General features: G+C 43.3%; 1 long non-coding RNA gene across 7 annotated transcripts; it reads right to left on the reverse strand.

Annotated features, from left to right (window-relative positions):
- Positions 1-48,536: 48,536 nt before the first annotated feature.
- Positions 48,537-60,641, reverse strand: LOC130277128 (uncharacterized). Of its 7 annotated transcripts, XR_008845377.1 has the most exons (6): positions 60,317-60,641; positions 55,539-55,619; positions 52,693-52,793; positions 52,484-52,515; positions 51,312-51,561; positions 48,551-48,650 (listed from the first exon to the last, which is right to left on the reverse strand). It is a non-coding gene; the product is annotated as an uncharacterized LOC130277128 (long non-coding RNA). The 7 variants fall into 7 exon arrangements; XR_008845375.1 differs by lacking the exon at positions 51,312-51,561 and having other exon boundaries at positions 48,537-48,650; positions 52,693-52,790; positions 60,481-60,641; XR_008845372.1 differs by lacking the exon at positions 51,312-51,561 and having other exon boundaries at positions 48,537-48,650; positions 60,481-60,641.
- Positions 60,642-68,880: the final 8,239 nt, after the last annotated feature.

Here is a 68,880-nt window from a genome sequence, read left to right on the forward strand (position 1 = left end):
TCGGCAATCGCTGCATATCGCAGGTGAATACACACTTGCGATTTGCGCAATTCCGGGTCATACGGGTCTATGGTGACCTGGTGACCTGGAAAATAAGGGGGGTTGGGGTTGTCCAAGACACTGACGATCCCCCTGAAGGGATAGGAGTGAGGTGGCAGGGGTGACGACCAATAGCAGATCAGGAGCGGGGGGATTAACTTTCAGTTTACCCATTCTGCCCACCCACAAAAGGCGGGGCAGAATGGGGAAACCGAAGGGGACGGGTTGCGATGTCTAGCAACATCTGGAGGGCTACAGTTTGAGACCACTATACAGTGGTCTCTAAACTGTAGCCCTCCAGATGTTGCAAAACTGCAACTCCCAGCATGCCCAGACAGCTGTTTGGGCATGCTGAAATTTGTAGTTTTGCAACAGCTGGAGGGCTACAGTTTGAGACCACTATACAGTGGTCTCTAAAGTGTAGCCCTCCAGATCTTGCAAAACTACAACTTCCAGCATGCCCAAACAGCTGTATGCTGTCTGGGCATGCTGGGATTTGTTATTTTGCAAGATCTGGAGGGCCACAGTTTGAAGATCACTGTGCTTTGGTCTTAAACTGTTGCCCTCCAGCTGTTGCAAAACAGCAAACAGCTGTTTCGGCATGCTGGGAGTTGTAGTTGCATACCTCCAGCTGTTGCATAACTACATCTCCCAGCATGCCCTTCGGCAATCTGTCATGCTGGGAGTTGTAGTTGTAGTTACATTCCTTGAGGGGTGTATTTTCCAAAATAGTATGTCATGTTTATTTTTTATTTTTATTTTTTTGCTGTGCTGGCACAATAGGGGCTTCCTAAATGCGACATGCCCTCCAAAAACCATTTCAGCTAAATTTGCTTTCCAAAAGCCAAATGTGACTCCTTCTCTTCTGTGCATTGTAGTTCACTCGCAGAGCATTTTACGTCCTAACATTGGGTATTTCCATACTCAGAAGAGATGGGGTTACAAATTTAGGGGGGCATTTTCTCCCATTACCTTTTGTAAAAATGGTAAATTTGGCGATAAAACTGCACTTTAGTGAAAAAACATTTTTTTTTTATTTTACACATCCGACTTTAACGAAAAGTCGTCAAACACCTGTGGGGTATTAAGACTCACTTGACCCCTTGTTACATGCCTTGAGGGGTGTAGTTTCCATAATGGAATGCCATGTGGGGGGTTTTCTGCTGTTCTGGCACCATAGGACTTCCTAAATGCCACATACCCCCCAAAAACCATTTCAGCAAAATTCACTCTCCAAAATCCCATTGTTGCTCCTTCTCTTCTGAGCCCTCTAGTGCACCCGCCGAACACTTGACATACACATATGAGGTATTTCCTTACTCGAGAGAAATTGGGTTAGAAATTTTGGGGGACTTTTTCTCCTATTACCCCTTGCAAAAATTCAAAAACTGGGTCTACAAGAACATGCGAGTGTAAAAAATTAAGATTTAGAATTTTCTCCTTCACTTTGCTGCTATTCCTGTGAAACACCTAAAGGGTTAACACACTGAATGTCATTTTGAATACTTTGAGGGGTGCAGTTTTTATAATGGGGTCTTTTGTGGGGTATTTCTAATATGAAGGCCCTTCAAATCCACTTCAAAACTGAACTGGTCCATAAAAAATTCAGATTTTGAAAATTTTGTGAAAAATTGGAAAATTGCTGCTGAACTTTGAAGCCCTCTGATGTCTTCCAAAAGTAAAAACATGTCAACTTTATGATGCAAACATAAATCAGGAATATTTTATATGTGAATTAATTTATAATTTATTTGGGATGTCCGTTTTCCTTACAGGTAGAGAGCTTCAAAGTTAGAAAAATGCCAAATTTAAATTTTTTTCATAAAATGTGGGAATTTTTCACCTAGAAATTATGCAAGTATCGATGAAAATTTACCACTAACATAAAGTAGAATATGTCACGAAAAAGCAATCTCGGAATCAGAATGAAAGGTAAAAGCATCCCAGAGTTATTAATGCTTAAAGGACAACTGCAGCGCAATATACACTTATCCCATATCTACAAGATAGAGGATAAGTGTTTGATCGCGGGGGGTCCGACCGCTGGGACCCCCCGAGATCTCCCTAACGGGGCACCGCCATTAGCGCTCATTGTAAGCGCTAAGGCGCGTAGCGTCGACCTAGAGATCAACGATGATGCCCCGTCTCCTCCCAGTCGCCATACAGTTCTATGGGGGAGCCGGGGAGGCACGAACATTTCCTCCCCGCCTCTTCCATAGAGATGCATGGAGGAGGCATGCCGGCCGCAACGTCATGCGGCGGCAGGCACGCCCCCTGCACGGGACAGCCACGGCACAGCTGTGGCCCCGTTCAGGAGATCGTGGGGGGTCCCACCGGTTGGACCCCCCCCCCCCGATCAAACACTTATCCCCTATCTTGTAGATAGGGGATAAGTGTATATTGCGCTGCAGTTGTCCTTTAACCCCTTCACGACGAGCGACGTACATGTACGGCGCCGCGAAGTGTCACTTGGCGCGCGGCGACGTTCATGTACGTCGCGGGGTTCGGGGAGCGCTGTCTCACCGGTAGCGGTGATCGGGCCGGGATGGCTGCTGTTATCTAACAGCAGCCATCCCGCCATATCGCCCAGGGGGGTCCTAAGACCCCCCATATCGGCGATCGCCCTGAATGGCTGGTAAATTCTTACCAGGGAATCACCGATCTTCTGGCCATTCGGGTATCTGGAGACCCGGTGACCCGGAAGATAAGGGTGAATGACGCTGTATGACACAGCGCCAATCACCCTTGCGGTCCAGGAGGGAGGTGGCATGGGTGCCACCTCCCGATCGATGTGATTGGACAGCGCGATCTGCCGTCCAATCACTGCAGCAGGGGGGAATATGAATTTCTGTCCCTCCGCTCTGCCCACTCACTTCAGTTCGGGTCAGTGAGCAGAGCGGAGCGACGGGACCCCGACCTGCTGCGGGCTTGCTGGGACTTGCAGTGCGCCGCGATCGTTGGTGAGGGACAGGTTGCAGCAGGAGGCAGGGAGAGCTTATGGAGGGAGAACAGCTTCACCCCCTATACTGTCTGGGTCATCTGCCTGACCCAAACAGTAATTTAGGGTGCTGCTGCCTCACCCCTGTTTTTTGGGGGTGTAGGTTTTTTTTTCCCAATTTTTCCCCCTTTTTTTTTTCTTTTTTCTGCGTTGTTTTTTCTTTAGAGTTTCCCCCCCCCCCCCCATTTTTTTCCTTTAGCATTTTTTTTTTTTTGCGACTGTGGTCCGTGCCACCAGCAACTATTTGGTGCTGCGCAGCCGGACCGTGATTGCTGATCAGTAATCTTTCACTGATCAGCTTTTTTTGTAGTTTTTTTTTATTTTTATTCTGCGCTTTTTTGGATTTTTTTTATTCCGGCATCTTGCCGGCGCTGATCAGTGAAGCACTTTACTGATCAGCAATCAGCGTTTTTTTTTTTTGCGTTTTTTACTGTTACTGTAAAAAAAACACAACACTACACTACACTTTGAAATAAAGTTAAAGTAAAAAACACACACACCCTTATACATACCCCCCCCAACCACCCCTAACACCCATCCCCCGTCCCCCCATGGCTAGGAGGGTATATTCGGTGGAGGAGGCATACGCCATTGTTGCCTCCGACACCGAATCCTCGAGTGATGGAGAAGACGAAGACCCCTCTTTCCTTATTTCTTCGTCTTCCCCCTCATCATCCAGTCATGATGAGCCCCCTAGAAGGCAGCGCCGCAGGGCAATGCCAGTAGCCCCCCAAACTAGCGTCCCTTTTCCAATGCATTGGTGATGTTGTACAGGAGCTTGGGACCACGGCTATGTACAGCGCTTTTCCAATGCATTGGCAACACAGGGACTTTTCAGTCCCTGGTTGTAATAATCCCCAAAAGTCTCAAGAACGTTGATCAAGGGATAAATTCTGATTGCCATATTTGGAGTTGGGAAGGAATTTTGCCCCCTGGGGAAAATTGGCATCCGCCTCAAGATTTTTTTTTGCCTTCCTCTGGATCAACACAGTAGGGCAGTGTTTCCCAACCAGGCTGCCTCCAGCTGTTGCAAAACTACAAATACCAACATGCTGGCAGTCACTGTTTGGCAACAGCTGGAGGTACCCAGGTTGGGAAACACTTCAATAGGGGAAAGTTTACTAACTGCGGTGTTTTGGTACACCGCATGTAAGTAAAACTCTGCAACTATCATCCACCCCTATGCAAATCACTAATTTAGGCCTCAAATGTGCATAGCACTCTCTCACTCCTGAGCCCTGTTGCATTTGCCTGGCAACAGTTTAGGGCCACATAAGGGGTATTTCTATACTCGGGAGAAATTGCTTCACAATTTTGGGGGGCTTTTTCTCCTTTTACCTCAAAAAAAAAATGTGGGCTACATATGCATGTTAGTGTAAAAAAGAATACATTTTCTACACTAACATGTTGGTGTACCCCCATACTTTTAAGTTTCACAAGAGATAAAGGAGAAAAAGACCCCCAAAATTTGTAACGCATTTTCTCTTGAATACAGAAATACCCCATGTGTGGCCGTAAAGTGTTCTGCGGGTGCACAACATGGCTCAGGCGTTAGAGAGCACCTGAGGCCTAAATTGGTGATTTGCACAGGGTTGGCCAATAGTTGCAGCATTTCAGACATAAACCTAAAACAAAAACCACCCACATGTGACACCATTTTGGAAACTACACCCCTCAAGGAATGTAACAAGGGGAATAGTGAACCCTAACTCCTCACAGGTGTTTGACGACTTTCCGTTGAAGGGGGATGTGAAAAAGGAAAATTGGATTTTTAACACTAAAATGGTGCTGTTACCCAAAAATTTTTTTCACATGGGGTAATTGGAGGAAATGGACCCCAAAATTTGAAGCTCAATTTCTCCCGATTCAGAAAACACCCCATATGGGGATGATAAACGCTCTGCTGGCGCACTACAGGTCTCAGAATGGAAGGAGCAAGAATTTTGCTGAAATTTTACTCCTTCTCTTCTGAGACCTGTAGTGCGCCAGCAGAGCACTTTTCACCCCCATATGGGGTGTTTTCTGAATCAGGAGAAATTGGGCTTCAAATTTTGGGGGGGATTTTCTGCTTTAACCCTTTGTAAAAATGTTAAATTTTTGGGAAACCAAGCATTTTAGGTAAAATTATTATTATTTTCTTTACATATGCAAAAGTCGTGAAACCCCTGTGGGGTATTAAGGTTCACTTTACCCCTTGTTACGTTCCTCAAGGGGTCTAGTTTCCAAAATGGTATGCCATGTGTTTTTTTTTTGCTGTCCTGGCACCATAGGGGCTTCCTAAATGCAGCATGCCCCTAGAGCAAAATTTGCTTTCAAAAAGCCAAATGTGACTCCTTCTCTTCTGAGACCTGTAGTGCGCCAGCAGAGCACTTTTTACCCCCATATGGGGTGTTTCCTGAATCGGGAAAAATTGGGCTTCAAATTTTGGGGTGTATTTTCTGCTTTAACTCTTTGTAAAAATGTAACATTTTTGGTAAACCAAGCATTTTAGGTAAATATGTATTTTTTTTACAAATGCAAAAGTCGTGAAACCCCTGTGGGGTATTAAGGTTCACTTTACCCCTTGTTACGTTCCCCAAGGGGTCTAGTTTCCAAAATGGTATGCCATGTGGTTTTTTTCTTTTGCTGTCCTGGCACCGTAGGGGCTTCCTAAAGGTGACATGCCCCCCAAAAACCATTTCAGAAAAATGTTCTCTCCAAAACCTTCTTGTCGCTCCTTCGCTTCTGAGCCCTCTACTGCGCCCGCCGAACAATTTACATAGACATATGAGGTATGTGATTACTCAAGAGAAATTGGGTTACAAATACAAGTAAAAATGTTCTCCTTTTTCCGCTTTCAAAACTCAAAAGTTGGGTCTACAAGAACATGCGAGTGTAAAAAAATGAAGATTTTGAAGTTTCTCCTTCACTTTGCTGCTATTCCTGTGAAACACCTAAAGGGTTAAAACACCCTTCATTTTGAATACTTTGGGGGGGGGGGGGGTGCAGTTTTCATAATGGGTCATTTATGGGGTATTTCTAATATGAAGACCCTTCAAATCCACTTCAAACCTGAACTGGTCCCTGAAAAATAGCCAGTTTCAAAATTTTGTGGAAAATTGCTGCTGAACTTTGAAGCCCTCTGATGTGTTCCAAAAGTAAAAACATGCCAATTTTACGATGCAAACATAAAGTAGACATAATGTATATGTGAACCAGAATTTTTTTTTATTTGGAATATCCATTTTCCTTACAAACAGAGAGCTTCAAAGTTAGAAAAATGCAAAATATTAAATTTTTTCATCAAATTTGGGGATTTTTCACCAAGAAAGGATGCAAGTTACCACAAAAATGTACCTCTATGTTAAAGTAAAATATTTCACAAAAAAACTATCTCGGAATCAGAATGAAAAGTAAAAGCATTCTAGCGCTATTAATGTTTAAAGTGACAGTGGTCAGACTTACAAAAAAGGGCTTCGTCCTAGAGGTGAAAATGGGCTGCGTCCTTAAGAGGTTAAAGTGACAGTGGTCAGATGTGCAAAAAATGGCCATGTCCTACAGTGAAAATTGGCTGGGTACTTAAGGGGTTAATTAACTGGCTCCTTTGGTTGATTTATGCATTTAAACTTTGCTTTTATTTGTGCAACACTTTATTTTCCACTATCTGGTATCGGGATACACTATTGTGCACCCCATATATAGAGATGTCGCAAATTGTTCGCCGGCGAACGGTTCCCTACGAATGTTCGCATTCTCTGCGCCGTGCGAACATATGCAATGTTCGATCCGCCCCCTATTCGTCATCATTGCAGTAAACTTTGACCCTGTGTGTCACAGTCAGCAGACACATTACAGCCAATCAGCAGCAGACCCTCCCTTCCAGACTCTCCCACCTCTTGCACGGACTCCATTTTAGCTTCATTCTGAAGCTGCATGGTTAGAGAGAGGAGGGAAAGTGAACCAGCTCCTGATTTAATAGGGAAAGCGATAGCTAGGTGGTTTATTCAGGGTCCACTACACTCCTGAAGCACTAATCTGATCTCTGCTGTAACGACAGCACCCAAAAAAGCCCTTTTTAGGGCTCAAACATTAGTCTGCATTTCCCCCCCCCCCCCCCTGTGTACTCTAATAGCATTTCACTGCCTGGCATCGTGTGTGGCAGGCTCGCTCACAGCGTATATTGTGCCCACTTGCCCAGTGGCACCACTCATATCTGCTGTTACAATAGCTTGCAATATAGCAGTAATATAGCACTCAGTTTCTTTCACACGTGTGTTATGCAACAGCTGGAGGCACCCTGGTTGGGAACCACTGGTTTAAAGGGGTACTACAGAGGAAAACTTGTTTTCTTTCAATCAACTACGGTATTCAGGGTCCACTAAAGTCCTGAAGGACTCATCTGATCTCTGCTGTAAGGACAGCACCCAAAAAAGCCCTTTTTAGGGCTCAAACATCAGTCTGGATTTTTTCCCCCTATGTAATCTAATAGCATTTGCCTAACTGGCAGCGTGTGTGGCAGGCTCGCTCACAGCGTATAATGTGTCCACTTGCCCAGTGCCACCACTGAACTTTTCAAAAATTTGATTCGGCCGATTAGCTGAATTTTCCGAAAAAGTTTGTTTTGATCCGAATTTTTTCGCAGCAAATCTATATTAAAAAAGGCTATTTCTAGCCAACATACAGCCTCTGTAGGGGTATAGAACACTTTCTAAAACGCATATGGAGTGTGCTGGGGTAGTGAACTAATACTGTTATTCAGAATAACATGCAGATTACCGGCATCGCTTTTAGAATCACTGCCGCACAGCAGCACAATGACAGAGCCTGGTGGTGGCATCAGTGTCAGGAGACCATATAGTGACTGAATGACATAGCGTGGAGGTGTTGGAAGCATGAGCAGACCATATAGTGGCTGAATGGCACAGCGTGGAGGTGTTGGCAGCATGAGGACACCATATAGTGGCTGAATGGCACAGTGTGGAGGTGTTGGCAGCATGAGGACACCATATAGTGGCTGAATGGCACAGCGTGGAGGTGTTGGCAGCATGAGGAGAAAAAATTGTGGCTGAACGGCACAGCGTGGAGGTGTTGGCAGCATGAGGACACCATATAGTTGCTGAATGAAACAGTGTGGACATGTTGGCCACATGAGGAGACCATATAGTGGCTGAATGACACAGCTTGGAGGTGTTGGCAGCATGAGGAGACCATATAGTGGATGAATGGCACAGCCCGGTGTAGCCAGCTGCATGAATAGGCACTAGGCCTTCACAATCCCTAAGATTAAAAGATTAATTAATCAATTTAAACTGAAGATTTTGGATAGCGAGTGCTACCTATGAGAAAATTTGAAATTCCCAGACCTAGGCCCCACAGCGGCATCAGTAAACCATATATTGCCTGAATGACACAGCCTGGAGTTGGCTGATATACAAGTACACAGCAGGGCTTCACAATCCCCCCCAAAAAAACACCACAATTTTAGAAATGTTTGAAAAAGATTTTGGATAGCTGGTGCTACCTATGAGAAAATTTGAAATTCCCAGACCCAGGCCCTGCAGCGGCATCAGTAAACCATATATTGCCTGAATGACACAGCCTGGAGTTAGCTGATGCATGAGTACGCACCAAAGCTTCACAATCCCTAATAAAAAAGACAAACATTTTTTAGAAAAAATGTTGATGAAATTTTAGGACAGCGGGTGCTCTCTATTTATTACCTGAATTATGCAGCCTGGAGTTGGCTGCAGCATGAGGAGACCATTGAAATGTCTGATTTTTTTTATTTGAAATTTAAATCAAAATGTGTGTCCCGGACCCCGCCGTGCTGGTACAAAGGACCTAATCTCACAAGCACCCACAGGGCTCATGTGGCTGCAAGATGTAGGTGCAACATCTCCATAGCCCTGACTGGCCATTTTTGGTTTTTGTACCTTTGTTTAAGAACAAGCACATATCGTAGAGTCCAGAAGACTCTATAATGCAGGACAGTGGACCACCAAAAGACATTCTTCTCTAAAATAATTTTTTTATGAAATAAAGAAGCAGAGTTCATCCCTCTCCTTATTTTTTTTTTTTGAAAATTTTAATAAAAAAATCACACACAACAAGCGTTCAATGGTGTAATGGTTATTATTCTGGAAAATTCAAGTATATTACTGTGATAATTATCAGAAAATATGAAAAAAACACTACCCAAAAGTGTTTAATAACCACATACATTGCACCATAAATGTTGAAATTTAAAATAAGCATGTATGTATGTATTTCAAAAATCCTAAAATTAAAGGCCCAAGCCCAGAAGCATCATGAAGTCAAGTAGTTCCTGAAAGACACAGGAGCAGTCAGGAGTAGGCATCAGCAGTACCCAAGAGGCTTTCATAACCCCTTACATTGCACGATCAATCGCGAGATCGAGCAATAACAGATGTGTTATGCCCTCAGATGTCCGGGCTGCACGGGCGCTACACTGAATGGACCAGCATGTGTCTATCCTTCACCGACAGGTGCGGGTAACCCGCTGAACCCCGTTCATGATAGGGATCAGGGATTGCAATTATTTACCAGGAAAGAAGAATCCCAAGTGCGGGTCATAAGCTCGGGTTCATTAAGTCCCTGCCCTTTGTACACACCGCATGTCTCTACTACCGATTGGATGGTTTAGTGAGGTCCTCGGATCGGCCCCGGCGGGGTAAGAGAAGGCCCTGGCAGAGCGCCAAGAATTTAAAGATCATTGTTGAAATTTGCATTAAGCATGTCTTAGCTACTGCTAAACTTCCAAAAATTTAAGGCCAAAGGCCAGAAGCATCAGTAAGGCAAGAAGTTCCTGAAAGACACAGGATGAGTCAGGAGAAGGCATTCGCTGTACCCAAGAGGGTTTCATAACCCCTTACATTTAAAGATCAATGTTGAAATTTGCATTAAGCATGTATTTAGCTACTGCTAAACATCCAAAAATTAAAGGCCCAAGGCCAGAAGCACCCGTGAGGCAAGTAGTTCCTGAAAGACACAGGATGAGTCATGAGCAGGCATTCGCAGTATGCAAGAGGGTTTCATAACCCCTTACATTTAAAGATCAATGTTGACATTTGCATTAAGCATATATTTAGCTACTGCTAAACATCCAAAAATTAAAGGCCCAAGGCCAGAAGCATCAGTGAGGTAAGTAGTTCCTGAAAGACACAGGATGAGTCAGGAGCAGGCATTCGCAGAACCCAAGAGGGTTTCATAACCCCTTACATTTAAAGATGAATGTTGACATTTGCATTAAGCATATATTTAGCTACTGCTAAACATCCAAAAATTAAAGGCCCAAGGCCAGAAGCGTCAGTGAGGCAAGTAGCTCCTGAAAGAAACAGGATGAGTCAGGAGCAGGCAATCGCATTACCCAAGAGGGTTTCATAACCCCTTACATTTAAAGATCAATGTTGAAATTTGCATTAAGCATGTATTTAGCTACTGATAAACATCCAAAAATTAAGGGTCCAAGGCAAGAAGCATCAGTGAGGGAAGTAGTTCCTGAAAGACACAGGATGAGCCAGGAGCAGGCAATCGCAGTACCAAAGAGGGTTTCATAACCCTAACTGATAACCCAAGAGGGTTTCATAACCAACCATAATTGGGAAATGTTGGTGTAGCAGCATGGTCAATCTACTCTGAGGCATCTGGCATTGGTGGCTGGAAATCCTGGCTGATCCATCCCTGATTCATCATGACAAAGGTCAGTCTCTCCACATTTTTAGTGGACAGACGAGTTCGTCTTGGGGTGACTATGGCCCCGGCCGCACTAAACACCCGCTCTGATGGCACACTACTGGCCGGGCAGGACAGCTTTTCCAGGGCAAACTCTGCTAGTTGCGGCCATAAATCAAGTTTGGCTGCCCAGAAGTCCAGCGGATCTTCAATGGTTGTTGGCATGGTCATGTCAAGGTGTGCCACCACCTGCTGGTTCAGGTCCTGCTCCATGTCTACCTGCTGCTGATGAGTTGCTTCACTATGCGGATGAAGAAAGCTACTCATCAATGACTGTAGACTCAGGCTGCTGCTGATTGAGCTGGTACTGCTCCTGCCATCCCTCCCCAGCAGCCATGGCAGTGGAAGGTGAGCGCAGAGGGCCCCCCGAGTCAGACCTGCAAGTGGATGGACAATGTGGCCGATAGGCATCGGCCAACTGACTACGTAGAATCTCTCTTTAGTAGGTCAGTTTATCCTTCCTCTCAGTGGGTGAAAAAAAGGCCCCCATTCTGGGACGGTAGCGAGGGTCCAATAAGGTGGAGATCCAGGAGTCATCCCGCTGATGAATTTTGACAATTCGGGGGTCACTACGCAAGCAACTGAGCATGCATCGTGCCATTTGCACCAGTGACTCGGAGGGACTCCCTGCCTCCATCTCCACTGCATACTGCCACGGTGTGTCTGGGTCCTCTGTCTCGCCTTCCTCATAACCCTCCAGCTCCTTTGGCTGCTCTTGCTCCTCCTCTCCTGTCCGATGACTAAAAACACCGGCCATCTCATCCAACCTAAACTTTGCTCCGCTCTGCCCCTCATCATCCTCCTCCTCCAGTTCAGCCCCCATAGGGCTCATGTAGCCTTGAGATGTAGGCGAAACGTCTCCATTGCCGTGACCAGCCATGGTTTCAATCATTTTTTGGAGTAAATGTAGGAGTGGAATTACGTCGTTCATGGCGTAATCCAGGCGATTGTGTCTTCCTCAAAGGGCCTCAACAAACGGTAGGTGTCACGTATGAGCTGCCACTGGTTCACATTGAAGTTACACAGGGGAGAACTCCTATCTGCTTGGATAATCAAGAAATCGGTGATGGCTTTTCTTTGTTCGTATAGTCTGTCCAATATATGGAGGGTGGAATTCCAACGTGTGGCAACGTCACAAATAAGACTATGTTGTGGGATACCGTTCTGACGCTGCAGCTCAAGGAAGGTGTGCTTGACGGTGTACGAGTGGCTGAAGTGCATGCACAGTTTCCTTGCCATTTTCAGGATGTTTTGCAAATGGGGTGAAGACTTGAGAAAGTGCTTGACAACCAGATTCAACACGTGTGCCATGCAGGGCGCATGTTTCACACATCCTTTTCGCAGCACGGACACAATGTTCTTACCGTTGTCGGTCACCATGGTTCCCATTTCCAGATTTCGTGGAGTAAGCCATACTCGGATTTCTTTACGAATGAACTTTAGCAGTTCCTCCCCTGTGTGACTCCGTTTGCCAAGGCAAACTATGTGAAAAACAGCTTGACTCCGCCGTGCCCTACACACATGGTACGATGAAGGGCCACTGAGATTTGGACATGCAGTGGAGGCCGAGGACACGATGGAGGATGAGGAGGTGGCGTCGCACACTGTAACAGGACCAACTGCCTGAGAGCGAGAGCGTGGAGGAGGAAGCAGTGTGACCTGTCCAAGTTGCTGTTGTGGCTGTGCAGGAACCACATTTAACCAGTGGGCCGTAAAAGGCAAGTATTGTCCCTGCCCGTAGTTACAGCTCCACATGTCGGCGCTGCCGTGCACTTTTGAACACACCGACAGGCTCAAGGACTGGCCCACAATCTCTTTTATAAACTTATGCATGGCTGGTACTGCCTTATTCGCAAAGAAATGACGGCTTGGGACTCTCCACCTCGGCTAGGCACAAGCCATCAATTCTCTGAAAGGTGCAGAGTCCACCACTTGAAAAGGGAGGGACTGCAACACCAGCAACTTGGACAGGAGCACATTCAACTTCTGTGCCGTTGGATGAGTGGGCGCATACTGTTGTCTCTTGGACATGGCTTCGCCGATGGATTGTTGGCGGAATGCCTGACTAAAAGCAGGAGAAGCAGGAGCGACAGAAGAAGGGTTTTACACACAGCTCCCTTCGGCTGAGGTGGTGGAACCTTGGCTGGATGAAGGAGGGAGCGGATGGCCACTGGATGATGCAGCAGGCTGGACCACTACATCGGAGCCACGGTTCTCCCAGGCCGCTTTATGGTGGTGAAGCATGTATTGACGCAGGGCCTGCGACTGTTCCACTACCTCCCGGAAAGGTAGGCTGCCGCAAAGCAGGTGGTCTCCCCTGGGCACATTTGGCTCCTGAATTTCCACTCCTTCCACCACGCTGACTGCCAACCGTGCTACCACCTTGCTGCCTCAAGGGCAACCTGCAACTCTCTTCTCCTGATGATGATGAATCCCCTTCTGCACCCGGCTCCCAATTGCAATCAGCTTCATCATCATCATCATCAGGTGTGTGCACGTCACTGATGTCCTCATCAGGTTCCCCAACAGTGTCTGCTTCAGGACCCTGAACCCTTGCAACACCGCCTCCCACGTCACTCTCCGCATCACTACTTGGCCGCCTAGCGGAGCAAGCGGTGCATATCTCCTCCCCTTCTTGGCTGGGCAGTAGCTGCTGACTGTCCTCTATTAGATCGTCCTCAGTAAATAGTGGAGTTGAACCCACAGCAGAAGATACTTCTTTAGGAGAGGGAACAGCTTAGGACAAAGGCAATGGGAGGACAGGGACTGCTCCTGGGCCATGCCAACTGAGGGTTGTGTCTGAGGAACCCACCGACTGTTGACAGGGGGTGTCAGATGTCACTTGTGATGATGTGGATGAGCGTGTTAACCAATTGACGACGGCAGATGGGTTGCTGGTCGAGACACGACCGCTGGCTGATAACGGGAGCTCAGGCCTCTCACTGCGACTCCTGCTGCCACTCGCCCCAAGTCTGCTGACAACTCTGCCTGAAGTATTTAGGCCTCTGCCACTCCTCTGTGCTTGTCCTGGCACTTCTCTGCCTGACATACTTAGTACGTTTATGAGGGTATTACAATACGCTACACTACTCTTTAAGCAGTATTTGTCTAGAACAGCAGCAGGTGATTACTTATGGCTGTCCTTTCACAGTATGTAGGCCCTTTACAGTTTAACAGGTACAAGATGGTACACTACTTGGATGTCCGTATGCGGTATGCACTGATGAGGGCAGTAATATTCACAACTATACGCAGAAAAAACTCTTTATTTTTTTTTAAACACCAGCCGGTGAATACTATTGTTTGGACTTTGACAGTATGTAGCCCCTTGACAGATTAACAGGTACAAGATGTACACTACTTGGATGTACCTATGCGGTATGCACTGATTAGGGCAGTAATATGCACAACTATATGCAGAAAAAACTCATTTTTTTTTTTTTTTAAAACACCAGCCGGTGAATAATATTGTTTGGACTTCGACAGTATGGAACACCTTGACAGATTAACAGGTACTAAATGGTACAATAATTGGATGTACCTATGCGGTATGCACTGATGAGGGCAGTAATATGCGCAACTATACGCAAATTTTTTTTTATTTTTGTAAAATAACAGCCGGTGAATACTATTATTTGGACTTTGACAGTATGTAGCCACTTGACAGATTAACAGGTAAAAAATGGTACAATACTTGGATGTACCTATGCGGTATGCACTGATGAGGGTAATAATATGCGCAACAATACGCAGAAAAAATAAGTATCTTTTAAAAACACCAGCAGGTGATTACTTTTGCCAGGAGTCAGGACTTTCCCTGTATCTAGACTTGTTACAGATACAGAATAGTAGACTGCTTTGATGTAGGCATGTGTTATGCACGTATGAGGGCAGACAAATGCACTACAGTCCGCTGAAAAAAACGTATTTGTGAACAGCAGGACCCAACAGTGCAGCACCACAATAAAAAAATGCAGGGATTAAACCATACATTGCACATAATTCTGAGCAGCAGATGATTTGTGGAGCAAAAAAAATACTGAATTGCGCTGAAAAATAATGTGGTAAGATGGTTGATAAAGTTCAGGCAGCTTGTTGATCTGTATGAGGCGGCTAACAGCTATCTGCCCCTCTCTGCTGCAATGCTCAATAACGTGAATAGGAGGTTTAGCTATCAATGATCCTTCTCAGTGTGAATATTCGAATAATCGAATATTTCATGAAATTCGTAACGAATTTGGGTTCGTCAGCTTTGATTCGCTCATCTCTAGTCACAATGGCTTGCATTTAAAAAAAAAACACTTTCTTGACTGTGAAATAATATCAGTCACTTTCCATCACACAAGTGCGTTTCAGGGCCTGCAAGGCACAGTGTTACACCAGTGCTACTCATATAAGCTGCAACAGTAGTGTACATTTAAAAAAAAAATAAAAAATTTTTTGACTGTGAAATAAAAAGTCAGTTTCCTTCACACAAGTGCATTTCAGGGTCTGCAAGGGCACAGTGTTACCCGAGTGCTACTCATATATGGTGTAACAGTAGTGTACATTTTAAACAAAAACACTTTTTTGACTGTGAAATAATATCATTCACTTTCCATCACACAAATGCATTTCAGGGCCTGCAAGGGCACAGTGTTACACCAGTGCTACTCATATCTGGTGTAACAGTACTGTACATTTAACAAAAAAAAAAACTTTTTTGACTGTGAAAAAACATCAGTCAGTTTACTTCACACTTGGGAGTTTTTGGGCCTGCCAGCGCTCAGTGTCACACTAGTGCAATTCATATTTTGTGTAACAGTAGTGTACATATAACAAAAAAAAAACTTATTTGACTGTGAAATAATCAGTCAGTTTACTTCACACTTGGGAGTTTTTGGGCCTGCCAGGGCACAGTGTCACACTAGTGAAAATCATATTTGGTGTAACAGTAGTGTACATTTAACAAAAAAATAATCTTTTTGGCTGTGAAATAATCAGTCAGTTTACTTCACACTTGTCAGTTTTTTGGCCTGCCAGGGCTCAGTGTCACACCAGTGTAAGTCATATTTGGTGTAACAGTAGTGTACATTTAACAAAAAAAAACATTTTCTGACTGAAATAATATCAGTCAGTTTACTTCACTCTTCGGTGTTTTTGGGCCTGCCAGGGCTCAGTGTCACACTAGTGCAATTCATATCTGGTGTAACAGTAGTGTACATTTAAAAAAAATATACAATTTTGACTGTAATAGATTGAATAGCAGTTAGTTGTCTGCAAACGTTTGTGTCAGGCCTAAAGAGTCTACTCTGCCAACTTCTGCCAGTGCACAGTGCCACTCATATCTGTTGTCACAGTAGCTTGCACGCATAGTACCACTAATTGAAAAAAAATGACAGGCAGAGGCAGGCCACCCGGCAGGGGCCGTCGTGGTCGTGGTGCTGTGATTCCCTTTGGCCCTAGAATAATGGACAGTGTTCAGAGGCCACGCACCCTGAACTCACAAAGTTCTGAGTACATAGTTGACTGGCTAACACAGGACACCCAATCTTCTACAGCTTCCGGTCGGAACCTTGACGCACCATCCTCCTCCTCTAGCTTAGCTTCGGGCACTTCTCAAGTTACCAATCGCCCGCCTGCCGCCACCACCAACACTAGCACCACAGCCGCTTTACTTGATCCATCAGAGGAGTTATTTACACATCAGTTTGAAGAAATGAGTGATGCGCAACCCTTATTGCCAGAGGATGTAGATAACAGGGATATGTCTCAGTCAGGCAGCATTACACACATGGACGTACGGTGTGATGATGATGTTGTACCCGCTGCTGCTTCCTTTGCTAAGTTGTCAGATACAAGTGAAGTGGTTGATGATGAAGATGCTTCCATGGATGTCACGTGGGTGCCCGCTCGAAGAGAAGAACAGGGGGAAAGTTCATATAGGGAGACAGAGAGGAGGAGGAGACGAGTTGGAAGCAGGGGGTGATCATCGCAAGGAGCTAGTGGCACAGTCAGACAGCATGCATCGGCACCCGGGGTCAGCGAGACAGCACGCCAATCAACGCATGCTGTTGCCACCACCAGAATGCCATCATTGCAGAGCTCAGCCGTGTGGCATTTTTTTTGTGTGTCTGTAGCTATTGGGACACTGTCTGTAAAAATTTACAGCTATTGGGACACCGCAGTGGAAGGTACCCGAACTAAATTTCTATGCACAAAAGGCAATCCCCAACCTGTACTCGATTGTGCAAAAGGAAGTAATGGCATGTCTGGAACACGGTGTTGGGGCAAGGGGCCATCTGACCACTGATACCTGGTCTGCAAAGCATGGTCAGGACAGGTATATCACCTACACTGTGCATTGGGTAAACCTGGTGACGGCTGCCAAGCATGGAATGCGTGGCTCTGCAGAGGAGTTAGTGACACCGCCACGACTTGCAGGCAGGCCTGCTTCCACCTCCTCTACTCCTCCTACTCCTTGCTCTTCCATAACCTCCTCTGCTGAGTCCTCTTCTACTGCTGAGTCTTGCTCCACATCAACTGCACCCCCCCAGCTCCCCAGGTGCTATTCCACATCCCGGATACAGCAGTGTCACGCCATCTTGGGGTTGACTTGCCTGAAAGCAGAGAATCACACCACACCAGCACTCCTGTCCACCATGAACGCACAGGTGGATCAGTGGCTGACGCCGTACCAACTGGAGATCGGCAAAGTGGTTTGTGACAACTGAACAAATTTGTTGGCAGAATTGAATTTGGGCAAGTTGACACATGTGCCGTGCAAGGCACATGTGTGTAATCTGATCATGATACGCTTTGTGCATAAGTACCCAAGCTTACAGGACGTCCTGAAGCAGGCCAGGAAGGTGTGTGGCCATTTCAGGCGTTCCTACACGGCCATGGCGCACTTTACAGATATCCAGCGGCGAAACAACATGCCAGTGAGGCGCTTGATTTGTGACAGCCCGACACATTGGAATTTAACACGTCTAATGTTTGACCGTCTGCTCCAACAAGAAAAAGCCGTTAATGAGTATTTGTATGACCGGGGTGGTAGGACAGCCTCTGCGGAGCTGGGAATGTTTTTGCCACGTTACTGGACGCTCATGCGAATACCTGTAGGCTCATACGTCCTTTTGAGAAGGTGACAAACCTAGTCAGTCGCACCGAAGGCACCATCAGCAACATCATACCATTTGTTTTCTTCCTGGAGCGTGCCCTGTTAAGAGTGCTGGATTAGGCCGTAGATGAGCGTGAAGAGGAAGAGTTGTGGTCACCATCACCACCAGAAACAGCCTTATCAGCATTGCTTGCTGTACCTGCGGTAACACTGGAAGAGGATTATGAGGAAGAGGAGTCAGAGGAGGAATGTGGTTTTGAGAAGGAGGAGGAAGATCAACCACAACAGGCATTCCAGCGTGCTCTGTCACCTATCTGGTACCCGTGGTGTTGTACGTGGCTGGGGGGAAGAACATACCTTCAGTGAGATTACTGAGGACGAGGAACAGGACATGAGTAGCTCAGCATCCAACCTTGTACAAATGGGGTCTTTCATGCTGTTGTGCCTGTTGAGGGACCCTCGTATAAAAAGGCTGAAGGAGAACAACCTGTACTGGGTGTCCACGCTACTAGACCCCCGGTATAAGCAGAAAGTGCCTGACATGTTACTAAATTACCGCAAGGCGGAAAGGATGCAGCAGGTCCAACATAAATTAAAAAGTATGCTTTACACAGCGTATAAGGGTGATGTCACAGCACAACGGGAATCTAACATGGGAAGAGGTGAAAGTAATCCTCCTCCTCCCACGACCACGCCGGCAAGGACAGGACGCTTTACAGACATGTTGTTGATGGAGGACATGCGGAGCTTTTTAAGTCCTACGCATCGCCACAGCTCTTCGGGGTCCACCCTGAGAGAATGACTCGACCGACAGGTAGCAGACTACCTCGCCTTAACTGCAGAAATCGACACTCTGAGGAGCGATGAACCCCTTGACTTCTCGGTGTGCAGGCTTTACCTGTGACCTGAGCAATCCCAATTTGCGATAGAACTTCTGGCCCGCTTCAAGTGTCCTATCAGAAAGAACCTTCAGTGCAGCAGGAGGTATTGTCACTGAGAAGAGAAGTCGCCTATGTCAAAAAAGTCTAGATTACCTCACCTTTATTAAGATGAATGAGGGATGGATCCCGAAGGGACTGACAGTGGGCGATACATTAGAGTAAAAAAGGCCTGATGAGATGAGCTGCCTTGGGCTAAAAATGGTCCACACGCTGCTGTATTTTACCTCTGAATAGTGATGTCGCGAACATAAAATTTTCGGCTCGCGAGCCGCGAACTTCCACAAAAGTTTGCGAACCGGCTAACCGGGCGAACCTCCATTGACTTCAATGGGCAGGCGAATTTTAAAACCCACAGGGACTCTTTCTGGGAACAATAGTGATTTAAAAGTTGTTTCAAGGGGACTAACACCTGGACTCTGGCGTGCTGGAGGGGGATCCATGGCAAAACTCCCATGGAAAATTACATAGTTGATGCAGAGTCAGGTGATTTATGCCCTTTATGAATTAAAACCAAACATTCCTAAATGGTTTGGAAACACGTGCTTTAGCCCCCTTTAGGCAGCACATAGAGTCCCCCTTTAGGCAGCACAAATATTCCCCCATATTAGGCCGCACACAGTTAGAGCCCCACTTTAGGCAGCACATAGTTAGAGCCTCCCTTTAGGCAGCACATAGAGCCCCCTTTAGGCAGCACATAGATTCCCCCATGTTAGGCAGCACATAGTTAGAGCTCCCCTTTAGGCAGCACATAAGATTCCCCCAAATTAGGCAGCACATAGTTAGAGCCCCCCTTTAGGCAGCACATAGATTCCCCCATGTTAGGCAGCACATAGTTAGAGCTCCCCTTTAGGCAGCAGGGTGCCTCCAGCTGTTGCAAAACACACGGACTGATATCTTTCAGCCCTTTGAATACTGTAGTAGTTAGTTGCTTGAAGGAACTTAAGTTTTATACTGGAGTACCCCTTTTAACCAGCGGTTCCCTCCCAACCAGGTTGCCTCTAGCTGTTGCAAGACACATGGACTGATATCTTTCAGCCCTTTGAATACTGTAGCAGTTAGTTGCTTGAAGGAACTTAAGTTTTATATTGGAGTGCCCCTTTTAACCAGCAGTTCCCTCCCAACCAGGGTGCCTCCAGCTGTTGCAAGACACACGGACTGATATTTGAGCCCTAAAAAGGGCTTTTTTGGGTGCTGACCTTAAAGCAGATGTTACACTAGTGCTTTAGGAGTAAACTGGACCCTGAATACACCACCCAGCAGCAACCTAGCTATCGCTTTCCCTATACAGCAGGAGCAGCTTCTCTGTCCCTCCACTTCCTAAGCCTGCAGCATGCCGAATGAGGGTAAAATGGCATCCGTGAAAGAGGTAGGAGGATCTGGTAGGGAGGGACTGCTGCTAATTAGCTGTAATGTGTCTGCTGACTCTGATTCACAGGGTCAAAGTTTACCGCAATGTTAAAGTATAGGGGGTGAATCGAACTTCACATATGTTCGCCCGGCGATGCGAACATGCTAAGTTTGCCGGAAACTGTTCGCAATATCCCTACCTCTGAATGCCGACTAACTTGCGTGACTTATCCGCCACCAACTAGCGTTCAAGCCACAATGTTTTAGGGCACTTTCTACCTGGGAAACAAACATCAATTTTTCTGGCCACTGCTCCAGCAGCGGCTGCAACAATACCAAATTTTTCAGGCATCAACTATATAATTTTCCATGGGAGTTTTGCCCTGGATCCCCCTCTGGCATGCCACAGTCCAGGTGTTAGTCTCCTAGAAACAACTTTTCCATCCCTATTGTGGCCAGAAAGAGTCCCAGTGGGTTTTAAAATTTAACTTTTATATATACACAAGCGCTACTACCTGGAATTTAATTGGCAGCTGCCCAAGATCACCACCCAGTACTAGCCAAATAATTAACTAATACAGAAAATACAAATGTATGGTAATCAGGTGCTTGCTATAGGGAAATGAGTGTTAGTGTCCAAAGAAATGAACAAAGAACAAAAAATTATGCTTACATATATTAATTTATTGAAGTAATTATATGAATATGAGTATAGCTTTAGACTTAATCGGGTGATTACTGCTTTCTGTGAATTACAAAAAAAAAAGTGATAAATGAATAAATGGTGTAAGTGGTGTAACTGTGTTATTCCACTATTACTGCTGTAAAGAATAAAAGGGTAGTTACCTCTAATAAGGAGGAAACTGACAGGTCCTGGTTTGGAAAGAATTCCGGACAATCAGACTCGCCGATCTGATCATCCGTTACACTGAAAAAATGGTGTACGTTTGTTAGAATATTCTCCAGAAATGTTACATATATATCCAGCCAATCAGGTACACTGTACTTAGTGAAACGGTACTTGGTTTTTAAAAGCGGTAGAGGTGAATGTCCTTGCGTTCAAATGAATTTGTGTTCAAATCCTGCTGTGTAGATGTTGCTTGCGGTTTAGAGGGAGAACAGCCCCGGCTGGTGGCGCCTCTACCTCGCTTGCCGCTTGAAGGGATCGGATGCAGTTGGAGCTGGTGAATGACGTCACTACTAAGGCTCGTTTGGGACAAAAAGATATCCAACGTGTTTCGGTAAGATGTCTCCTACCCTCGTCTGGGATGCGTCTTCCTTCCCCTGTCATCCTTATATCTCCTCAAAGGCAGGTAGAGAATTCTTCAAATTCCTGGCACATTCAGAGAAATCAAACAATTGGCAACAAGTATTAAATATAGAATTAATCAAAAGGAAGGAGACATCATCAAAAAGAAAGAACGGAAATTTGCCAGGGATGCTGTTCCTAACGTATCAATGGATATTGAAAATACTAAGGATAGTGAGAGGGACTTGGCCGATATGGAAACACTAGATGAGATCAGTATACAACTGACTATGGATCAGGAATTAGACATCAGTAGAGAAGCAGATTGCAACGGTTCCAAGTTTTCAATAAATGACACTCCCCCCTCTATCACTACAAGTTTACCAATTACACCTAATGTGATCGCTGCAAAGAATAATGTATCAAATCCAGCTAGGAAAAGCCAAGAAGACTTGGAAATAATTTCTAGATCTATTACAATATCAATAGAAAACAGGTTTTCTACACTAGCCATACATTCTCCCTGGCAGGAAAGAATGGCACAAAAAACTCCTCCACGATTAAGAAATGCACCTTATGAGAGTAAGGTACATCCTCAAAAAAAGATTGAAAACAGGAGAAATTCTATTACTAATAGACAAAAGTGGACAGAAATAAACAACTAATTGAGAGGAGAAGAACCATAAGCCATGATTTTTTTTCGAAAACGGGAAGTAAAATCAACAAAACAGGAAAAAGGGGAGGGAAATGAACCCAAAAAAAGAAAAGATCAAAAATAAATTTACAAACTGACGTAACTTCTAATCAAAAAATTTATAATCTAAGTTCACACGTTCTGGCTAATGAGGAAACACAATTACTACAAAAAGATTTAAAATTCACCCCATTAATCCTCTAAATAAATTTGAGGCATATATAGGAATTAAAAAATGTATGCGGAATTTAACCCTCAAAAAATTCTTCCTAAAAAATCTGATAGTAAATCAAAATCAGAATACAACATCTTCAGGCACAAACAACACAGTGCAACACACATCACTAAAAAATAAATTCAAATTCTATCTGATTAATGAATATTCAGAAGCATTTCATACTTTTGAGCAAATGGTTACAAAGGACCTACGGAAATTAAAAAACAAACAAAAATGCCAACCTCAAAATCTGTCTCAGGAGGAAAGGAATGCTATAAAGAAACTACAGGAAAATAATAGTCTGACTATACGCCCCGCGGACAAAGGGGGTAGTATAGTTGTGTTGTCTTCAGAAGACCTATAAATGTTTGAAAATGGATCCTACCGAAATATTTAAGAAAGCATTATGCACTTTAGTCACTTCAGGTAGAGATAAGGGTATTTTAAATAAACACGAAAGTGACTACATTTTTTCAAAACAATCCTAGGATACCTGTTTTTTATTATATACCAAAGGTTCACAAATCCACTTCCAATCCCCCCCCCCCTGCAGACCAATTGTGTCGGGGGTTGATTGTTTAACTGCAAACCTTTCAAGATATGTGAATACACATTTACAACCATGTGTGGAGAAACTACCTGCTTATTTAAAGGATACTACCCATATTTTAAAGATTTTAGAAACAGTACAATGGAAGGAACATTACATCATTGGGACTCTAGATGTGACGTCACTGTACACGATTATTGAACATGGCAAAGGACGGGAATATTTTTTTAAATTACACAGCAACATGTCTGAAGATCAGGTCAATTTGATTGGAAATGCCATTACATTTATTTTAACCCATCATTATTTTAAATATCAGGGTGATTTTTATTTACAGACATGGGGAACTGCGATGGGGACCAGATTCGCACCCAGTTATTCAAATCTATATGTTGGCCACTGGGAGAACAATGCCATCTTCCCTAGTGGCAAACTGGGTGCGGTGCCTCTGGCATAGATTTACTGACAATGTCATTTTTATATGGGATAGGGGTGAACAAGAACAAGCTGTTTTTAGAAAATATTAATAAAAATGAGTTTAATTTACAATTTACAGTTTAGTACCACCCATTTAAATTTTTTAGATCTTAGCATCACGATTATGAATAATAATATCACTACATGCACTTTGCAAAAACCAACTGATAGCAACAGTTATATCCATAAAAACAGCTGCCACCTTCCGCGGTAGTTGGATAATGTGCCTCCGTAGCCAATTTTTGAGGACGAAAAGAAATTGCACTAAGAAGGATAAATACGAAGAAGAGGCAGAGCAATTAAAGACAAAATTCATCAGACGGGGCTATAATGAAAAAGTATTAATGGATACCCCGACAGGTAGAGGAAGCCGCCACTTGAAATGATTACCTTCTCCAGGAACGCAGGTTGGTTCCAGCCGACCGTCCAACTCCCGACCGGAGGATACGAACGCGGCCGCTCCCGATCAGCAAATCAGTCAAACTTATTCCATAGCTAGAAATAACGAAAGCGCTGTCCCAATAGTAATCCCCCCACAAACGAGACCAGCTCCGTCTTGAGGGTCAAACAGGAATGAACTTAATGGGATACCTGCCCGGTATTTATGCAGGTCTCCACCAGGTGGACACTCCCCTAGGGGACCAGATGGAAGACTGTCAAACATAGTGGACAGTAGCCAATCGCAGTGGCTTCAACATAAGCCCTTCCCACTTTACCCATACCTCCCTCCTCTCTATCCCCCAGACAACTGGGAAGAAATCCAATTATGTCCCAGAACGAAGAAAACCAATTATCTCCCAGGACGAAGAAAACCAATTATCTCCCAGGACAGAGACAATCGCCATCCCAGAACACAACAAGAAAACACATTGAAACATAAAGGACGAAATAGAAGACGGGTGGCAGCTTCCAGCAGTGTTTGGTAGATAAAGGGTCCGTTTTTAGTTCCATAGGATTTGTACCAAACACTGCTGATTTTTCCTCGGGTCCCAAAAACGTCCGCCGCCTCGTGGTCGGCGAATGACTACCACCTGTATGAATGGAATGGAGAGGTGTCTGCGGTTAACCACAACATTCTAATTGGGGCCAAGAGGGTAACCAGCAGATGGATCCGTCACACAGCTCCCCCTTGTGGGACACTCCGATAGACCCGGCTTGACCCTTTTGGCGGGTCAACTTGGGGATGACCGGACTAGGAGGTGGTAAGAACGTCGGTTTGCCGAGACAATCCATCTGCATTCCCGTTCTGCTTACCGGGTCGGTAGCTGATGGTGAAGTTATATGGTTGTAAGGCCAAACTCACCTGGTGAACCTGGTTAAGCCAGACTAGGGGATTGTGGTCCGTCACAAGGGAAAATTCCTGTCCATACAAATAAGGGCTTAACTTTTTCAATGCCCAGACCAGGGCTAAGCATTCCTTCTCCACTCACTTCTCGGTGTAACAGCTTTCTACTGAGATATGCGACAGGGTGTTCTCCTCCATCTTCCCCGACCCGGCACAGCCCTCAGTATAAACATTGAAGCATCTGTGTGGATGAGAAACCGTTTGTTAGGGACTGGGGCAGCCAAGAGCTTGTTTAACCCCTTAAGGACCGGGAGTTTTTCCGTTTTTGCATTTTCGTTATTTGCTCCTTGCCTTTAAAAAATCATAAATCTTTCAATTTTGCACCTAAAATCCATATGATTGCTTATTTTTTGCGCCACCAATTCTACTTTGTAATGACGTCAGTCATTTTGCCCAAAAATCTACGGTGAAACGGAAAAAAAATCATTGTGCGACAAAATTGAAAAAAAAACCTGCTGTTTTGTAACTTTTGGGGGCTTCCGTTTCTACGTAGTAAATTTTTTGGTAAAAATGACACCTTATCTTTATTCTGTAGATCCATACGATTAAAATGATACCCTACTTATATAGGTTTGATTTTGTCGTACTTCTGGAAAAAATCATAACTACATGGAGGAAAATGAATACGTTTAAAATTGTCATCTTCTGACCCCTATAACTTTTTTATTTTTCCGTGTATGGGGCGGTATGAGGGCTCATTTTTTGTGCCATGATCTGAAGTTTTTAGTGGTACCATTTTTGCATTGGTAGGACTTATTGATCGCTTTTTATTAATTTTTAAATGATATATAAAGTGACCAAAAATGCACTATTTTGGACTTTGGAATTTTTTTGCGCGTACGCCATTGACCGAGCGGTTTAAATAATGATATATTTTTATAATTCGGACATTTCCACACATGGTGAGACCATATATGTTTATTTTTATTTTTATTTACACTGTGTTTTTTTTGGGGGGGGGGAAAGGGGGGTGATTCAAACTTTTAATAGGGGAGGGGTTAAACGATATTCATTCACTTTTTTTTTTCACTTTTTTTTGCAGTGTTATAGCTCCCATAGGGACCTATAACACTGCACACACTGATCTTTATCATTGATCACTGGTTTCTCATAGGAAACCAGTGATCGATGATTCTGCCGCATGACTGCTCATGCCTGGATCTCAGGCACTGAGCAGTCATTCGGCGATCGGACAGCGAGAAGGCAGGTAGGGGCCCTCCCGCTGTCCTGTAAGCTGTTCGGGATGCCGCGATTTCGCCGCGGCTATCCCGAACAGCCCACTGAGTTAACCGGCAGCTTTTACTAAAGGGTTAATAGCGGCAGCTTTTACTAAAGGGTTAATAGCGCGCGGCGCCGCAATCGGCGCTGCACGTTATTAGCGGCGGGTCCCGGCTTCACTATGACGCCGGGCCTGCCATGATATGATGCAGGGTTACCGTGTAACCCCGCGTTATATCACGGGAGCAGGACCAAGGACGTACCGGTACATCCTTGGTCCTTAACCCCTTAACGACGCAGGACGTATATTTACTTCCTGCGCCGGCTCCCGCGATATGAAGCTGGATCGCACCGCGATCCCGCATCATATCGCGTCGGTCCCGGCGCTCATCAACGGCCGGGACCCGCGGCTAATACCACACATCGCCGATCGCGGCGATGTGCGGTATTAACCCTTTAGAAGCTGCGGTCAAAGCTGACCGCCGCTTCTAAAGTGAAAGTGACCCGGTTGCTCAGTCAGGCTGTTCGGGACTGCCGCGGCTTCCCGAACAGCTTGCAGGACACTGGGAGGGCCCTTACCTGCCTCCTCGGTGTCCGATCGGCGAATTACTGCTCCGTGCCTGAGATCCAGGCAGGAGCAGTCAAGCGCTGATAACACTGATCACAGGCGTGTTAATACACGCCTGTGATCTGTGTAAAAGATCAGTGTGTGCATTGTTATAGGTCCCTATGGGACCTATAACACTGCAAAAAAAAAGTAAAAATAAAGTGTTAATAAAGGTCATTTAACCCCTTCCCTAATAAAAGTTTGAATCACCCCCCTTTTCCCATAAAAAAAATAAAACAGTGTAAAAAAAATAAAAATAAACATATGTGGTATCGCCGCGTGCGTAAATGTCCGAACTATAAAAATATATCATTAATTAAACCGCACGGTCAATGGCGTATGCGCAAAAAAATTCCAAACTCCAAAAAAGCGCATTTTTGGTCACTTTTTATACTATTAAAAAAAGAATAAACAGTGATCAAAAAGTCCAATCAAAACAAAAATCATACCAATAAAAACTTCAGATCACGGCGCAAAAAGTAAGTCCTCATACCGCCCTATACGTGAAAAAATAAAAAAGTTATAGGGGTCAGAAGATGACACTTTTAAAAGTATAAATTTTCCTGCATGTAGTTATGATTTTTTCCAGAAGTGCGACAAAATCAAACTTATATAAGTAGGGTATCATTTTAACCGTATGGACCTACAGAATAATGATAAGGTGTAATTTTTGACCGAAATATGCACTGCGTAGAAACGGAAGCCCCCAAAAGTTACAAAATGGCGTTTTTTCTTCGATTTTGTCGCACAATTATTTTTTTTCGCCGTGCATTTTTGGGTAAAATGACTAATGTCACTGCAAAGTAGAATTGGCGACGCAAAAAATAAGCCATAATATGGATTTTTAGGTGGAAAATTGAAAGGGTTATGATTTTTAAAAGGTAATGAGGAAAAAACGAAAGTGCAAAAACTGAAAAACCCTGAGTCCTTAAGGGGTTAAGGGCTTGAAATGCAGCTTCATAAGCTGGAGACCACAGGACCTGCTTAGGGAGATTTTTCTTGGTCAGGTCAGTCAGGGGTTTAGCAATGGTGCTGTAGTTGGGGACAAAACGTCTATAGTACCCTGCTGTCCCTAGGAAGGCTAGCACCTGGGTCTTAGTGATAGGTGTGGGCCAGTTAGCTACTGCCTCTATCTTGGCTGGCTAAGGTCTCTGGCTCCCACACCCCACTCTGTGACCCAGGTATTGCACTTCAGCCATGCCTAAATGGCACTTTTCTGGCTTCAATGTCAGGCCAGCGGCCCAAATTTTGTCCAGGACTACCCCTACATGCACCAGGTGTTCTTTCCAGGATCCACTATAGATCGCAATGCCATCAAGGTATGCACAAGCAAATTCCTGGAATCCATCGAGAAGTCTATCCACCATGCGCTGGAAGGTAGCCGGGGCATTCTTCATCCCAAATGGCATGACGTTGAATTGGTACAAGCCAAATGGGGTGACGAAGGCCGACTCTGGGATAGCATCCTCGCCCAGGGGAATCTGCCAGTAGCCTTTACACAGTTCTATGGTGGTCAGATAGCGCACCCTGGCAATGCGGTCTAATAATTCATCTACCCGGGGCATCGGGTAGGCGTCAGTGGTGGTCTGCTCATGAGTCTCCTGTAGTCCACACAGAACTGGGTGGTCCCATCCTTCTTAGGCACCAGGACTACAGGCGAAGCCCACGGGCTATCGGAGGGTTCGATGACCCCAAGCTGGGTCATCTCCTGTATCTCCTTCCGCATTCCTTCTCGGACTGCTTCAGGGATACGGTAGGGGGGTTGTCGCAGAGGGTTCTGTCCAGGGGTCTCTACCTTATGTACAGTTAGGGTAGTGTAGCCGGGCTCTTGGGAGAACTTCGCCTGCTTCTCCCACAGAAGCTGTCTTGCCTGTCCCTTCTCTGTGGGGCTCAATCGGTCACCTAGCTGTACAAGGCTGGTAAGGTCAGTCTGGGAGTCCCTCCCTAACAAATCGGGTAAGGGTAAACTCTCTATATCGTCTGCAGCAGGGGCACATACTGCAGCGTTATCCTCCGGTCTCTCCTGATACTTCTTCAGCATGTTCACATGAAAGGATTACTGGATCCTCTCATCTGAACAGCTGGCTATAAGGTAGGTAGTATCACATACCTGAGCTAACACCTTATACGGGCCCTGCCAAGATGCTTGCATCTTGATCGCCAACCTCAAAGACTCGCTGTCGGGCACCCTGATCGTAACACCTCTTCTGTCTCCCCTGGGCCACCTGGAGATTTTCTCTTACCATCAGAGACAGTTTCTCCATGTGGTCCCGTAGTTCCAGGACATACGGCACTATGGGGGTCCCTTCTTGCTCTGTCTCCCACTTCCAGGGGCCTCTAATGAGATCTAGGGGTCCACGGACCCTTCTCCCATATAGCAACTCAAAGGGGGAGAACCCAGTAGATTCCTGGGGCGCCTCTCTGTAGGAAAACAACAGATGAGGCAGGAATTGCTCCCAGTCGCTGCAAGTGTCGGAAAAGGTCCTCAACATCTGTTTGAGGGTGCCATTAAATCGCTCGCAGAGACCGTTAGTCTGTGGATGATAAGGTGAGCTAAGCAGTGGTTTAATGCTGCACACCTTCCACAGTTGTTGGGTGAGCACAGCGGTAAATTGGGTTCCCTGGTCAGAGAGAATCTCCTTAAGGAACCCAACCCTGGTAAAAATCCTAACCAGGGCATCAGCAACTGTCTCTGCCTCTATATTAGACAGCGCTACTGCCTCTGGGTAGTGGGTGGCGTAGTCCACCACTTTGAGAATATATTTCTTACCGGATGGACTAGTCCTGGCCAGTGGACCTACAATGTCAATGGCTATGCGTGCAAAGGGCTCCCCAATGGTAGGCATAGACATAAGCCTAGCTCTTGTGTGGTCCCCCCGCTTTCCTACCCGTTGACAAGTGTCACACGTACTACAATATATTCGCACAGCCTGATTGAAATTTGGCCAAAAGAAGTTCTGCAGGATCCTATAGGCTGTGCGGCGGGATCCTAGATGTCCAGCTAGCGGGACATCATGCCCTATCCGCAGAATCTCCTGCAGGTATTTTGCGGGTACTACCAGCTAACGATTCGGCGGAGGGGCAACACTCTTTGGGAAAGGCTTAGGGATCCTATATAACCTGTCCCCCACCCAGTCATACCGCGCCCTATCTACTCCTTCTTCTCCAGTATCCGCCCTGTCTCTGTACTTCTGGAGCGTCGGATCTGCTTGTTTCCCTTCCAAACTCCTCCGGGGAATCCCAGCTAACAAAGGTCGGTTCTAGGTTACCAGTCGGGGAATTGGGTCTTACCTGGGTCTCAAAAGCAGGTGAGCTGGTTTCAGCAGCACGGGTCTGAGCACGGGTAGTCACTGGGTTAACATCCTCAGGTCCCATTGGAGAATAAGCGGAAACCAAAGGGGCCAAGTCATTCCCGAGAAAAACATCGGCAGGTAAGTCTTTCATGACCCCCACATTCACATGTCCAGAACCCGCTCCCCAATCCAAATGAACCCGGGCAACAGGTAGACGGAACACAGTGCCTCCTGCTACCCTCACTGCTACCGTATTTCCAGTATGTTTGTGTTCCGAAACCAGGTTCTTTTGAAGCAGGGTCATAGTGGCTCTGGTGTCTCTCAGACCAGTGACCATTTTGCCATTGAGTTTAATGGTCTGCCTGTGCTGTTGACGGTTATCCTGCTGGGCTGCTTGTACTGTGTCCGCCTCATGTAGTATACCCCAAACTTCCTCCTGCTCAAGACAGTGAGCGGAGGATTGGGGTGGCTGCTGATTTCCACCGGCTGGTCTTCTCCACGACTGGGCTTGGTTGGAATTGCTCAATGGGCACTCTGGTCTCTTGTGCTCCAATTGTTTGCACCCATAGCACCGGATAGGCTGGAAGTAATCCCGGGCATTGAATTGGGCTGGTTGAACATAATTGTTCGCTGGTGGCATCGTGGGGATGTGTTGCGCTGGGGGCTTATACACAGTAGAGGATGGAGGTGCTGCCAGTTTGTACTCCACTTGAGTAGGGACCTTGGTTGTTGCCTGGTCCAGCTTCCGTGCATCTGTGTACTCATCAGCCAGACGAGCAGCTTCGGGTAAGGTAGGGGGTTTGCGGTCCCTAACCCACACTCGGACTCCTGCAGGTAAACGATCAAAGCAGTGCTCCAATAAAAACGCTTGTAGCACCTCTTCCCCAGTTACCGCTTGGCACCCTGCCATCCAGTGGGCTGCGGTGTGGTGTAGTCTGCATGCCCACTCCACATAGGAATCGCCAGCTTATTTGTTAGTATCCCGGAATCGCCACCGGTACGCCTCAGGGGTTACAGCGTATCTGGCCAAAAGGGCATCCTTTACTGCCCGGTAACTTGTAATTTCCTCCTCTGGGATGGCCAAAAAAATGCCTCACTGGCCCAGCCGGATAACTTCCCAGAGAGGATGGTGACCCATTCTTCTGCAGGTACCTGGTATAAGGCACACTGCCTTTCAAAATCAGACAGGAACTCATCAATCTCTCCTTCTGATTCAACAACATTTTTAAATGCAGCAAAGGGTACCTTCCTCCTTCCAATATTGTTATTGGGTACCTCTGCTGCTGTGGCTCCTCTTCCCTGGGGTGCCTGCTGTGCTGCTACTGCTGCTTGCACCTGCACTACAATATCTGCTGCAGGGTTGGGGCCGAAGTGTGCCAGCCTTATCTGGACTGCCCGGTTAAATTGTACCTCCTCGGGTGTTAAATCCAGTATACCAGGCACATTAGCTCTCTCCATTCTCTGTGCCGCATCCATTTCCAATAATAGGGCAATAATCTCTCTTTTCTTCAGATTACTCGCTGATCATCCTCTGCGTTCCAATATATCTTTAAGGGTAGCCAGCCTTAATTCTCCATACTGCATTTCCATCCTGGGCTGTGTAGCTGGCCTTTTGGGTGATGGGATTCGTCCCGCCTTTGCTACCAATTGTTACGACACTCCTCGACAGGTAGAGGAAGCTGTCGCTTGGAATGATCCCCTTCTCCAGGAACGCAGGTTGGTTCCAACCGACCGTCCAACTCCAGACCGGAGGATACGAACGCGGCCGCTCCCGATCAGCAAATCAGTCGAACTCCTTCCAAAGCTAGAAATAACGAAAGCGCTGTCCCAATAGTAATCCCCCCCCCCCCCACAAACGAGACCAGCTCCGTCTTGAGGATTAAACAGGAATGAATTTAATGGGGCTACCTGCCTGGTATTTATGCAGGTCTCCACCAGGTGGACACTCCCCTAGGGGACCAGATGGAAGACTGTAAAACATAGTGGACAGTAGCCAATCGCAGTGGCTTCCACATAAGCCCTTCCCACTTTACCCATACCTCCCTCCTCTCTATCCCCCAGACAACTGGGAAGAAATCCAATTATCTCCCAGGAAGAAGAAATCCAATTATCTCCCAGGATGAAGAAATCCAATTATCTCCCAGGACAGAGACAATTGCCATCCCAGAACACAACAAGAAAACACATTGAAACATATAAAGGATGAAATAGAAGGCGGGCAGCAGCTTCCAGCGGTGTTTGGTAGATAAAGGGTCCGTTTTTAGTTGCATAGGATTTGTACTGAACACTGCTGATTTTTCCTCGGGTCCCAAAAACGTCCGCCGCCTCGTGGTCGGCAAACGACGACCACCCGGATGAATGGAATGGAGTGGTGTCTGCGGTTAACCTCAACGTTCTAATTGGGGCCAAGAGGGTAACCAGTAGATGGATCCGTCACAGATACAAAGGAATGTGTGGGACGAATTGATCGGGGATCACTGTTTCAAGATAAGACAAAAAACAAAAAGGAATATCTGCAAGAAACTGACAATCATATTACAGTACCTATCATTACTACTTACTCCACACAAAGTCACCTATTTACAAAAATTGTTAAAAAGCATTGGAACATTCTCCAGGGTGACAGAGTGATTGGAGGAATACTTCCAGCAAAACCCACTTTATTTTTTTTTTTAAGTGGAAACTTAGGAAATAAAATTGCCCCAACTGTACAATATACCAAACCTAATATAACAAATTTCTCTTTAAAGGTAGAAATTAGGAGGCGTCCAGCACCAAGAAGGCAGGTAAAATCGATTTATTAGAGGTACAAGAACGTAGCGAACAGCATACAGGGAGCGTAGTGCCTACGCGTTTCGTGCTGGTGTGCCCTTAGTCATGGCATAAAAACATAACAACACTGTGACCTTTTTATAGTATAACAAGCTTTGGTCACATGATCGCAATTACAACGTGTTGGATCATCTTAAAAATGCGGCATGGAATTAATCACAGAATACAAACATTCTGGAAGACATGGATGGCATCCAATACATATACAAACACCAAATACAGAACAAATTATAGGGAGAAATGTATGGATTTTCATTTATAATGTATCACATAATATGCATACACCAGATGCAGAAAAAATTATTCTAGAAAAACTTCTTCATAGAAAAAATATTGTTTTTTTAAATTATTTATTTCATATTCAAAAGGCATCATGTAACAAAAAAAGGAGGTGTATGGATATATAGACCATAATAAATAGATCATTAGTTTTATTTCTATTTAATTTCAGAATGTCAATATAAGATCGTGTCTCAAATTTAACCCATGCACTTCCCTCGTGCCCAAAATGAATATCCAAAATGATTCTCTGTTGAAAATAATCCTCCTTATGTCCCCTCCTCTCATAGGTCTTTTAATTTTTTCTATACCCATAACCTGTAAAGTGCTTAGGTTGCCTCCATGAACATCCCTGAAGTGTTTGGACAATGCAGAAATATTACTATTAAATGTTAATATGTTTTTGGCATCAGATATGTGCCTGCGTATCCGTGTTGTACAGGATGCCAAATAAACAACATTCAACATTCTTCTGAAGGATTATATTAATTGCAACACAAAGAATGTTGTTTATTTGGCATCCTGTACAACATGTCACTGCCAATATGTTGGTTGCACCATACGGATACGCAGGCACATATCTGATGCCAAAAACATATTCACATTTAATAGTAATATTTCTGCATTGTCCAAACACTTCAGGGATGTTCATGGAGGCAACCTAAGCACTTTACAGGTTATGGGTATAGAAAACATTAAAAGACCTATGAGAGGAGGGGACATAAGGAGGATTATTATGAACAGAGAATCATTTTGGATATTCATGTTGGGCACGAGGGAACCGCATGGGTTAAATTTGAGACACGATCTTATATTGACATACTGAAATTAAATAGAAATAGAACTAATGATCTATTTATTATGGTCTATATATCCATACACCTCCTTTTTTTGTTACATGATGCCTATTGAATATTAAATAAATAATATTAAAAAAAACTATATTTTTTCTATGAAGAAATTTTTCTAGAAAAAACTTTTCTGCATCTGGTGTATGCATATTATGTGATACATTATAAATGATAATCCATACATTTCCCCCAATAATTTGTTCTGTATTTGGTGTTTGTATATGTACCATCCATGTCTTCCAGAATGTTTGTATTCTGTGATTAATTCCATGCCGCATTTTTAAGATGATCCAACACGTTGTAATTGCGATCATGTAACCAAAGCTTGTTATACTATAAAAAGATCACAGTGTTGTTATGTTTTTATGCCATGACTTGGGGCACACCAGCCCGAAAAGCGTAGGCACTACGCTCCCTGTATGCTGTTTGCTACGTTCTTGTACCTCTAATCAGGGACGTGTACACATAGGAGCAGGGCCGGATTAAGAGCATCATGGGCCTGGTGCTGAGAATTTTTCTGGGCCTTTTTATGAAAATATTTACATAATATATAAAATGAAAACGCAAAGCAATTTTATTACTCGGCCGCACAAAGATATCAGTGACTACAGCACTGATGGGACACAGTCAGGAGAATACACAGTGATTTAAGTGACTGACAGGCAGGGCTGGACTGAGACCAAAAATAGGCCCGGGCATTTTTAAATAAGATGCCCATTTTTATGGTGGGGGTCAGACTGCTGGGACCCCCACCAATCCCCTCGGTTCAAGTGGCTCTCCAGCTGTTGCTAAGCTGCTACTCCCATCATGTCTGAAGAGACTCAGGAATTAAGGAAGTTGCCGTTTTGAAACAGCTGCAGAGCCACAGAATGGGGTAAATTGTCACCCATCATCACTACGGAACTTACAAGTGACTCCAGAGCTGATGGGACAGTCAGGAGAACACACAATTATATAAGTGACCTGAGTGATGTCTTCTCTGTTGTCTTTCCTTTCCTTCTTTATCTGGTCCAGACGCCAGGACTTCTTCCAGCTCCATCTTCTCTGCAGAGTCTGATGCCCGGACATCATAGGCTCCTCACATTGTCAGCAGATCCTCATCCTCTATATAATTACAATATTCATAATAACACATTATAATTCTGCCAAATACTGTATCACCTGAATATAATACTGCCACGCACTGTACCCTCTAAATATATTACTGCAACACACTGTACCCCCTGAATATAATACTGCCTACCACTGTACCCTCTAAATATATTATTGCCACACACTGTACCCCCTGAATATAATACTGCCACGCACTGTACCCTCTAAATATATTATTGCCACATACTGTACCCCCTTAATATAATGCTGCCATACACTGTACCTCCTGAATAGAATACTGCCACACACTGTACCCTCTAAATATATTAATGCCACACACTGTACCCCTGAATATAATACTGCCACACACTGTACCCTCTAAATATATTATTGCCACACACTGTACCCCCTTAATATAATACTGCCATACACTGTACCTCCTGAATAGAATACTGACACACACTGTACCCCTGAATATAATACTGCCACACACTGTACGTCTGAACATAATACTGCCACACATTGTACCCTCTGAATATAATGCTGCCACACACTGTACCCCCTGCATATAATACTGCCACACACTGTACCCTCTGAATATAATACTGCCACACACTGTACCCTCTGAATAAAATACTGCCACACACTTTACCCCCCGAATATAATACTGCCATACACTGCATACCCTTCATCCCATCTTCTGTCTTATCAACACCCCCACCCCATGCTTGGTTAGCTTATCATCCCAATGCCCCCTCCCCTCCGCCACATCCTCGCTATTCTCATGACTCCATACACCCCACCCATCCTTGGCTCTTCACTCCTGCACTCCATATTATTCCCCCCCCCATCCTCAGTCTCATCATTGCAAACCCCACCCCCCATCCTCAGTCTCATCATTGCAATCCCCCCCGCACCTCATCCTCAGACTCCTCATCATCATAATTGAACCCCCCCATCCTCAGTCTCCTCATCATTCCACCCTCATCATCATCATCATCATCATCATTGCACCCCCCCACACCCCATCCTCAGTCTCCTCATCATTCCACCCTCCTCCTCCTCATCATCATTGCACTCCCCCACACCCCATCCTCAGTCTCCTCATCATTCCACCCTCCTCGTCCTCATCATTGCACCCCCCCACACACCCCATCCTCAGTCTTCTCATCATTGCACGCCCCCAGCTTCCCCTCCTCCTCCTCATTATAATTCCATCCCCCCCAACATTTCATCCTCAGTCTCCTCATCATTCCACCCTCCTCCTCATGATCATCATTGCACCCCCCCACACACACACCCCATCCTCAGTCTCCTCATCATTCCACCCTCCGCCTCATCATTGCACCCCACAGCATCCCCTCCTCCTCATCATCATCGCATTCCCCCCACCCCATCCTCAGTCTCCTCAACATTGCAACCCCCCCCAGCCCCATCCTCAGTCTCCTCATCAGGGGCGTAGCTAAAGTCTTGTGGGCCCCGATGCAAGGTGTCAACCGCCCCCCCCCATATCTTTTCCCACCACCAACCCACCAACAGCTGGCCAACTGTGGAATTCACCCCCAGTACAATAAAACCACAAACTCACCATGTACACAAATATGTCACCATAAACATACACAAAGAGGAAAAAATCTTTGTAACAAATATTTTTTTTAATATTTAATCAGTCCCCTACCCCCTTAATCAGATGCAGTATAGCTCCCCACATTAGGTGCAGCATAGCTCTCCACATTAGGTGCAGTATAGCTCTCCACATTAGGTGCACTATAGCTCTCCACATTAGGTGCACTATAGCTCTCCACATTAGGTGCACTATAGCTCTCCACATTAGGTGCACTATAGCTCTCCACATTAGGTGAAGTACAGTTCCCCCACATTAGGTGCAGTACAGTTCCCCCACATTAGGTGCAGTACAGTTCCCCCACATTAGGTGCAGTACAGTTCCCCCACATTAGGTGCAGTATAGTTCCCCCACATTAGGTGCAGTATAGTTCCCCCACATTAGGTGCAGTATAGTTCCCCCACATTAGGTGCAGTATAGTTCCCCCACATTAGGTGCAGTATAGTTCTCCCACATTAGGTGCAGTATAGTTCCCCCACATTAGGTGCAGTATAGTTCCCCCCACATTCGGTGCAGTATAGTTCCCCCCACATTAGGTGCACTATAGCTCTCCACATTAGGTGCACTATAGCTCTCCACATTAGGTGCACTATAGCTCTCCACATTAGGTGAAGTACAGTTCCCCCACATTAGGTGCAGTACAGTTCCCCCACATTAGGTGCAGTACAGTTCCCCCACATTAGGTGCAGTACAGTTCCCCCACATTAGGTGCAGTATAGTTCCCCCACATTAGGTGCAGTATAGTTCCCCCACATTAGGTGCAGTATAGTTCCCCCACATTAGGTGCAGTATAGTTCCCCCACATTAGGTGCAGTATAGTTCCCCCACATTAGGTGCAGTATAGTTCCCCCACATTAGGTGCAGTATAGTCCCCCCACATTAGGTGCAGTATAGTTCACCAACATTAGGTGCAGTATAGTTCCCCCACATTAGATAGGCAGTATGGTTCCCCCACAATAGATAGGCAGTATGGTTCCCCCACATTAGATAGGCAGTATGGTTCCCCCAAATTAGATAGGCAGTATGGTTCCCCCACATTAGATAGGCAGTATAGTTCCCCACATTAGATAGGCAGTATAGTTCCCCACATTGGGTGCAGTATAGTTCCTCACATTAGATAGGCAGTATAGTTCTCCCACATTAGGTGCAGTATAGTTCCCCCACATTAGGTGCAGTATAGTTCCCCCACATTAGGTGCAGTATAGTTCCCCCACATTAGGTGCAGTATAGTTCCCCCCACATTTGGTGCAGTATAGTTCCCCCCACATTAGGTGCAGTATAGTTCCCCCCACATTAGGTGCAGTATAGTTCCCCCCACATTAGGTGCAGTATAGTTCCCCACATTAGATAGACAGACAGCCATAGCCCCCCCCCACATTAGCACAGGCCCCCCCAACATTAGCATAGGTCCCCCCACACAGATTGACACACACACACAGACAGACGCACACATATACATACACATAGACCGGTGTTTCCCATCCAGGGTGCCTCCAGCAGTTGCAAAACTAAAACTCCCAGCATGCCCAGAGAGCCTTTGGTTGTCTGGGCATGCTGGGAGTTGTAGTTTTGCAACAGCTGGAGGCACCTGGGTTGGCAAACACTGCCCTAGGGCCTAACCCAGTGTTTCCCAACCAGGAAGCCTCCAGCTGTTGCAATACTACAACTGCCAGCATGCCCGGAGAGCCTTTGGCTGTCTGGGCATGCTGGGAGTTGTAGTTTTGCAACAGCTAGAGGCTCCCTGGTTGGGAAACACTGGGTTAGGCCCTAGGGCAGTGTTTGCCAACCCAGGTGCCCCCAGCTGTTGCAAAACTACAACTCCCAGCATGCCCAGACAGCCAAAGGCTCTCCGGGCATGCTGGCAGTTGTAGTATTGCAACAGCTGGAGGCTCCCATACACCCCCCCCCCCAATACACACACATACATATACACTTACCCTCCCGGCCCGTGCCTCGCTCCTTCTCCCTGGCGGCGGCTGTGAGTGACGTCACCGTCGGCGTCCCGCACGGGTCGCAGACGAAATTAAGATTTGCGACCGGGACCTTGCAGCAGAGGAACAAGGTAATGTCAGCGGAGCGGGCATGACTGGGGAGGGGAGGGTAGAGAGGGCGGGGGGCATTGTTATCGGCGGTGTTGACTCTCGCCGGGGGGGAGTTGCTATTGGCAACTTAGCTTATCTTACCATGCACGCGCGTCCTCTTCCTCGCTGCTCCGCTCTGCTGTTGCTATGGGCGCACGCACGGGACGTCAGTGACGTCCCTGCGTGCCCTATCTCCCAGCGGCCCCTGCGTTTTTAAAGTTAACGCGGGGGGCCGCCGCAGAGACATCTTTGTGTCCCGAAAAGATATTTCGGGACACAGGAATGTCCAGAATGTGACGGCGGACCCTGCGGGCTGCTTAGTGGCGGCGGACCCGTGCACATTACTGATTAATTAACTTGATGGCGGTGCCGGCCATCATATGATTGTGGCAAGGGGGCCCGCGCCGTTTGCAGGTAATAGTGCTGGCAGCGGTGGGCCCGGGCCGCACCTGAGGTCCCTGCCTGTTGCTGCAGCATGTAGCGTAGTGTAGTGGCAGGGAGGGGGGCCGCTCCTCGGCGGCCTTTTTGGCGGCTGGCTGGGCCTATTTTACTGTAGGGGCCTGGAGCTGCAGCTCCATCAGCCCCTACGTTAATCCGGCCCTGCATAGGAGTGAAAGGGGGCTGGAGCCCCTGCCCTTTTTCTCACCTGCCCCTCTAGTGCCCTCACAAAAGGAGGTGCAGACTCAGGGTGACAGGTGCAGTAAAAAGGATCCGTTGCTGGGGAGTTGTATGTGGTTTAATGGAGGGTGTTGTGCCCTCCCTGCAGCAAGGGGGCGCCACTCACCCTGTCCTTATCTGCCATTTCTCTGCTTCTCTCCACACGGAGGAGACAGGAGCAGGAGAGGCAGAGAGAAGCCCCGCCCACAAACTTCAGTCTATGCAGCCCTTACTGTAAGTAACTGCAAATATATGTGAGTGATTGTATGTCAGTGTGTGTATATGTGTGTGTGTGTGTGTGTATATATACATATATATATATATATATATATATATATATATATATATATATATATATATATGTGTGTGTGTGTGCTTAATTGTATGTGCAGAGAGGGATGGCTGGGGCCTTAGTGTAATTAACTGTAAATATATGTGAGTGATTGTATGTCAGTGTGTGTATATGTGTGTGTATCTATGTATATGCCTATATATGTGAGCAAGTGAATCTATGTATGTGTGTATATATATATATATATATATATATATATATATATGTGTGTGTGTGTGTGCCTATATGTATGTGCAGAGAGGAATGGCTGGGGCCTTAGTGTAATTAACTGTAAATATATGTGAGTGATTGTATGTCAGTGTGTGTATATGTGTGTGTGTGTCTATGTATATGCCTATATATGTGAGCAAGTGAAACTATGTATGTGTGTGTGTATGTATGTATGTGTGTGTATATATATACATATATGAGCAAGTGAATCTTTGTATGTATGTATATATGTATGTATATAAATATATATATATATGTGTGTATGTATGTATGTATGTGTGTGTATATATTGTTATATATATATATATATATATATATATATATATATATGAGCAAGTGAATCTATGTATGTATGTATGTGTGTATATGTATGTGTATGTGTGTATATATGTGAGCAAGTGAATCTATGTATGTGTGTATATATATGTGAGTGATTGTATGTGTGTATGTGTGTACCTGTATGTATGATGTGTTTGTTGGCTATATATTTAGTATATATTCCATGTTATATGTGTGTCTGTGTATTTATGTTTCTTGATGTATATTTGTACCTGTATGTATGTGTCAGTGTCTCTATGTATGTGTGTATATTACCTATGTACTGTATGTGTGTATATTACCTATTTACTGTATGTGTGTATATTACGTATGTACTGTATGTGTGTATATTACCTATGTACTGTATGTGTGTATAAGACCTATGTACTGTATGTGTGTATATGACCTATGTACTGTATGTGTGTATATTACCTATGTACTGTATGTGTGTATATGACCTATGTACTGTATGTGTGTATATTACCTATGTACTGTATGTGTGTATATGACCTATGTACTGTATATGTGTATATTACCTATGTACTGTATGTGTGTATATGACCTATGTACTGTATATGTGTATATTACCTATGTACTGTATGTGTGTATATTACCTATGTACTGTATGTGTATATTACCTATGAACTGTGTGTGTGTATATTACCTATGTACTGTATGTGTGTATATTACCTATGTACTGTATGTGTGTATATGACCTATGTACTGTAAGTGTGTATATTACCTATGTACTGTATGTGTGTATATTACCTATGTACTGTATGTGTGTATATGACCTATGTACTGTATGTGTGTGTATATGACCTATGTACTGTATGTGTGTATATGACCTATGTACTGTATGTGTGTATATGACCTATGTACTGTATGTGTGTATATTACCTATGTACTGTATGTGTGCATATTACCTATGTACTGTATGTGTGTATATTACGTATGTACTGTATGTGTGCATATTACCTATGTACTGTATGTGTGCATATGACCTATGTACTGTATGTGTGTATATTACCTATGTACTGTATGTGTGTATATTATCTATGTACTGTATGTGTGTATATTACATATGTACTGTATGTGTGTATATGACCTATGTACTGTATGTGTGTATATGACCTATGTACTGTATGTGTGTGTATATGACCTATGTACTGTATGTGTGTATATTACCTATGTACTGTATGTGTGTATATGACCTATGTACTGTATGTGTGTATATTACCTATGTACTGTATGTGTGTATATTACGTATGTACTGTATGTGTGTATATTACCTATGTACTGTATGTGTGTATATTTCCTATGTACTGTATGTATGTATATTACCTATGTACTGTATGTGTGTATATTACGTATGTACTGTATGTGTGTATATTACGTATGTACTGTATGTATGTATATTACCTATGTACTGTATGTGTGTATATTACGTATGTACTGTATGTGTGTATATTACGTATGTACTGTATGTGTGTATATTACCTATGTACTGTGTGTGTGTATATGACCTATGTACTGTATGTGTGTATATGACCTATGTACTGTATGTGTGTATATGACCTATGTACTGTATGTGTGTATATTACGTATGTACTGTATGTGTGTATATTACCTATGTACTGTATGTGTGTATATTACCTATGTACTGTATGTATGTATATTACCTATGTACTGTATGTGTGTATATTACCTATGTACTGTATGTGTGTATATTACGTATGTACTGTATGTGTGTATATTACCTATGTACTGTGTGTGTGTATATGACCTATGTACTGTGTGTGTGTATATTACCTATTTACTGTGTGTGTGTATATTACCTATGTACTGTATGTGTATATTACCTATGTACTGTATGTGTGTATATTACCTATGTACTGTATGTGTGTATATGACCTATGTACTGTATGTGTGTATATTACCTATGTACTGTATGTGTGTATATGACCTATGTACTGTATGTGTGTATATGACCTATGTACTGTATGTGTGTATATGACCTATGTACTGTGTGTGTATATTACCTATGTACTGTGTGTGTGTATATTACCTATGTACTCTGTGTGTGTATATTACCTATTTACTGTGTGTGTGTATATTACCTATGTACTGTATGTGTGTATATTACCTATTTACTGTGTGTGTATATTACCTATGTACTGTGTGTGTATATTACCTATGTACTGTATGTGTGTATATGACCTATGTACTGTATGTGTGTATATGACCTATGTACTGTATGTGTGTATATTACCTATGTACTGTATGTGTGTATATTACCTATGTACTGTATGTGTGTATATTACCTATGTACTGTATGTGTGTATATTACCTATGTACTGTATGTGTGTATATTACCTATGTACTGTATGTGTGTATATTACGTATGTACTGTATGTGTGTATATTACCTATGTACTGTATGTGTGTATATTACCTATGTACTGTATGTGTGTATATGACCTATGTACTGTATGTGTGTATATGACCTATGTACTGTATGTGTGTATATTACCTATGTACTGTATGTGTGTATATGACCTATGTACTGTATGTGTGTATATGACCTATGTACTGTATGTGTGTATATGACCTATGTACTGTGTGTGTATATTACCTATGTACTGTGTGTGTGTATATTACCTATGTACTCTGTGTGTGTATATTACCTATTTACTGTGTGTGTGTATATTACCTATGTACTGTATGTGTGTATATTACCTATTTACTGTGTGTGTATATTACCTATGTACTGTGTGTGTATATTACCTATGTACTGTATGTGTGTATATGACCTATGTACTGTATGTGTGTATATGACCTATGTACTGTATGTGTGTATATTACCTATGTACTGTATGTGTGTATATGACCTATGTACTGTATGTGTGTATATTACCTATGTACTGTATGTGTGTATATTACCTATGTACTGTATGTGTGTATATTACCTATGTACTGTATGTGTGTATATTACGTATGTACTGTATGTGTGTATATTACCTATGTACTGTATGTGTGTATATGACCTATGTACTGTATGTGTGTATATGACCTATGTACTGTATGTGTGTATATTACCTATGTACTGTATGTGTGTATATGACCTATGTACTGTATGTGTGTATATTACCTATGTACTGTATGTGTATATATGACCTATGTACTGTATATGTGTATATGACCTATGTACTGTATGTGTGTATATTATCTATATACTGTATGTGTGTATATTACCTATGTACTGTATGTGTGTATATGACCTATGTACTCTATGTGTCTTTATGTTATGTGCTTGTATTTATTGTATGAAGCACATTATTAGGGAATTATTGGAGGAATGTAAGCACAGTATATAGGGAATTTATGGAAGCACAGTATATATTTCATTATATTGGAACATGATATTTTTTATGTATGCTGGCACTGTGTATAGATCCTTAGGGTGCGTTCACATGTGCCTATTTTTGCTGCAGATTTTGCTGCTCATTGACAATGGGAAGAGAAATCTGCTAAAGCAAATCTGCAGCGGATCGGCAGCAGAAAATACGCACGTGTGAACGCACCCTTAGAAGTGGCACAGTATAGTTAAATAATAGTGGCACGGTATATAGTTCATTAATGGTGGCACAGTATATAGTTCATTAATGGTGGCACAGTATATAGGGAATTAATGGTGGCACAGTATATCGGGAATTAATAGATGAATGGTGGCACAGTATATAGGGAATTAATAGATGAATGGTGGCACAGTATATAGGGAATTAATAGATGAATGGTGGCACAGTATATAGGGAATTAATAGATGAATGGTGGCACAGTATATAGTTCATTAATGGTGGCACAGTATATAGGGAATTAATGGTGGCACAGTATATAGGGAATTAATAGATGAATGGTGGCACAGTATATAGGGAATTAATAGTGGCACAGTATATAGTTCATTAATGGTGGCACAGTATATAGTTCATTAATGGTGGCACATTATATAGTTCATTAATGGTGGCACAGTATATAGGGAATTAATAGATGAATGGTGGCACAGTATATAGGGAATTAATAGATGAATAGTGGCACAGTATATAGGGAATTAATAGATGAATGGTGGCACAGTATATAGGGAATTAAGGGTGGTACGGTATATAATTAAAGGCAAACTGACAGGCTGTTTACTCGCACTAAACCCAATACACTAGGTTACAGTGCATGTATACAAAAATTGGTCTTTCCCTTTTCTAGGTATTGCCCCACATTGCTAGTATGCAAAGTCAGTCTTGCGCACAATGGAGGCGGAGCTTCCCTGCCTCCATCCTGTATGCTGTGCTATGCCCGGCCGTCTTTGTATATTTATAATTCTTTCTTTTGCCAATTCTTGTATATTGTAGCATGTAAGCATATATTAGTGTGGTGTCCATCTCTTCAGTGTAAAAACCAGAGCTGTGTGGAGATTCCTGCATAAGGTGGGTGCTGGGTGATGGGTGCTGGGTTATTGGGGATGGGTGATGGGTGCTGGGTGATGGGTGCTGGGTGATTGGTGCTGGGTGATTGGTGCTGGGTGATTGGTGCTGGGTGCTGGGTGATTGGGGATGGGTGATTGGGGATGGGTGCTGGGTGATTGGGGATGGAAGATTGGAGATGGGGGATGGGTGATTGGTGATGGGTGATTGGTGCTGGGTGATTGGTGATGGGTGCTGGGTGATTGGTGCTGGGTGATTGGTGCTGGGTACTGGGTGATTGGTGCTGGGTGATGGGTACTGGGTGATTGTTGCTGGGTGATGGGTGCTGGGTGATTTGTGCTGGGTGATTGGTGCTGGGTGATTGGTGCTGGGTGATTGGTGATGGGTGCTGGTTGATTGGTGATGGGTGATTGGTGCTGGGTGATTGGTGCTGGATGCTGGGTGATTGGTGCTGGGTGATTGGTGCTGGGTGATTGGGGATGGGTGATTGGTGCTAGGTGATTGGTGCTGGGTGATTGGGGATGGGTGATTGGTGATTGGTGCTGGGTGATTGGGGATGGGTGCTGGGTGATTGGTGCTGGGTGATTGGGGATGGGTGCTGGGTGATTGGTGATGGGTGATTGGTGCTAGGTGATTGGTGCTAGGTGATTGGTGCTGGGTGATTGGGGATGGGTGATTGGGGATGGGTGATTGGGGATGGGTGATGGGTGATTGGTGATGGGTTCTGTCATATAGAGGTCAGACCGGGGCATATAGGAAGAGATTTATTAAAACCTTTGCAGAGGAAAAGCCTTCTGCAAAACGATCTGATTGGTTGCTATGGGCGACTGCACCGCTCTCTCTCTGCACAGGTTTTGATGAATCTCCTCTATAATACAGTATATTATAGGGCAGCTGTCACATGTTTTCTGTAAATAAGACTGACAGCACAGACAAAGTGTATATACACATGGCGGACCTCAGAGAAACTGTTCTTGACTCGATTTTACAAAAACACCAACTTGTATGGGGGATAGGAATGTCGAGGAGGCCTGTCGGGAGCCCACTGTATCCCTGGGCCGCAGCACATCTGCCCATTTAGTCTGGCAGACGTTTTTTAAATTATGAAAAGTGCCCTCTTTTTTACTTGAGCCCCTGCCCTTCAAAATGTCTGTGCACGTCCCTGCCTCTAATAAAACGATTTTACCTGCCTTCTTGGTGCTGGACGCCTCCTAATTTCTACTGTTTCCACGTGGAAGGGAACGCCACCCTACCGGTCTGCAGCACAGGGGCTAGGATCCGAGGATGGAGCGGTACTCTTGTTCTATTGTCTACAAATTTCTCTTTAAAACCTGGATTTTTTCCCTGCCGACAATGCAGGGCATGCACCATAATGAATAATAAAATCCCAATATACACATTTCATTCACAGGACCAACAAGAAATCAAAACTAGACGCATATACATTGTAAATCCAAAGGAATTATGTACTGCATAAAATGCCCCTGTAATAAATTATATGTCGGCCGCACATGCCGAATACTATCTAAAAGAATAAACAAACATATTTACAATATAAAAAGAAAATTTGAGGGGCATCCATTATCAAAACACTTTGCAGATAAACATGGATCAATATTAAATGGTACCTCCTTCTTTGGAATCGAACAAATAACACCCCATTGGAGAGGAGGTGATTTTTTAGCCCAAATGTCACGAGCGGAGAGCAGGTGGATTTTTAATTTAAATTCACTTGCTCCACTAGGACTCAATCATGAATTCGTACTTTTTGGATTTCTCTGAATGTGCCAGGAATTTGAAGAATTCTCTTACCTGCCTGTGAGGAGATATAAGGATGACAGTGGAAGAAAGACGCATCCCAGATGAAGGTAGCCGACAGCTTACTGAAATGCGTTGGATATCTTTTTGTCCCAAACGAGCCTTAGTAGTGACGTCACTCACCAGCTCCAACTGCATCCGATCCCTTCAAGTGGCAAGCGAGGTAGAGACGCCTATATCTACACAGCAGGATTTGAACACAAATTTATTTGAACGCAAGGATATTCACCTCCACCGCTTTCAAAAACCAGGTACCATTTCACTAAGTACAGTGTACCTGATTGGCTGGATATTTATGTATCATTACTGGAGAATATTCTAACAAACGTACACCATTTTTTCAGTGTAACGGATGATCAGATCGGCGAGTCTGATAGTCCGGAATTCTTTCCAAACCAGGACCTGTCAGTTTCCTCCTTATTAGAGGTAACTATCCTTTTGTTCTTTACAGCACTAATAGTGGAATAACACAGTTACACCACTTACACCATTTATTAATTTATCACTTTTTTTTTTGTAATTCACAGAAAGCAGTAATCACCCAATGAAGTCTAAGGCTATACTCATATTCATATAATTACTTCAATAAATTAATATATGTAAGCATAATTTTTTGTTCTTTGTTCATTTCTTTGGACACTAATACACGTTTCCCTATCGCAAGCGCCTGATTACCATACATTTGGGTTTTAAAATTTGCCTGCCTATTGAGCGTTCGCCGTTCGCAAATGGAAAATTTTATGTTCGCAACATCACTAGACAAGACAAGGTCCTGTACGGGGACACCACACTGTCAAAGAAGCCAAACATTTTAGGCTTCTTTCTCCAGAACAATGCCCCTATTTATAAACTCCCTATGTGTATTACAACACACAGTAATAGTGCCCGCTTTGTGCCCCCACTCATAATTTTAGGCAGCCATACGTATATCTGTAGACCCCCTTTGTGCCCCCATATGTAGGTGTAGGCCCACTTTGTGCCCTCATATATAGTTGTAGGCCCCCATATTATACCCATATATAGCTGTAGTTCCCTCTGTTCCTCCATATATACTTGTAGGCCCCTATACTGCCTCTATTTATAGTTATAAGCCCCTATGTCCCCCCACATATAGTTATAGGCCCCACTGTGTGCTCCCATATATAGCTTAAGGACCCTCTGTGTCCCCCTGTATAGTTATAGGTTCCCTGTGTGCCTCCATATGTAGTTTTAGGCCCCTTTGTGTCCTCATATATAGTTGTACTCCCCTATACAGTCTATGGCTGCAGACAGTATGCTTGTGTACAGCCCCGCTTTGGTGCTCCGACCACTTCTCTTCCAGACCAGGGTCATACCAGTAGGTCCCCAGAATGGAGGAGCAATGGTTAGAGCACTGAAGGTCGGCTGCTGTATAATTACATTCCTGGCCGGTCCACGTTTCTTTTTGCTCGGCTGCTTTACTTCTTCTGTCTGAGCGCACAGCATATCAGTGACCTGCCTCCTGGCAGCCTCTGCGGACTTAAAGTGGCCAATGGCGGAATAACTGGGACATCCCTGTGTCTTGAAAAAACTTTTAGCATATGGGGATGTCCAGGTTATATAGAAGTCGGTGAGCAATGTTGCTTGTGGTACCCTGTACTTCCTTTACCCCCCTGATGGCAGCCCTTCAGAGTTATGATCACTTCACTATGATTTTAACCTATGGAAATTAGTAATACAATCACCTTCTAATTTTACAATCGTATCAGAGCAAAAATATGGCAACTGATGTGCACCAAGAAGTGATATAATTTAGCCAATACAATATCTAAATATTCTTGCTGTCTTTATGATTTTGTTTATGAGAATTCCACTGATATCCTTTCATTTCACTGTAAATTTATAGAAAATGTGCTGCCACCTAGTGAGGAAACAAAAAAGCTTTGTATCAGTTTTTGTTACACTCAGTCATTGTCTTCTATCAGTGTGTATCTTGCACAGTAATACACGGCAGAGTCCTCAGTCTTCATGTTGGTCATTTGTAGATATAACAGGTTATTATTGTTATCTCTGGAGATTGTGAATCGTCCATTAACAGAATCATGATAGTATATGCTGCCCCCGTCATATCTAATATATGCAACCCACTGTAATCCTCCGCCAGGACTCTGTCTAACCCAGCTCATATAGAAGCTACTGAAGGTGAATCCAGAAGCCGTACATGAGGCTCTATAGGAATTCCCGGGCTTTATCACCACTGGGTCTGATGACTGGACAAGTTGCTGAGACTGGACACCTGGAAAATAGAGAGAATAAGGTGACATCCATAGAAACATCTCATCATAGTGATAGTAATATCTTTATTGTAATGTTCTAGTAATGGTCACCTGACAAGCAGGCCAGTGATATAAAGAGGAGCAGGAAAGTCTTCATTGCTGCTGGGTGTAGATGTAGGAGGTGATGTGTGATCCGTCATCACTGTCTTTATTATGGAGGAGATCTTACACTATAGGAAGTGACGTCACCTCATTTACATATTATGGGGCATATATACATTTGTGGATCTATCATATACAGTATACGTATGATACAATAGATCCACCTGAATGTTATATCCATATATTTAAAAATGAATAGCCATAGCCTTGAAATTATATTAGCACATTCACAAGTTGAGTTGTACACAAAGCCAAACTGATAAAACAACTACAGGAAACTTATTGATAGGCATGGCTTCCTGTGGTTTCAAGTGTTTTATTTCCATAAGACAAAAAAACAGCACATACTTTTTTTTCTCAACCTTACTTTTTCCTTTCCTTAAGTCCGAAGGCATAGAGGAGTAAGGCTGGATAAATAATAGTGATAAATACAATAAATTATTTTAAAGGGGTTCTCCGGTGCATACACATCTTTTCCCCCATCCAAAGGATAGGGGATAAGATGCCTGATCGCGGGAGTCCCGCCACTGGGGGCCCCCGGGATCTTGCAAGCAGCACCCCTTTTGTAATCAGTCCCCAGAGCGTGTCTGCTCCGGGTCTGATTACAGGCGACCACCGAGACGGCGGCGTGTGACGTCACGCTCTGCCCCTCAATGCAAGCCTACGGGAGGGGGTGTGATAGCTGTCATGCCCCCTCCTGTAGGCTTGCATTGAGGGGTGGAGGCGTGACGTCACACGCCGCCGGCCCGGTGGTCGCCTGTAATCAGACCCGGAGCAAACACGCCCCGGGGACTGATTACAAACAGGGTGCCGAGTGCATGATCACGGGGGTCCCCAGTGGCGGGACTCCCGCGATCAGGCATCTTATCCCCTATCCTTTGGATAGGGGAAAAGATGTGTAAGCACCGGAGAACCCCTTTAAGCCTACCTGTCAGATCCCACAAAAAAAAAAAATTGTTATTGAGTACCTAATCCTGACTAGTGATGAGCGGCATTGACCATATTCGAATTTGCGATATTTTGCGAATATATAGGCAAACATTCGTCCTATATTCGCGAATTTTGCATATTCGTTATATTCGAATATTCGCATATGTGAATATTTGCATATTCGCGTATTCGAGGAAGAAAACAATGAGGGGGTGGGCAACTTTACTATTGGTTGCTATGGATGTTGTTGATAACCTCTGACAAGTGTATTTGCATCATTTTAATTGGCCCACAAGTGAAAAGAAGGAATAAGCAAGTATTCACATATGCGAATATGCACATATGCGAATATTGACATATGCGAATATGCTCAAAAATGAACATTCGCAATTTCGAATATATTGAGAATAAATATATTCACGAATTTGCGATATTCGCAATAAAAATTTGAAATGCGAATATTCACGCCCAACACTAATGCTGACCATGTACATCTCATTGTTATGCCTCTGTTACCTATATTTATTATAAAAATCCTCTCAGGGGAAGGGGACGTGTCCCTCCTTTTGTTGGCAGTCTTGTTCACGATTGATCTCTTGTCCATGACTCATGGACAAGACGGATGCTGCATCACGACTGGTTTGTGCTGTTTTCTTTATTAAATATTCAAAAAATTTAAACAACCACATTACAAAAGGTCTTTAATTTTCATCAGTAACAACATATAACATTTTTTGGGGGGGATCTGACAGTGCCCATTTAACCTGTTGCCGTCACAAGAAGAGTATGCTTGCCCTGTCATCAGTGTATGGAATTGGCTCAAAACTCGATCCTGCTCCATACCCAGCAGCACCTGTTGACACTAAGAGCTGCACACAGGCTGTACTAGCAAAGCACAGAAAAATGTATTCAATGTATTTTAATAGCATTTTTACAGGGGTTATCCAGGAATAGAAATGCAGGGCAGATTTCTTGAAAAAGCAGCAACACACCTGTTCTCAGGGTGCGTTCAGTATTACAACTTAGAAGCAACAGGAAAAGGGGAGGGCTCAACCAAGGATTAATATATGCGATGAAGGGGTGCTACCAGCAGCCAAAGAAGCACAATCTATGTCAAAGAAGAAGTAAACTACATATAGTGCACACCCAAAACAAGTATAAGTATCAAATATGCTTTATTGAAAAACCACATGTAAAAAAGGAGACACAAAAATCTAAAACCAATTAAAAAGGCTCAAACAAAGGCCTGGCAACATCACTAGGGAAGGGGTGATAACCCCCTAACCCCTACCCTGCCCTATACATGGTACACAAATAAATAATGGTTGCTCCAAAGAAAAAATGAACAAAAAATGACAAACCCAATAATTATAATGATCTGTGGAAAAGCATGCAGTGCAATTATACAGTATATGAGAAAATACCAAAATGCAAGCAAACCACAGACGAAGGAGCAATGGTGGAATAGCAATAGGGCAGGGAGACTGGAACCCCACGCGTTCCATCACTCTCTGGTGACTTTGTCAGGGGTGATGTGCTCAAGTTCTGAGTCTCCTTCTTTATATACACATTGTATTGTAAGAAAATACCTGTCAGGTGTGATGTCCATGCTTGTGTGCACTCTGTGCCGGGCGCGTGCTATGTGAAAGGGTAGACTTCCGCCAGCAGATGTGTGTACTTCCGCCTGGCTCCTCTTTTGTGTGAACATGCATGGGCGGTGCTATGAACATAGCCACCGGCGCACGCACTAATGCTGGACTCCCTGGTAATTGTATCTGCGCATGCGCTGGTGATGCTGCTGCCAAAGCCGAAAGATGAGACGAAAAGATTTATCTGCACCTACAATAACCAATGGAAAAGAGTACGAGAAATAGTAGAAGAGAATTGGAAAATTCTATTATCAAATGCACGGGTGCGGACAGCAATACCCCAGAAACCTTCTCTAGTCTCTCGCAGACCTACTAACTAGGAGCCACTTTAAAAGACCTACTAAATCAATACGATCAGGGTGGCATTACCATGGATCATATCCATGTGGACAATGCACTATATATCAGTTCATGATGCCGACCCAACATTTTACGAATCCATCCAATGAAAAACAGTACCATCTGAAACATTACGTTAACTGCAAGTCATTTACGTCATAATTTGTCCATGTGATAAATGTTATGTTGGACAAACAGGGCAACAGTTGCGCAAAAAGATCAAAAAACATGTCTCTACCATTGCTTTAGCCAGGAGGGACAAAGAAAACAATAGAACCCTTACTACAGTTGCGAATCATTTTCTGAAGTATCATGGAGGGCGTACAAACGGATTATGAGTAGTAGGCTTGGAGAGAGTCACCAATGATCTAAGAGGAGGACCGATCACGAGAAGACTGTTGCAGATCGAATTCAGATGGATATCTTTGAACTAGGGACGGCTTCACCGACAGGACTAAATGAGGATTTACTCTTCACGAGTTTTTTAGGTGAGTAACATGTAGGCTTTCAGATGGTCGTTCTTTCTAGTCATTTTTTTTGTCCCTTTTCTTTTTATATATAGTGTTATGCTTCCCCTTTCTCCCCTTTTCCTTCCCCCCTTTTTTTCTTTTTCCCCTTCCCTTTTTTTGTTTACGTTATTTCGAATATTAGTTATTTATACTATCTTTAGGATCATATATACTATCAGTGAAGACTCAACGGCCCTGTGCATTACTGTGAAACAATATCTTATTCCAGATGTCGAAGAAATTTCTTATGATGAAAAGACTTACCTGGTCTGTTTACCTATATGCTGGACCCCAACCTGCAAAGAAAAAGAGAATTATTAATGGACATTTTATACCCAAAGACATTTTGGATATGTCCTTTGTCGAAGACATTTCCGAGAGAGACATTTCTCTAGACACTACACACTGGACGTCGTTACTATTTTCCATTCTCTATTTTTAATCCCCATTTTGGACCTTTTTTTATTTCATACCTGGACTCCATGGGAGCCTGTCCCACACGATGCTCCATACAGGAAATATCTGCCTCCTCGCATAAAGTATTGGTCGGGGATTTTCCAGGCCTGGACCCCTACTTGTGAGTGAGAGGAATTAAATAACATTATTGACCAATAAAGTTATTGTTTTGTATACATTATAATTATTATTTTGTTATCATATAGTACTTCTATGCTGGTTTGTAAACCACAGGTGTGATGTCCACTCTGCTGCACTGTGCCTCTCCGGGGATAATAATTATATGCACACCCATTGGTTGCACAAGGGTTATACTAACATATATGCACATCCATTAGTTGTATAAAGGTCATTATAATACTTAACTTAGCATCCATATAGTGGTGTAGACAATAAATATTAAGACCCCCAATTATTGACATATAGTTTTACACATGGAATTAACCTTGTACCGTATGTAGGGTAATTTGTTCTGCATCATATATAGGGTCATCTAGTGTGTAGTTTGGTTTGGGACCCTTGACCATGATATGTAAATAGGTAATATATCGTTCAAATAAAAGACTGTCCCTCAGTAGACACATAGTTGATATTCCCATCGGTCATATTTATATATATATATATATATATATATATATATATATATATATTTTTTTTTTTTTTATATATATATATATTTTTTGTAAGATAATTTTTTGTCTTCACACTGTCTAATACTGTCACGTTATGTTCACTGCACACATGAATACCATCACTATACAGATTTCAAACATACTCTAATAGATTTATTTTCACTTATTATCATTGCTATATGTATTCTACACACACCCACTATACCTATTATGACTAGCACTATTATCATTATTTTCTCATATGTTTATTATTTATTTATTATTCACTTATTTATTATCTTTATTTATTTATTTTTCCCAATATCAATTTTGGTTGTTTTCCTTGTGCATTTCTATAGGGTGTGCATGTAATATATCCCTGTGACTATTATTTTCTTGATAACTTATGCATTGTTGTTACAGTAATTACTCTGATGGAGATGCATTACCCCATGCCCTCCTGGTCCTTTTCATTGCGCGTGCGCGGCATCCATCCATTCATGTGATCACATGATGACCCACATGACCCGATTGAGTCACGTGTGTGAACAAATCACGCTATGCGCTGGTTTAGACGCAGCAGTGACAATTACCAGGGAGTCCAGCATCAGTGCGTGCGCCGGTGGCTATGTTCATAGCACCGCCCGCGCATACGCACACAAAAGAGGAGCCGGGTGGAAGTACACACATCTGCTGGCGGAAGTCTACGCTATCACATAGCTTGCGCCCGGCACAGAGTGCACGCAGGCATGGACATCACACCTGACAGGTATTTTCTTACAATACAATGTGTATATAAAGAAGGAGACTCAGAACTTGAGCACATCACCCCTGACGAAGTGACCAGAGAGTGACGGAACGCGTGGGGTTCCAGTCTCCCTGCCCTCTTGCTATTCCACCATTGCTCCTTCGTCTGTGGTTTGCTTGCATTTTGGTATTTTCTCATATACTCTATTATTGCACTGCATGCTTTTCTACTGATCATTATAATTATTGGGTTTGTCATTTTTTTTGTTCATTTTTTCTTTGGAGCAATCATTATTTATTTGGGTACCATGTATAGGGCAGGGTAGGGGTTAGGGGTTATCACCCCTTCCCTAGTGATGTTGCCAGGCCTTTGTTTGAGCCTTTTTAATTGGTTTTAGATGTTTGTGTCTCCTTTTTTACATGTGGTTTTTCAATAAAGCATATTTGATACTTATACTTGTTTTGGGTGTGCACTATATGCAGTTTACTTCTTCTTTGACATAAACAGTATTACAACTTAGCTCTCATCACTTTAAAGGGGTACTCCGCTGTAAAACATATTTTTTTAAATCAACTGGTGCCAGAAGGTTAAACAGATTTGTAAATTACTTCCAGTATTTATCAGCTGCTGAATGCTCCACATGAAGTTCTTTTTTGTTTATTTATTTTTTTATTTCCTTTCTGTCTGACCACAGTGTGCTCTGCTTACACATCTGTCCATTTTAGAAACTGTCCGGAGTAGAAGCAAATCCTTAGCAAACATCTCCTGCTCTGGACAGTTCCTGACATGGACAGAGGTGTCAGCAGAGAGCACTGTGGCCAGACAGAAAGGAAATTCAAAAAGAAAAGGACTTCCTCTGTAGTATACAGCATCTGATAAGTACTGGAAGGATTCAGATTTTTAAATAGAAGTAATCTGTAAAGTTAAATCAGTTATTTAAAAAATGTTTTCCAGTGGAGTTCCCCTTTAATGGAACTGAGCTGCAATACCACACATAGCCTGTGGAAAGGTGTGGTGCTGCTTTTTGAAATCGGCTCTGCATTTCTATTCCTGGATAATCCCTATTAAATATAAAAAAAACTAAATCCCCATAATAACACATTTAATCACCACCCTTTTCCGATTTTTCAAAAAAGTAAACAAAAACAAAACAACCATAAAGCAAATATGATATTGCTGCATGCCGTATTGTCCGTATATATGAATGATACCACATGGTGAATAGCATAACTGTTAAGAAATAATAAATGTCAGAATTCTGTTACTAAAATGAGGCCTCACATACTTCATAGACGGAAAATTGCAATTTATTATTTTTCTTTCTAAAATGTTTTTTTGTGGCAAGACAAGACAGAAACTATACAAATTTGGTATCATTGTAATTGTACCAATCTGAGAAATATAGAGAACATTTCATTTACCATCTAGTGAGCAGCATAAAAACAAGGACACCCTAAAATTTTCTAAATTGCAATTGTGCTTGTGGCAAATGATGCATTCCTACCTGTATTATGATATACTTTACCATAGTGGTCAGAAGCATGCCACAAACCACGTCCGAGGACACGCCTATAGAGGGTATATCCTATGAATAATAAATATGATCACTAAATTAAGGGAGGGTTGAAAGGGTTCTGCAAAACCGAGCATTATATATCCACATCCTTTGCACAAATACAAGGGTACTCCGGTGAAAACTTTTTATTTTCAATTTTTTTATCAACTGGTGCCAGAAAGTTAAACAGATTTATAAATTATAATACATTGTATTAACCACACCTCAAGGACCTTACCATACCAGATGGTACACAATGATGATAATTCAAGACAGTTTGTATGAGACAAATGTATAAAATGTATTACACAATTCAAAGCTGGAATTGAGCCCCTTAGGTTCCATCGTGTCGAATTCATAATTTTTTTTGCCCTCAGCTTTTGACATTTTAATCATAAAGTTTCCACCTCTCCAGCTATATGATTAAAATTTCAAAAGCTGAGAGCAAAAAAATTTATGAATTCGACGCGATGGAACCTAAGGGGCTCAATTCCAGCTTTGAATTGGTTTTGTTTCCTTTGATAGGTCTGGTCCGGGATCGACACCCACCACTGGGTAGTTGAAATGGCAGCCGAGGCCAGTCCTATACCAGACCTCCAACACATCTGCAGTGAATATCTCAACAAAATGTGTTATGTCTTTACTGTATTTTTCTATTTCATTCTATCATTCTACATGTCTGTATATTTTTTCAGTTTTTTATTTTTATTATTATTATCCTTCATATTTTAATTTATTTATTTCTATCTTTATTTCTATTTTCATTTCTATTATTTTTATTCAAATTTTTACTACCAATTTTTATTTTTATTTATCATTATTTTTATTTCTATATATCTCTTTATCTATTATCCATGATTACAATTTTGTTCATATTTTCTATACATTTGTAATAAAATATATTTTTTACTTCAACGTATTCCATTGATGCTTGAGATATATACATGAGGGTTTACAACTAGCTTTGAATCCCGTTCATGGGTCTAAAATGCACCAGTGTGAATGGGGGCTGACTTTTAATATGCTCTATATATATATTTTGTTTTGTTTATAGAAATTTTTGGGATTTTTTTGGTGGTAGGAGATATCTGTGATATGTCCCCTTTCACAACTACGTATGTATGTGTGATATCCTGGTACTGGACATGGTCCTGTACCTTGCGTTGTAAGTCCCCATAGTCAGAGTTCCTCTGTGCTGTTAGGATTCTCTTAGTGGGATAACCTTCAGTCACCTCTAATTTATTGTATATATTTATATATTTAGAATAATTAATAATATAAAGGTTACTTACAGAACCTTAGGTCATGTGATCTATAGTAAATGTGTTATGCTAAAGTTAAGGACCTTTCGGGTCATGTAATTTAGTCATATGATGTACCACAATCCTTTGTAATTAGGACTGACAGGTTTGGTTGACCAATAAGCTTTGAGCCTGCCCCTTCAGATATAAGGGTGCTGTATCCAATCATCGCTTTCTTTCCCCCGGGATATGACAGCGAGCGGAGCTCTGTGCAAATCTACAAGACTAATTAGGCTTGAAGCCTATTTCTTCAACTTCTTGATAACCGTGAGTCTACCTAACTCCAATTCAGCTAATTGTCAGGATCCGGACTGGTATGCGGGGAAGACATGGGTCGTGGATCCTCTGTGTCAGTGAGGTGATGGCGTGGGCCATACCAGGGGAACGGAATCTAAGAGGTTACTGGTTTTCACCAGAGCCCGCCGCAAAGCGGGATGGACTTGCTGCGGCAGGTAACTCCTAGGTCGTTCCACCCGATAGCGACTCAACCTCACTGTCTGCTGAGTCAGGCGCGGTACAGAAGGACTAGGCAAAAGGCAAGGTCAGACGTAGCAGAAGGTCAGAGCAGGCAGCAACAGTTCGTAGTCAGGGGCAACGGCAAGGGTCTGGAAACACAGGCAAAGGAACACACAGAAACGCTTTCACAGGGCACAAGGCAACAGGATCCGGCAGGGACAGGAAGGGGAAGTGGGTTAATATAGTGTGTGAAGTGCTTGGAACTAATTGGGCCAGGCACCAATTAATGGTGCACTGGCCCTTTAAATCTCAGAGACCCGGCGCGCGCGCGCCCTAGGGAGCAGGGCCACGCACGCCGGGACTGAGCAGAAGGATGGGGCCGGTGAGTGATACGGGATGCGACCCGCGGGCGGGCACGTCTCGCCACGGGGATCGCATCACTGCCGAGGGACACAGAGCAGCGCTCCCGGTCAGCGAGTCTGACCGGGGCGCTGCAAGTAAGAGAGTAACGCCGCAAGCGCTCCGGAGGGGAAGCGGAGCCCGGAGCGCTCAGCGTTACACTAATGCTACGTGACTACTGAGCCTAAACGAAAACCCTAAATTCAGTGGAACAGCGTAAAGCAAAGCCTTGAAGCTTATTCCCTACAAGGTCCCAACCAACCTGTGAGGCACCTAAAGTCCGGTCCTCTGTAAAGACTGTTTGCTGATTGCATCCTGCATTAATTCTGCAGTAAAGTTAATTCCAGTTTATTATAATTCCGGTTATGGACAATCCATTATTCCTCCCTATCATTCCTGAGACGGGTGGCAGTAGGATATATATACAGAGAGGAGCCTGCACCCTGGCGTCACGACAGTTAAGGGTTAATGCTACACCCTTTCATCACTGCACAGCTACACCCTATTCACCCTACACCCCAAGCTCACCAAATATGTCTCTAACAAAATGGAAATTAATTTTTATCTATCTATATTATTCACATTTGAAGAATCCTGGTTTTACATATTACTTTGCACATCGGAAAACCCATCCTTTTTGAGTCCATCCCATATGTTGAATGTATTACATCCTAATGAGAACCAAGTGTGGACTGACCATATAAATGGGACTAATTTGCTGTCTTGTACACAACTTGTCTACTGAGGAAGGGGTCAGATTAAGTACCCTGAAACGCTTCTAGAGCCTTGTATAATTTGAATATAGCACTAAAAAGATGCACTGCTATTTTCTTACAATCCACACTAAAGCTGGCTTGAATCAATTGAAGAGCCTACCACACCTGAGTCTCCGTTCCATGCATCATGTACGCTGGCTGCCTGTCTGTTTGAGCCACAAGATCCCCGTACATCAACTATTCGTCTAAGTCTGGGATCGTTGAATTGCCAAGCCACGAGTCCCACTTGCTGGAGTCTCCTGCTGGAGCCCGAATCCAGAGCCAACTCGTAAGTAACCGTCCCACACAGCGTACACAGAGCCCGCAATTGCAGACATCCAGAGGACTTCAGCGCCCGTACACTTCAACAGCCGCAGGACTTTATTTTCGGTCCATCGCAGCACAGGACCAGCGGCAGGAGATCCGGAGAGATATAATATTATAACACACTGTAGGTGACCAATTATAGTCATCCAAGACTGATCAATATTTATTATATATCCATTGTTTAACATCATATGCCAAACTATTTCAAACTCCAAGAGCATTTCAAAGTGCTGGAGTATTAAAATTGCCAAATTAACAGATAACACCACCATTACAAAAGGGCTTTAACCATTATTAGCAGTGTTTCATTTTTATTATTAGGGTCCAATGGTAAATATATAGTCAAGTAGTGCAATATTCTAATTATTTTAGTCCATATTTTGCTTGCTTTTTTCCATGCATGTTTTATTTATAATTGTTCTATAATTATGTGATGAATTTTATACATTTGTCTCGTACAAACTGTCTCGAATTATCATCATTGTGTACCATCTGGTATAGTAAGGTCCTTGAGATGTGGTTAATACAATTTATTATATTTTTCCCACATTTGGTCCGTGGGGATCGACCCTTTTAACCACATATACCACGGATTTTTTGGTTGTGAGCTGCACATACAATTCTCTTTTTTCCAGATTTATAAATTACTTCTATTAAAATTTTTTTACCCTTTCAGTACTTATTAGCAGCTGTGTGCTACAGAGGAAATTTACTTTTTGAATTTCTTTTTTGTCTTGTCCACAGTGCTCACTGCTGACACCTGATGCCCGTATCAGGAACTGTGCAGAGCAGGAGAAAATCCCCATAGCAAACCTATGCTACTCTGGACAGTTCCTGACACGGACAGAGGTGTCAGCAGAGAGCACTGTGGACGAGACAAAAAAGAAATTCAAAAAGAAAACAATTTCCCCTATATCATACAGCAGCTAATAAGTACTGAAATTATTAAGATTTTAAATAGGAGTAATTTACAAATCTGTATAACTTTCTTGCACTAGTTCATTAAAAAAAAAAAAAAAATTCTCCACCGGAGCACCCTTTTAAGGCTAGGTTTCAACACAAGTTTTTTTTTTTTTGTGCTTTTTGGAAAACTGTCATTGCAGTTTTTGAGCTGAAGTCAGAAGTGGATCCAGTAGGAAGGAGAAGTATAAATCCTTCCTTTATATTTCCAATTCCTTTTAAATACACTACTGGCTTTAAAAAAATAAAAAATAAAAATAAAAAAAACCTGTATAGAAACCTAGCCTACTTCTACCTTTGGCTCAAAAACTGCAGTGGCAGTTTTACAAAAAATGTCAGCAAAAAAACCTGTATGAAAACCTAGCCTAAAACGTTTGCATACCGACCTTTATGATTGATTACTTTACCATAGTTGTCAGAAGTGTGCCATAAACCATGTCTGAGGGCATGCTTATAGAGGGCAAAAAATGCAAACCAAATAGGATGGAACCAAGATTATAAATACAACTTATATTAAAGTACCAAATACCTCATCACGTGACGGCATGACGTAACGCCGTCAGCTCCGGGCCTCCGGACCGGCCCCTCACCCGCCGAACGCTGCTGGGGAAAAACTCCTGCAACCCTGCCCTGGCTTCCCCCCTCCTCCCCCCTCCTCTCAATGAAGATGTGCCGCTGATCGAGCTCTCTCACCGGAGGACAGGATCCGGACACGGTCGGGCGATGGTACACTCAGGCACAGCTGAGCCAGCTCAGGCTCCTGGAGAGGGGCCTGACAGCTTCATGGTTAGTGGCTGGATGGGACCATGTGATCCAGCAGTCATGTGACTCAGTGTTCCAGGAAGACGCCGAGGCAGGACGAGAGGCACAGGAGCCTGCACCAAGGGCTGAAGGAGTGTGTGGAGACAGATTGAGCCAGTGAAAGACTGTAAGTGGAGCTACACTACTCTATATGCTGCTGCACTGATGGTGGGGCTAGCTCTCCTCGGGATAATCGAGCTCTCTAGGCTATACTATGATATTATGATTAGTGGCTCAACCAGTATTATGGAAAATGCTATGGAAAATGTTTGCCAGGGGAATACCAGGGTATGTCCCTCTTTCCACTATGGGAGGTGTCATGGAGGGATGTACGGAAAAATAGTGAGGCATCCCTGGTATCCTTTATGGGGATGCTGGACTTTGTTGTTCTGACAACCTCGGCATGAACCAAGCTAGAGGGGGCTAGATGTGATGGCATACCTACCTCATTTGGAGCTCTGATGATCTCTACCAGTACATTTGCTTATTCGCCTGTCTTTACTTCTTTTCCCCCAGCAAGTGAGAGGTGGTGGATTGTATGCATTTCTGATCTGGGAACTGAATATACTGCAGAACTGTGAGTCTCGTTTGTTTTTTCCTTTTTTTTTTCTGCTCCACCTCCGGCTCCACCTATCTTTATTAAAACACCTTCCCGTATTGTGCTTAATTATAGACTTTCGGCTCCAGGTGTTGCCATGCCTCCCAAAGTCAATGCCAGAAAATCTATCGGGGGGGGGGGGGGGGGGAACAGTGATGCCCCAGATAATATAAGAATGGATAAATTCCTGAAGTCCCCACTTGATAATATCAAAACTAGGAACCAAAAACAAGTGGGACAAGAACAAGAACATTATAAAACTATGAGTGGATCAAGATTTACTATATTACAGTCAGGAGATGACTTGCCAGAGGTGGAAGGGGGGAATCTAGACTCACAGGTCCTGAAATCTATAATGAATGGGGTTAAAAAATTTAATAAGTCACTGGAGGACCTAATATCACAAATGGGTGCTTTAAGTGCGGAGGTCTCCTTTTATAAGAGAACACACCAACAAGATTAAAGATAGAGTTAAGCAGATAGAAAAAGCAGTTCCACGTATGGAAAAAGAGCTGGGCGAAATGCAAAAGGAGCGAGAAGTTCTGAAAGAGGATAACAAATATTTCAGAGAAAAGCTGGCAGACTTAGAGGACAGATCAAGACGTAATAATGTACGAATTGTGGGGATCCCGGAGGGTGAAGAAGGGGAAAACCCAACATCCTACATTGAAAAATGGTTGAAGGAGATTGCTGGGGAATCCCTACTCACAAATTTATTTGAAAAGCGTGAAAAAGCGTGATCCGGGTCTCGCGCCAAGAACGCTCTTGGTCAAACTATTATGCTCTCAAGATAGAGACTGCCTTTTGAAATTGTCAAGAGAAAAGGGAGCAATCCAAGTCGGCAACTCCAGGGTGTTCATGTACCCGGACTTTTCAAGAGATACCCAGCGCAGAAGAATGGCCTTTAATTCTGTTAAAAAGAGACTGCATGCGGCCGGCATTAAATTCTCTCTTTTGTTCCCCGCCAGACTGAAGATTACATTTGAGGAAAGGGTGTATTTCTTCACTAGTGACGATGAGACCAGTAAATGGCTGGAGGAGAGGGGATTATAGGAGGGGTAGGGGAAGCAGAAATTATGTAGAAGGTGGTGGAGGGGGGTCCGGAGGGAGAGGGTATAGTGCAGTTTAGAGATTCGTGGGTATCACGAGTCAACAGGGGGGGGGGGGGGGTTGGAGGGAGGATGGGAGGTTGGGGGGAGGGTTGGGGAAGAGGGTTGGGGAGGGTTGAGGAACTACCAGCTGGGATGCACCGCATAGCGAGAAGTGGACCCTGTCGGTTCCGGAAAAAAAGAACAGAAAAATGTTTATGTCTACGAATAACAGTAATAAAATATTAATATGGAATGTGAGAGGGTTAAAAAACAGGAGTAAACGGGTAGCAATATTAGATAGAATAAACAAGCACCTCCCAACAATTGTATGTCTCCTAGAGACCCAACTGACTAGGGATTCTCTGAATATCCTAAGTAAGGGCTGGATAAAGGAAGCTTTCCATTCTACTTTTTCAGAATATTCCTCAGGGGTCTCAGTCTTAATTCATAAGGCTGTAAACATGCAAGTGTTAAACTCTCTAATCGATCATAGAGGTAGATTTGTATTTCTCTATGTTAAATGGGAGGGTAGGTTATCTATCTTAGCGTTTACATACATCCCCCCTCCCTTTTCAACAGAAGTATTTCAAGTCTTAATGGATTTTTAGATGGATAAAGAGTTTACTGACCTTTGGGTAATGGGTGACATGAATGGCATTATGAATAAGGATCTTGACTGGCAGGGTAGAAATCTGGGAAATAATAATACCCTTTTGTATAACTGGTGTCAGGAGGTGGGATGGGAGGATGCCTGGCGAAAGCTATACCTGTACAAGAAGAAATTCTCCTGTTATAATGCCACTCACAAAACAGCCTCCAGAATTGATCATGTCCTTGTTAATAATGCAGGTCTAATTTTTACTCACAAAATAGTGTATGAGCCTGGGTGTGTGTCATATTAAAAAGGAGAGGAAGACACAGGAAGTCTCTAGGAGTATGTATATAAATCCCCATTGGTTAAAAATTGAGGATGTAACAAAGGGGGTAAGCTCTGAAATTAGAGAATTTTGGGAAATAAACAAAAGCACAGCTGATACTCTGATAGTATGGGATACACTAAAAGCTTTCTTGAGGGGGCTTCTCATTAGGAATATCGCCAGGTTTAAAAGGAAATGTAAGGAGAAGGAAAACGCGATACTGGGGAAAATAGTGGCAGCTGAAAGCATATATGGCATTAATCCTAACTCGGAGAACTGGGATCATCTTAAAAAGCTGCAAGACCTATACAGTAAAATTGCCCTAGAGAAGGCTCAACACGCTATTTTCTTCAGGAAACAGAGACAATATGTTGAAACAGGTAAACTAAACAAAACACTTATGGGAATTATTAATCAGAAAGTGAAAAAAAACTATTATTGGGATAAAAAATAAAGAGGGTAGGGAATGTACTAAACAGTAGTGTTGCTGGCGAATATTCGCAATTCGAATATTATTCGCGAATATCGCGAATTCGCGAATTTCGCGAATATAGCGCTATATATTCGTAATTACGAATATTCATTTTTTTTTTTCTTCACAGTACACATCACAGTGTTCATCCCTCTCTGCTTCCAGCTTGTGTTGTGTAAAGAAGGCTCTAATACTACTGTGTGAGACTGGTGTGCATAAGCGAATTTTAGCTTATGCTAATTTTGTATATGCTAATTTTCACATCTGTAAATTTTCGCATACGCCAATTTTCGCATATGCGAAAATAAAACGAGGATATAACGAATATGCGAATATTCGTGAATATATGACGAATATTCGTCCATATATTTGCGAATATTCGCGAATTCGAATATGGCCTATGCCGCTCAACACTACTAAACAGGAGGAAATAACAAGTGTGGCAACCCAATTTTACCAGGATTTATACTCGAGGGAAAGCTTTGTGTCAGATGATGAAATTGACATTTTTTGGAAGAAAATAGGGCTCCCTAGTGTCAGCGAGGAAGAAAAGGTGAAAATGGGGGAAGAGATCAGTATAGGAGCAATGGAATCTGCCCTAAAGTCCTTTGTACATAACTCCGCCCCGGGCTCGGATGGTCTGGTCTTTGAAGTTTATAAATGTTTTGGGGGTGTGCTACTGCCATACCTTTTAGAGGTTTATAATGAATCCTTGAATAGGGGGGAGTTATCCCCAACTATGGCTGAAGCCATCATTGTACTGATTCCTAAGAAAGGTAGGGAAAGTGGCGTAATGGATGATTTTAGGCCAATTTCACTCCTAAACACAAACCAGAAAATACTAGCTAAAATTTGGGCCAGGCGCTTGCAACGAGTGATGGATAAGCTAATAGGGAAGGAACAGAAAGGATTTATGCAGGGAAGAAATATCTATAATAATATAAGAAGAGTTTTTCTTAATATGCAGGCAAGGGGTGAGGGGGCTCCCACTCCATCCTGTCTCTTGACGCTCAAAAAGCGCTTGACAGGGTGGAGTGGGGCTTCCTCTTTAAAATAATAGAACATATGAATCTTGGAGAAGGCTTCTTACAGGGGCTTAGGGCCCTATATAGATCCCCCAAAGCCAAAATTAATATTAATAATATTATTTCCCGGGAGGTAGTGATGCTGCAGAGAGGAACTAGGCAGGGATGCCCCCTATCACCGCTCCTCTTCTCCCTCTTCATTGAACTACTCGCGCAGTTGATTAGATCTTCCAGCTTGTTTGAGGGGTTTGGTGTCGAGGGAGAGGAGGAGAAAATACTGCTTTATGCAGACGATGTTGTATTGTTTGTCACAGATCCAGGAAGAAAGCTTGTTAGCATTATTGATTTGATAAAGGATTTTGGTAAATATTCTGGCTTTCAGATAAACTGGAATAAATCAGGATTATTAATGTTGTCAGGTGATAGCCAGGGCTGCCAGACAGTGATACATGTTTTGCAGGAAAACGAGGCCCTGGAATACCTAGGAATTAAGATTTCGAGAAATATAGAAGAGTTTGCCCAGATGAATATTACCCGATTGAGACAGAAAGTAAGAAACAAAATTCAAATATGGAAAAAGTTGCGTATGAATATGGCTGAAAGAATTACTCTGATAAAGACAATTATTTCCCTATGGTTTTGCATGTGATTAGAGCAGCACCGGTTTGGTTAGGGGACACCATTTTAATAAAATACAGAGTGAGATTAATGATTTTTTATGGGATGGGAAACAAACACGGATGAAACACACATTTCTGAGTCCTCCTTTGAGTAGTGGTGGTTTGGGTATACCAAATATGCAACTGTATTATATAGCGGCACAAATTGAATACATGATAAAGGAAGATGATGTTTTAAAAGTTTTTTTTTCTAAATTAGGTATTAGGGGGGATAGCACTTTGGAATTCATTGAAGGGGGAAGATGTATGCACAGGGGAAAAATCCCCACTTGTAATATGTTTAATAAAGTATGGAGATTCACGAGACGCTTATTAGGGATTAAGGGTAGAATGCACTACACATTAATGTGGGGTAATGGAAATTTTCCAGAAATGATGAAACTAAAGGAATATGTTAACTGGGAAAGAAATGGGGTTATTAGAGTTAAAAAATTTTGTGATAGAAAGCACGTTAAACGAGTGGAAAACATTCAATAGGGAATTTAGTATTAGTCAGAGCAAATACTTTTCATACTTACAAATCAAAAGCGCTTTTGAGAAGGAGAAGAACAACCCTAGATGGGCAATAAATAGACAGGAGTTAATTGACTATACGTTTGGGCTTCGGTCCTCCTCGACAAAGGTATTAGGTAACTTATCGGGCCTAGTTAGGATAGGACTTAGGATGCAGTGCAAGAACAGTGTTCTGATAAAGGCTTTCGGATTAGCTAGGATAATTATTCTTAGGAGATGGTTTGCTCCCCAGGGCCCATGTTGGGTTGAGTGGCAGAGGGAAGTTCAACAAATGAGAAGATTTGAAGCTATTTACTATCAGGGAAAAAAGATAGGTCAAAAAGTTGAAAACGAGTGGAAGAAATGGGATGAGGCATCCTAGCTGGTAGTGGGTGGGGGGATAGGGGTGTGGGGTGGGATTATTTATATTGTGAAAAGTGAATTTTGAAATGCATTATTGTAATTTTGTAATTTGAAATAAAAAAAAAAAAAAATACCAAATACTTAAAACAATCATTCTGTGGATGCGGAATGCATTTTGCACAATAGAACAAGTTACATCTACCCAATTACTAATGAAAATCGGTACACCCAATTAAAAGAAATGGATCAACACCATAGTCATTCCATATCCAGATGTACTAGCTAATGTATGGACATGGACTATACCCCTATACGTGGTTAGTGCAGCAGAAGGGAAAAAAAGCAAGGGACTATCTGATGATCTGCCAATGATAGCTAACAGTTTTTCATGAAATGCTTGCACCAAGCATCACTTACGAATAGAGATGAGCAAACTTTTGGAAAGTTCAACTCATCGGGCTCTCCAAACTTTCCCTAAATAGTCGGCTGGGTGTGGCTTCATTTGATACAAACTGGCAATGAAATAAGACCCTAAACATGTTTTAACACTGCCTAACAGCTCTAAAGCCCTGTATAACTCTGCTAGGAATGTATTCAACTAGCTTTAAAGTGTTTAATGTTCTTGCAGATTTTTAGGCTTATTCACACTATAATAAAGCAGCATAAAGTATCTCTGGTTGTCGGTAGATGCCTGCTAGTGTTAAAATAAACACAGAAGCATGGGAAGATGAAGTGGCTTCTTCCAAAGGTGACAAAAATGATGCCTTTTTGGAAGTAGCAACAGGATTGGAGAAGGTGTCAGTATAGAACCTTTGTAAATGTAAAATTTTAAAAATATATACAAAATTCTCCTTTTGGCAGTTGAGACAGGATCCTATAAACAGTAAATATGTGTTTTGTTTTTTAAACTAAATGGATTTTTAACAGTTTTCTATAAAAAAGCACAAAAACAAAAAAAAAATTCTTACATTTTGAATGTTTAAAAGGAGCTTGGTGGCTCAGTGGTTAGCACTGTTCTTGCCACGCTGGGCTATTACTTTACAATCCCAGTAAGGACAGCATCTGAATTGAGTTTTTATGTTATTCCCTTGTTTGCATGGGTCTTTAAGGCCTGGCTGGAAGTAGCAGCAAGGGTAAGGCCAGACAAGAGGGGCTGGTAGTAGCCAGTTTTAAAAATTTACGTATTTCAAATTTTGCCATGCGCCACAGGCCTGGCTGGAGGAAGCAGCAACAAGGGTGAGGCTAGACTAGAGAGATTTAAAGTAGCCAGCAAACAGCAGGGCATTTAAATATTCAGGTTTTTCAAATTTTGGCAGGCAGCCATGGCCTGCCTGAAGGTAGCAGAAGCAAGGGTGAGGCAAGACCAGGGGTAGGTGCGAAGTCCATGTCGGTACATTAGGCAATTCAAAATGTATTCATTTCAAATTTTTAGGCCTGGCTTAAAGTAGCAGCAAGGGTGTTGGCGGAATAGTTGGACTGGTAGTATCCAGCATACAGTGGAAGAAGGCGTACTGGTAAGAGTTCTAATAGCCTGTGTACAGCATGAAGTTCAAATGTTGTTTTGTTTTTTTTTCCAAATTTTGCCAGGCAGCCCAGGCCTGGCTGGAAGTAGCGGCAGCAGCAAGAGTGAGGCCAGACTACAGGGAATATAGTAGCCAGCATATAGCAGGATTTTCAAGAATTGAGGTTTGTCAAATTTTGCACTGCATGCACTGTGCTGCCCACCAACAACTGCATGGAGTGGCCCACCCTTTGTGCCACATGATTGTGCACAGTGGGGCTAGTGGTAACTGTAGCCAGCAGACAGCAGGCAGTGGTGAGGTAGTGTTAGCTGTTGCCACCGGACAGCAGGCATTAGTGGACTAGGGATATTTGTAGCCAGGCCTGGTGATATTTCTTCATGTGCTGAAGCCCAGTTCCTAAAGTCGAACCCAGGTTGTGCCTTACTTTCTTTCTGCACATATGGCATTGTTTCCTGCATCTGGTAATATAGTATATAGTAGAATTTTATTTTCACAAGGCAGAATACTGTAAAGAGCTTGGTACACCACCGCCCAACTGTGCCCCTGTTCTATAAGGTTGCTTTTTCCATCAACACTTGCTCCTGAGTACCTCAGACCAACAGGCCTGCTGACATCCTTCTCCAGTCCCACTAGTGCTATGCTCGACCACTGCTATTGCCTCAACCACCTCAGCAACATGCTCCAAAGGTTGACTGTGACACAACTCCTCCTTCTGGTTTGGGCTATCTTATGCATAGCAGTAGGAGGGAGAAGCAAATACGGAGATAAGGAAAAGGAGTGTGCCATATGACTGTACAAAAGGAGAAATCCACTGATAGCTGGGTCACCGTCTTATCATCAGACACTTCATCCTACACCTGCGAAGAAATATGAGTCACCCATTCCAGAATAACTGTATCATGTGATACCACATGTGCTTGCTTCAGCAGCACATACTCTAAATCCTGTGAAAGCACATAACCTCTGTCAGGCAGTGATAACTTTGAATGGCTGACACAGCTGCTACTACTATCACCAGGCACCTGGCTGCTGTTGTTGCTACCTGTACTGGTACTGCCACCAACATTCTTACTGGCAGAGGCTAAAATGTGCTGGATGCATAAATTATTAGTTTTGCTGCTATGTTACAAC

The sequence above is a fragment of the Hyla sarda genome, chromosome 1, assembly GCF_029499605.1.
Source record: "Hyla sarda isolate aHylSar1 chromosome 1, aHylSar1.hap1, whole genome shotgun sequence".
Classification (NCBI taxonomy): domain Eukaryota; kingdom Metazoa; phylum Chordata; class Amphibia; order Anura; family Hylidae; genus Hyla; species Hyla sarda.